This window comes from Leptopilina boulardi, unplaced genomic scaffold (assembly GCF_019393585.1).
Source record: "Leptopilina boulardi isolate dan_hultmark-lab unplaced genomic scaffold, ZJU_Lbou_2.1 LbouV2_216, whole genome shotgun sequence".
NCBI lineage: Eukaryota > Metazoa > Arthropoda > Insecta > Hymenoptera > Figitidae > Leptopilina > Leptopilina boulardi.
In genome coordinates, this window is record NW_026137770.1 from 261701 (window position 1) to 317184 (window position 55484).

General features: G+C 26.6%; 4 protein-coding genes across 6 annotated transcripts; 1 reads left to right on the forward strand and 3 right to left on the reverse strand.

The window, feature by feature from the left end:
- Positions 1–1084: 1084 nt before the first annotated feature.
- LOC127279353 (1-phosphatidylinositol 4,5-bisphosphate phosphodiesterase-like) lies at positions 1085–39073 on the forward strand. 3 transcript variants are annotated; one of them, XM_051301658.1, is made up of 19 exons: positions 1085–1280; positions 23440–23665; positions 24623–24682; positions 24770–24907; positions 27979–28058; positions 30886–31021; positions 31108–31208; positions 31724–31890; positions 32096–32306; positions 32619–32877; positions 33012–33200; positions 33478–33673; positions 34506–34663; positions 34746–34952; positions 35073–35445; positions 35586–35738; positions 35874–36051; positions 36335–36785; positions 38108–39073. In XM_051301658.1, the coding sequence occupies exons 2-19, from the start codon at positions 23495–23497 to the stop codon at positions 38174–38176; spliced, it is 3297 nt and encodes a 1098-aa protein (XP_051157615.1). In that variant the 5' UTR covers positions 1085–1280; positions 23440–23494; the 3' UTR covers positions 38177–39073. The 3 variants fall into 3 exon arrangements, with proteins under 3 accessions (XP_051157615.1, XP_051157616.1, XP_051157617.1); XM_051301659.1 differs by having other exon boundaries at positions 23443–23665; XM_051301660.1 differs by lacking the exon at positions 1085–1280 and adding an exon at positions 4166–4246.
- A 985-nt stretch (positions 39074–40058) lies between these two features.
- LOC127279391 (histidine-rich glycoprotein-like) lies at positions 40059–43571 on the reverse strand. Its single transcript, XM_051301713.1, has 4 exons — positions 41778–43571; positions 41093–41369; positions 40670–40747; positions 40059–40484 (listed from the first exon to the last, which is right to left on the reverse strand). The coding sequence occupies exons 1-4, from the start codon at positions 41787–41789 to the stop codon at positions 40366–40368; spliced, it is 486 nt and encodes a 161-aa protein (XP_051157670.1). The 5' UTR covers positions 41790–43571; the 3' UTR covers positions 40059–40365.
- A 139-nt stretch (positions 43572–43710) lies between these two features.
- LOC127279390 (uncharacterized) lies at positions 43711–45897 on the reverse strand. Its single transcript, XM_051301712.1, has 3 exons — positions 45732–45897; positions 44976–45137; positions 43711–44879 (listed from the first exon to the last, which is right to left on the reverse strand). The coding sequence occupies exons 1-3, from the start codon at positions 45744–45746 to the stop codon at positions 43992–43994; spliced, it is 1065 nt and encodes a 354-aa protein (XP_051157669.1). The 5' UTR covers positions 45747–45897; the 3' UTR covers positions 43711–43991.
- Positions 45898–46832: 935 nt separating this feature from the next.
- LOC127279385 (MAGE-like protein 2) lies at positions 46833–49488 on the reverse strand. Its single transcript, XM_051301707.1, has 3 exons — positions 49345–49488; positions 48391–48672; positions 46833–47614 (listed from the first exon to the last, which is right to left on the reverse strand). The coding sequence occupies exons 1-3, from the start codon at positions 49354–49356 to the stop codon at positions 47471–47473; spliced, it is 438 nt and encodes a 145-aa protein (XP_051157664.1). The 5' UTR covers positions 49357–49488; the 3' UTR covers positions 46833–47470.
- Positions 49489–55484: the final 5996 nt, after the last annotated feature.

Sequence of the window (55484 nt, forward strand, 5' to 3'; positions counted from 1 at the left end):
CAGTCCGTTATTTTACTACACGTCAGGTTTTTGAGATAATTGCAATTTTTATTTGTTGCTACTTTAAACAATTGTTACTAAAAATCGAAATATATGACTTAGAAAAAAAATCATAATTTACTTAAAGGTTTTTGGGGTTGCTGATTACGAATTTGATGTCAGATTTTAAAAATTCAAAATGTCGGATCCAATATGGCAAACGAAAATATTAAACATCAAACGGATTTTCTTAAAACTTTATTACTTGGGGGATTTTGGAGTTGATGATTACGAATTTCAAGTCAGATTTCAAAAATTCAAAATGTCGGATCCAATAAGGCGGAGAAAAATATTAAAAATCAAACGTATTTGCTTGAAAAACTTATTATTTCGAATTTGTAAAATTTGACTTCATATTTGTAATCAAAGACTCCAAAAAACTCCTGATAACAAGTTATACAAGCTAATCAATTATATAATTTCTTTTTGGTAATTGTTATTTAATTTGTGAAGAAAGGTTAAATAATTTTAATGATTAATTTTTTTATCTCTTTTATTTTATTTATGTCAAAAATATTGTTATAGTTACTTTTTAAAATTTTCAATCGCAGTGGAAAATATTTTTTTTTTGAAACAAAAACAAAATATTATAAAATTTCTAATAATAAAAATTTATAAAAACAAATAAACACATTAATTAGTTTATCAAAATCTGGAATAATTAAATTTTTCTACACGGATAACAATAATATTACGAATCAAAAGTACATAAATACCAACGGTATATATAATATTACCGACGGCCAATATAGTTATTATCAACTGTAAATAATATTACCGACTGTAAATAATTATTACCGACTGTAAATAAAAATACCAACTATCAATAACAGTACAATTGTCGATAAGTATAAATTTTAAATACCATTAGTGAATAATGAAGAAATACATATATTTTTTCAAAACGAGAAAAGAGTTGAGCAGTTTATCCCAAAATGTGACATGCGCTCAATGAAGAAGAACGGTATCGAGCCAGACAGCTGGCTCTTTCACATATATGTAATATATATATATATGTGTATTCCATATATACTATAAGGTCTTGTTCCTGTTTTTCACTGACAGTCGAGTCTGAAACGAACGACGGGAAACTTGTTAAAGTACGGTAATAAGTGAAAGTTTGCGTGACTAAACTGATCCTTTCACAGTATACATCAGAGCGCAACGGGCTTTGAGGCAAAGTAGAAAAAGGATGCGATAACCAGACGTTCAGTTGTTCGGCCGGTGATCCCGTAAGGCCGGTAAGAAAAATTTACAGGATCTCTCTCTCTCTCTCTCTCTCTCTCTTTTTTTTTTCTCGTAAAAATTTTACGCGCGCTTGATGCAAAAATCAAACATTAGGAACTCAATTTTCCCAATGCTGGACCAAAAAAAAAACATTTTTTGTAAATTAGTTTTAAATTTACAAAAATTCTTTTATATATTTTTTTTCATTCATCTCATACATCCAAAATCATTCATCAGTGACGGAAGTTACGATAAAATCGTTGACAGAATAATTAAAAAGCTCCGTAAGTGACTCAAATCAAAATAAAAAAAGAAAAAAGTCTCTTGTCAGGTGTTCATCTATAATAAACATACAGACAAGATCGATTAATGTCGATAGAAAAAAAATTTACTACAAAACACGATAATGAGATACTAAGTTTATAATTTTACTTACTTACTTACACATTTTTATAATGGCTCTCACAATTAAATGTAAATGTGGGAAAAAGTAGGTATATCTATTGATAGATATTACTTTTTATTTATTTTTTTTTTTTAAATAATGCAATATATATGTTACACAAATGAAAGATAAACTGATAAGAGCAAAATTAGAGTTTAATTAATAATGACATATATCAATAAACTGCGATAAATCGAGTAATAGGAATTCTTTTTTTTTTTTTTTTTTTAATATTTCTCCTCAGTTATCGTTTATATGAAGGGTGTGCGCGAGGGAAAACCGCACAATTAGCGCTCACTTATCTCTCTAAATGAATATTTACTATTTTAATTTGTTTTCCATATAAATTTGTTCATCTGTTACAATTTTTTTTATCGTTATCAATTAACACTGTTATTTTTTAACAAAATGATTATTATATTTTATATTATATAATAAAAATAGCAACAACAATAATAATAGTAATAATAATAATAATAATAAATTAATTTAATTGCAACAATGATTTTCGATTAAAATTTATGAAATTTTTCATCTACAACATTTTTTAAGCCACTGTTTGTTATTTCATTTTTTCCAATGTTTGCAAATACTCTTTTTTTTCACTTAAACATGTTTTATATTGCAATAATTTATTTGTCGTCATAACTCATTGTGATAGACGGAATGCAAAAAACTATTGTCATTTTTTATGCTTTGACCACATGAGGCGAATGGAATATGTTTAAAAAAAAACACCTGTCTTATAAAGCATGACCTGTGAAGAAAACAAAATTGATAACATATTAATAATTATTCCATATATTATATAATAAAATAAATAAATAAAATTAAAAAAAAAATTTACAAAATAAAAATTTACAAAATAAAATGAGATTTTTGTACATTGTTATTTAATCAGAAAATGTTATTAACTAAATCAGAAATAAGGGTAATATAAAAAAATGTATTCTTTCTATTTATTCAAGAATTCGTCCGTTAAAAGTGCATTTATGACTACAAATCACATATATATATATATACAGAAATCATATTTGTACATTTGACAAAAGCTTTATAAAAGGGTCCTGGATAAAAACATTCTTGAAACTAGATACACAAACCTTTTATGTTACACAATATTTTTCCTCCCTTTTACTATTAACCTTTTTATTCTTTTCCCTTTTGTTTTAATTTTGTAAATAAATTTCAAAATTTTTATAACTGTACTATTTTTTTTTTGTTACTAAAATATAAAAGAAAACACATATAATTGATTTTTTTTAAAAGAAAAATAATAAAAAAAAAAAATTTTTTTCAATAAAAAAAGAATTAATTTCATTTATAAAATTGATTAAAATGAAAAAGTAAATAATTTTCAAGAAAAATAAAAGGATAAATAAATGAATAAAAAAAAACTATATAAAACAAATGAAAAATGTATAGAATGTTTTAAAACTTTTACAATTTAAACAGATATCTATCTAGTTGCCAAAAATTGGCAAAGTTACAAAAAATAAAGTTATAAAATGTGCATACAGCACAAGGGAGATAAAATTCTTTAGAATGCATTATTAAAATTATTTCACGGGTGTTAAATTTTTCTATTTTAAGCTGAAATTTTAATGCGCACGTGTTTTTTTTTTTAAGTGTAGAGTATAGAAAGAATATGTAAAACCTGATTAGTATTGATTTTAATATAAGTTATTAATGAAAAATTCAAAATAAACGAAAAAAAAAATGTCTTCCTTTATTTTCGTTTCGGAAATGTATTTCGAAATTTAAAAAAGGTATATTCACAATTTTAACTTTATTTAAAAATTATTTTAATTATATAATTTCAATTTTAATTCGATTTTTATTTTCAAATTTCCAATTGAATAATAATTACGACCAAATAATATATATATATGATTCAGTATAATGATGCTGTATAAATTATTTGTTTTGCAATTTAATTGGATCATAATATTATTATTGAACTACTTATAAATCTATGTGTGCTCTAAAATATCTTTTTTTAAATTAAGTTCATTTTTTAATTCCAAAAAAAATGTCCTAATATCATAATTTAGTGGTAAAAATTAATTTAAAAAAAAAAAGAAAAAAAATTTTACCTTATATTTTCCAAAGAAGTAAGAAAAAATAAAAATTTTTTAAATAAAGCCAACTTATCCGAAAGTGTTTGTTTATAAAAATAAAAATTCATTATATTCTAATTTATTAAACAAAATTTATTTATTATTATTATATTTATTTTTAAAATTGAATTATAAATTGCATTGTTAATAAAATTTATTGCATAATATGAATGTATATTTTTTTTAAATTGTGAAATGAGCTATACAATAGAAATCAATAAGTGAATTCACACTTTAGCACTTAAACTGAAATTAGTAAAGTAATGGACTAAACGTAATAAAGTGATAGAGCATTTAAGCGGACAATTTGCTAGTTAAATAGCTCGCGAGAATAGTCGTCAGTCAGCTAGAGGAGATCGAGGAGATGCTCGATTAGAACCGGAAAGGAAAATTCTTCCTCTAAAAGGATTTAAAGGTCGAACATTCATTTCTCTCTTTGTGTGTATGTGTAATTGTTTAATTGTAATTTAAATCATTGCACAGTTTTTCCATTAAAATCTTCATTATAAAACAATTAAATTAAAACACTTGTTCATTATTTCATGATTATAAATATAAACTCACAATTTACTTAGACTTTTGAAATTGAATTGAAAAAACTGTATATAGGAACAAAAAAAGTAGATTTAGAGAAAAAAAAATTTTTTAGGGTCAGGTACATTTTTTATCAACCAGCATATTTATATTTTACACATTTTTACAAAGGGACAAATTACAACTATAATGTTCTTAAAAATAGTTTAAATTAGCTTGAAAATGGTTAATAAATAATTTTGTGAATGCGATTAGACGGACACGTAATTTTATTATTTGGCAAGTGTTTGATATCCGCGTGGAAATTCAACTAATTGATCCTTTGACTTTGGAGTTAAAGAATTAAAGTATGTGTAGAAACTTTTTCTTTTAAATTAGTTTTATAAATTTCATGTCTTATTATTTTTATAATTATAGATATAAAAAGTTATATTTATAGACAAATGAAAATTAGAAGAAACGATATTATAAATATAAACAGATATAATTTTGGAATTTTTTGGCAATGAACCACAATATTGTGATTTTTATAAACACATTTTCTCAAATAAATGTAAATAATTTAAATAAATTCAAGAAAAAAAGTTACATATAATATGAAATAGAATAATTTAAAAAATGAATTTTTCTTTATATATACTATGAATAAAATTCCAAATGAAAAAATAGTTATTAATTTTTTGAATATATTAGAAATTGAAAAATGTGTAAATTATTTTATACGATTATAATATAATTTTAAATAATTAAAAATATTTTTCAAATAAAAATAAAGTATTTTAAAAAAATAGTCCACTATTTTTTTTTCAAATTGACTTTCTTATTTTATTGTTATAATTACAAAAGAAATTACATTGCCAGTTGCAGTGAAATTACATTTTTATGTATGACTAATTTGAAATTCATGTCTCCTTTGTAATATAGAAATTTTTAAAATAAACATTTTTTAACTGTTTTAGTTTTTAACGGGACTTTTTATTTATAATAAAAGTAGTTTTACACTTTTAGGATAAATATTTTCTACCTTTCTAGAAAGTTCTACACAGTATGCTTTTAGAATTTTTATCGTGAATTTAAAAATTTTTTTTTTTTTTGGTAATATTTTGCTCGTTTGTATGAATTTTTTTTCATACTTTTCCTTTTTTTTCTTCTTTATTACAATTATTTTAAATTATTACAAGATAGTATACAGAGTGATTTTTATGTTCCGGACCATCTAAAAAAAAAATTTTTTTTTATTACCACATTTTTTGTTTAAAAAACGAAAAAAATATTTTTGGTAGACGGTATATATATATATATTTCGACAATGGTTCAATGGATGTGTATTTAAACTTGTAACTGTTTCCATAATTTGAAATACTACTATATGGTAGTGCGCGTTTATATGAAGTATATAGGGATAGTATATACAATGTACGGAAATTGAGAATACCTGATTCCGGATGTTACACACGCTACACAAACATTGAAGATTATTCTCCGCACCACGACGCAGTTTGATTCGCGAGAGATTTTATGATTCCTTCCTGTGTAAATGTCAAAAATTCGATTAATTCCGTGATTTACGTTTTAAACAATTGTTATACTATATATAACGAAACTATGGCTTTAAAAATATTACCTTTTCATTTATGATGAGAATGAAATAAATATTATAAAAAATTTAAATCAAGGTAATATTACATCTAATATTCGTAATATTACATTATAACATTAAGGTAATATTATACATGCTGCACTGAGAGATTTTTTACTTGATGAAAGAAAGTTAACGAGGCGGGAATCGAACTCTGAACTTGACTCATATCAGTCGGAAATCTTAACCAACAGACCAATTTGTACTTGTAGCATATTTAAGTTATTCACAAAATATATTAGTTTTCATATAACTTAGCGAAATCTTGTACAAAATTTTTCAATCAGCATTTGAAAACATTCACTTGTAATTCCTTTCAAGATATATAAATCTAAACACTATAGGATTATTTATTTGAGACTGTTGGTACAAAATCCATGATTTATATAAAAAATTTATTTGATTTCTAAAGAACATCAATTTATCAATGTAATTAATCATAAAAGAGTCAACAGTTTTTTCCTTTTTGTTTTCGTCTCATCTCTAACCAAAAAAAAAAAAAAAAAAAAAAAAAAAAAACTTTCATTTTAATTTTTTATTAAGGGTGAGTGTAGGGGACAAACCATTAATATTTCGCTTTTTAATATGAAACAATATTATATTTATTTATTGCTTCATTTCCACATATTGATAATTTTTTCACTCTGATACTTCTTTAACGCTACGAGCAAAAAATTTTTTTTTATCTTATCCCGATGTAAATTTTCTCTCTTTGTTATTAATAAGAAAATTCCAGAGAATTATGTAATATTTTATAAAAATTCTGTTATGAATTTGAAGGTGCATAGCTCAGTTTTTGATCTCGGACTTTATTTATTATTATTTTTTTTCAGTACCAAAAAATCATAACTAAACACTGATAAATTTACAAAGTTATTGTTCCTTATAAAGGATAATATTATCCATTTTATAGTTTTCAATTAAAGGATTCTCACTTATCCAATAAAAAAAATGTGACATTTAGATCAATTTCGTGGCATTTTATTCATTTGTGTCAATAAAAATATAAGATTAAGGTCATTCTGCAAAGCACGTGAACATCCGCATGAGAGTGAATAACTTAGAATTTTTTTTTAACATCATCAGCAAAAAAAAAGCAATATGTTACATTCAATGTCTTCGCACTGATATCATTAACGAATAAAAAAAAAAAAAAAAAATTGAAAAAGGGGAAAACTAGTGAAGATCCTAATGGAACCCCTCTGTTAGGAACAAATGTTTCAGACCAATATTTACCCATAGTGACGACACTATATTTATGTGTTGTGTCAGAAAAATAATTCAATTTAAAACCTAAAGATTAATTGAAATATCATTATAACATTATATATTATTATTCAAATTTTTTTCCAAGATTTTATTTATATCAAATTAAATTTTTTATGTCACACTGAGAAAAATGTTTTGTCAGAGCAACCAAAATTTGCTTGGGCCAACAAAAAAATTTTGTTGGTATTTAAACAATCAAACTATTTGTTTGAGTCAATTAAAAAATTCAGTTGAGTGTTTTTTGTTGGCATAACAAAAATGTTTAGTTAGCTTAACTAAATTTTTCTTTTGGTTAGGACAACAAACGATCATTTGGTTTTTTAGAGCAAACTATTTTGTTGTGTTAACCAAATTATTTTGTTGTATCGTAATCAAATTTTGGTTGGAATTTAAAAATGTTCAATTAAATAATTTTCTTGGCCCAACCAAATGTTTGGTTGAGATAACTCTACGACTTTGTTTCAGCCAACCAACATTTGATTACCAAAATCAAAAATACCTAAACCAAACAATTTTGTTGCAAACACAAAATCTTTTTTTTTTCAGTGCAGATTTAAAAAATTCAAAATGGGAGATATAATATGGCCAACATATTTAAAATTAATGCTTTTAGTTTAAAATTTGTCAAATTTTCAATAGATATATCAAATGTCGACATTTTAAATTCAATAAATCTGAGTCATTGATATTCATTTTTTTTATATGTGCAATAGATAAAGAAAAGTAGTTTATTTAAAGATGCATAAAATACTTTGCGATTTTCTCAATTGTTTTGATTTTCTTTGAAACTTTGTTTAAAAAAAGAAAAAATTGTTAATTATTTTTTAATGAGCAAAGTTTCTTTTTTCTTTTGTGCTAAACAAAAAAATATCTAGATAAAGTTATTTTTCTTCACCTATATTATAAGCTTTTCATATTGAAATATACATTCTTTGAATGGATAATAAAAATAAGAAAGAAAAGAAAAAAATATGTGATAAAATATTTTGAAAAATTGTCCCACATAAGGAATAAATTTCAACTGTTGAAGATAAAAAACATGATCGTGTGCAAGTGTTTATAGAAAAGCTTTTCTCATGAAAAATTGAATTCGTTCATCGAATGTTGACTGCGGATGTATTATTATATATATACAATGGTTTATCGAATATTGTTAAAAGCTTTAGTTTCCATCTTTGAGTTATTTTTATAAACACATGGGAGCATTCTTTATATCAAAGACAGGAAATAAGGAAAATTTTATTTTTTAAGACAAAAAAAAAATTATTATTCGAAATATAAAATGAGGTCGAGGTTTTATGTATACAATGGGATTCATTTAGAAATTCTAAATCTCATTAACGTTTTAGGTATTATAATTTCCAAATAGCAAAATTTCTATTTAACTGAATTTTCCATTAATTAAATTCTTATTTTCCTAATTTTTAAGTTAATTTAATTTTAGTGAAATGCGGTGTCCGTTTTTTAAAATTCAAAATGGCGGATCCAATATGTCGGACAAAAAAATCGTTCGGATTTGCTTGAAAATCGTTACTTGGAGGTTTTCGGAATCGTGTAGAAATTTATCGTGACCTTCCTAGAAATAGACTAATGCTAGACTAATAACTAGACAGAAGACCTGTACAAAATCTTGACGTTGCTAGTGTTACATCCCACGTTCAAGCCTGTCCAGTTTTCCCATCTAGATGCTAAGTTGAATTTAGCACAACTGGACAGTTTCTCATACACTTCCACGATAAATTTCTACACAAGGGGTCACGGATGAAGAATCCGGTGTCCGTTTTTCAAAATTTAAAATGACAGATACAATATGGCGGACGAATTTTTAAAAATTTAACATATTCGCTTGAAAATCGTTACTCGGGGGTTTTCGGGGTCGCTTATTACGAATTTTGGAAAACGAACACCGAATTCGTAATCAGCGATCCCAAAAAAAAACCACTAGTAACAATTTTTTGAAAATTCGTCCGCCATATTGGATCCGCCATTTTGAATTTTCCAAATCTAACGTCGTATTCGTAATCAGCGATCCTAAAAACCTTAGAATACCCAGTAATACCTCAAATTAAATTAATTATTATTTCTTTTGATTTTCGTTAAGTGGAAATTCGGTTAAATGAAATATGTTAATAGGGAATTTTGTTGAATTGGAAATTTCGTTTCTCTAAAATTGTGTTTTAAAATTATGATAAAAAATTGAATTTTGGAAAATAGTCATGTGTTAAATATATATTATCACTAAATTCTTATATAATAGGTACATGTACTCTTATCCTGATTACAGTAGGTGCTTCTTCGGAGCAAGATATCAACTCTCGTATATACATTACTTTCGTAATGCCTCTATGTTTACCATCTTCTGTATATACACGGGAAATGTTTATAGCTTAGACATATATATATATATATATTCTCTTGCGTGTGTGTGTGTGTGTGTGTAAAAAATGGAGAGTTACTGAAACGGAAAACACTATACGTACAGCATCCAACTATCTTTCTCTTCTTCTGAAAATTGCTATTTCCATCGAAAATACATACGCGTGTGCCATGCACATTTGCGTGGGAATATTTTGTCGGTGCGCGAACGGCATTCTGTCATTACAATATTCAATCAGTATGTAGTACATATATATATATATATATATTCTCGTTTTATCACGTAATTTTAGGCGCGCGTACTAGATTTGTAAATCTCATCGTAACTCTTCTCTGGTGTGTATCTTTGGGGAGTTGAAAAAAAAAAAACATAAAATTTTTATCGCTCTTGTTTTTATTTGCCGCGGTCGAATTGAAATTACCCTCAAAAGATTTAGGGTTTTACCTTGTAAAAAAAAAAAAAAACAAGAGAAGATACGATTCTGTTTTATCACTATCTCAAAATGACGTGGAGAATTTTTTCGCGATACATCTTAAAGTAAAAGATACTTTTTTTTTTTCATTAAAAAATGCTTATCAACCAAAAATTTCGTTTAACCTCCTCTTATCATTCAATGATTATAATGCACTTAACGGATTGAGATTATTCGTAATTTTATTGTTGGTTCATTTCCATTTTCCGCATAAATAATTATAACTCATAATAATTTATTATTAAAATAAAATTTTTGATTAATCTCTTTTGGTTTTTTTTTCTTAATTCCGAAAATAGTTTCTTTAGATCGAGAACAAATTTTTAAGAAATCCTATATTAAAACATTATTTGTTAGACATTTTTTTATTATATAATTTCACTGCTTGTTTATTGAATAAAAAAAATATAATTCTTTAAAAAAAAGTTGAAAAATCAAATAATTTTCTATTATTCGAAATCAATAATTCATTCCTAAATCATTTTCAACTATATTTTTCTTATATATTTTTATTTTCAATTTCAAGCTTGATACTCTTCATAAGTTTTTCGCGTGGGTTTAGGGGTAAAAAAGAAAAATTTCCTCGGGGAAAAGAAAAAAAGAAAATACACAATACCTTTTCATGAGAAAAAAAAATGTGAAAAAAGGTTTAGATCTTATTATTTTTCACAATACTATATATACAAGGTTCTGAGAATCTTGTATAATATTTTATTGTTAAACGTTTCATATATATATATATATATATATATAATCTTTAAAAAGTATAACACTTAAATGTCGTAGGTTTAAAAATATACTAATTAATTAACTCACATTTTTTTACACGTGGCATTTATATTGATTAAAAATATGACTAAATAATAATATATGTCATCGTAAAAAAAATTATATTCACATTATAATAATGAAAGTTTCTTTATTCATCGTAAAAATAATATTTTCAAGATATTTTTAGAAAAAATTGAAATATTTACAATAATTTTCTTATGAAAAAAAGGTTTCTTTAAAAAAAAAAAAAAAAAAATGAACTTGAAATGAAATCTATTTTTAAATGTTCCATTATCAATGCTATTAGTTTCCTTCCCACTTTTCCATTATTTCTTCTTTGAAGTGCGAGCAAACGCTTATGTGAATATAATAAGGAAAGAAGTAATAATTGTATGAGTTGCGCAGTTTAATATTGATAACTAATTATACGAAACGAATATAATTTAGTTGAAAGATGAAAAGTGTAGATAAAAAATTGACAGAGTATTAATTAATTTATCGTCTGCTTTTTAATAATTAATGGAAAGAATAATTATATATCTTTTTTTTTTTTTTTTTTTCTTATGAAAAGATTATTTTAGTGACAATTTTTCCTGGTCGATGACAATTCATTACATAAACATTGTTGCAAAAATTATCAATATTCATAGAGTATGTTACATTGATAATAATTCTTATTTTTTTCACATATTTTTATTTATCACCTTTAACGAATTTATATTTATTACACCTTGTAAGTTTTCATATACGCAACATATGAGTTTACTCTTGAACTTAGACTCTACTCTTAAAAATAGTTTACATATATATATATATATATATATATATATATATATATATATATATATATTATAAAAATTATAAAATAGAAGACAGTATTCTACATCCATTTTTTTTATTCTTAGAACTAAATAATTATTTATCTAATTGAAATAAAAATTTTATTTACTGCCAAAAAAATATTTTCATTTCAATAAAATAAATATTTATTTATCTCTGTAATTTTGTGTTTTTTTTTATCTCCAGGTGTATGAAAAAAGACATGTGGTAAAAATTAAAAAACTGAATTAAATACAATAGTAATTATTAATTGGTCTTTATTTTTGTTTATCAACAAAAAAAAAAGAAATTTTTTTTAATTATTTTCTTATTATCTTATATATCTTAATTTTTTTCTTCCCTTAGAAAATATTTAATTGTTATTAAAAAATATCCACACTTATTCTTTATTTTGCGCCAATGACTAAAAGATTTAGCTTTTTTATATTAATGATGGTGTGTGTTATATGCCATTAATTTTATTTTATTTTTTCGGGTCATTATATTTAATTAAGATAAAGTAACAAGAACTCGGGATATCCGCGCACACACGATAGTTTACTATAATGATGATAAAAAATTTTCATGTAAAATAAATTTTAATGAGTTTCTATTGTATAATATGAATAAAAAAAAAATGTAAAAATAATTTTCACAGATATAAATTGTATATCACAATAATAATTTACAGTAGATGCGGTTTTTTTTCTCAATATTTGAAAGAGGATATTTAAAACAAAAACATTTAAAAAATGAATTAAAAATGTTTTTTTCCGTATTACTTTTTATAATAAAAGAATTTTAAAAATAGGCAACTTTACATAAATATAACACAAAAATGTGTTTTCAATATTTTTTTTCAAGCTAAAATGATTATACCTATTTTCAAAGTATATACTTTACCTTGTAACGTTTAAACTTCGTTAATAAGTGTAAATAAGTGTTTGGTTGGTGATAGCGTTTAAAGCAAGTCTCTCTTTCTCTCTCTCTTTCTTCATCATGAACATGGTTTTAACTCTCTCAAACGATTTTATGTAAATGGGTTTTAAAGTAGAGGAACTTTTTTAAAAATTCATGAAGTCATTTGATTTTTAAGTACGCTACAAACAATACGAATTGTTATACTAATTGATACAAAAAATTTTCAATAATAATAATGAAAGTATAGAAAATAAATGAAAATCTTTATTTCAAAAATTTAAAATATAATTTTAATGTAAAAAAAAAGAAAAAGAAAAACATAAAGAATAAAGTATATTTTTATCCGGAAATGGTTAGGAAAAAAACTGACTTATTCACTTTATCGAGTGACTATATCGTATCCTTTAAGTTCTTTTCACATACTAGGTCATAACCTCCTCTTATTCAGAATCGATTAGAATTGGTAACGAGTGGAATACGAAATGAAGGTTTCTTTCTAACGTTTCCAAAAAATTCTATATTATCTTCATCTCCAGAGGGAAATTTTCATTTCTGCATTTTTATCCTCTTATTTATAGAAATTACTTTTTTTTCCTCTTTATATATATCTATTCTTACAAATATTTTCAATACAATAATATACTATTTAATAGATGGGGTAATAAATAAATAGGGTGAATTGATAATGAAAGTGTATAAAAACATTTTAAATATAATAAAAGTTTAAAATATAAAGAAAATTAATGAAAAGGAAAAAATAAATATTAATTTTTTTTTGTTACTTTTATTATTTAATTAAAAAAATTTAATAAATTTTTTCTCAATATTTCATTTACGCGAAACTTAAAAAATTATGGGAAAAATATTGAATCTTGAGACACATTATACTTTTAAAGTTTTAAACTTACTTTCAAAGAGGCTTTAAAATAACTATTAATAAACTTTGAAAAATGACTAAAGAATTGAATTGCATTATCACTGGAAACTTTTTGAAAGAAGACGAAACAGTTTTAAGAATAACAAAAAAAGAAAAAAAATTGGCAGTATTTTTTTTTTTTTATAAAAATAAGAAAAAAATTGCAAACGTTTAAAAAAAAAAAAAAAAATTCCAAAACGTTAAAAACAATTTGTCACAGTTAAATTAATTTTTTCCACTGCAACCGATAATCGGTGATATATTAAAAAAAATCTAATTTAAGTATTTCATTGATAGTTAAAAAAAGTAAAAAAAAAAAATCCTGTGATCAATTATCGGTAATTTATGATTAGAGAGAGAATGTTTGTGAAAAAAAAAACACCGATAATCGAAGAATCAGGTTTGTTGGTTTAACACGGGTTGATCTGGAATCTTTGATATCTTAGAACGATCAACTTTTCCAATGAAGTATAGATATGTTTATGTATTACGTGTAGATAGACCTTGACTCATTGTCATGTGTGCAAAATGCATTAAACGTTATTTGATGTTACGTATTACGGCCTCACGGGAGTAAAGGGGAAACTAAAATGAGCCTTTTGACCCGGAAGAGTGAAGCTCTTAATGGTGTAAGCGTCGCACCCTAGTTTCTTCCGGCCTATGAGGAGGTACCTTATTTATTAAGGAGGAAATTGTATCTTTAGACGTAGTACCCATGAGATTTGTATGTTATATATATATATATATATATATATATATAATATAAAAGAGAATCTAAACTATACTCTCAAATTACAAAAGAGGGGGATGAAACTTTTTATTTCCTCATTTCGCTTCTCTCATTTCTCTGCTAAACATCCATTTATATAACCTAAAGTTCATTTATATGAGTAAAAGTTCGTTTATACGATTAAAAGTTCATTTATATGAGTAAAAGTTGGTTTATTTTCTCAAATTTCCATTGTCTAATGAAAGTTAATTTGTTTCATCACTTTTTTTTTTTTTGCTTTTTTACTTTTGCATTTTCATTTATTTATTTATTAGTTAATTTTCTTTTTTTTTTTAAATACACGAAAAAAAATTATTTCAATGAATTTTACAAAATTTTCTGTATTTTATTTATTTTTTATTTCTATTTATTTGAAATAAATCCAACAGTCACTTTGATTTAACCTCGTGCAAAAAGAATTGAGGAACTTTTTAATAGGAATTTCAGAAAGTAAAAATAAATTATCAAATTTGTCCATGGAGAATCTTAATTATAAATAAAACCGCATCGATTGCTCTACGATTTTCAAGTGAGTTTTCATTAAAACGTCGACATAATTGCGCATAATCAAATCCTGGGGGCAAAAAATTACCGTGCTTTTTAAAATACAAAAATTTCAAGAATGGCTTTTCACATTTATCAATAGCATCAGACAAATAATAATCAGGAGTGGGATTACAAATAGCGACAGCGCTACGAAGATTTCGCTACGTAGCGATTCAAAGCTACATTCACTTTAAAATATTTTCTTGCTATCGGGTGACTCAAAAAAATGGTATCATTTTGATAAATTTAGGTTGGTACAATTGTTTTTCTGTGTATTCTTTTTCTCATATTTGCTTTATTTTATAATTTAACCATTTTTTTTAGAATAAAAAATGTATCGAATTTATAAGGATTTCCCACGATGAAGAAATGAAGTAATTAAAAGAAATATCTAAAAACCTGACAAATTTTTCAAGTGTAACACTTCAAATCTCAAAAGTTATAAAAAAGGCAATTTGAGGCAACGATAATTATTAATATTATTATATTAACACTTTTATTAATAAATTTAAACGTTAAATTTTTTTATAACTAATAATTATAAACTAAATAAAACATAAGAATAATAAAGAAAAAAAGGTGACATTTATTTCCAATTTCTATCCTTACAAAAAATCAAGAAAATAATTCATCTTTATCCTATTTTTAAATCTCATGCAATTATTATTTTTAATTCTTGCAATAAGATTAATTTTCTTTATTGTTATTTATTAAATTAAATTAAAAAAATTTATTTCCTTTATAAATTATTTTAACATTAAACTAGATAATTTATTTTTAAAGTTGTTATTTATTAAATTAATAGCCCAAGAAGCACGTAATATATCCTCAATATCAAGGTAATATTACACGTGAGATTCGTAATATAACGCTGTAATATTACAGTAATCTTACAGTGATTTTAAAATGTCCGCCTCAAGGTAATATTACCGGGAATATTACTGTAATATTAACGGTAATATTACAGTAATATTACAGACTGATTTGAGTTATTCATAAAGCATAAAAAACGTAAATATATTATAAGTCAATTTGGCTTGTTGGTAAAACTCTGGACTCGTGTGCTTTGAGTTAGGGGGTTCGATTCCCTGGATGGGTAGATTTTTTTCGTAAAGAAATGTTCCCATAATATTACTGTAATATTCTCTTGTAATGTTACCTTAATATTACGGTATAATATTACTGCAATATTACTGTAATATTACCTTAATATTAGCGCGTAATATTACAGTAACATTACCGGTAATATTACCTTGAGCCGGACATTTTAAGATTACTGTAAGATTACTGTAATATTACGACGTTATATTACGAATCTTACATGTAATATTACCTTGATATTGAGGTTATATTACGTGCTTCTTGGGAGGTTTATTTACAATATTAAAGTGTAACTTATTTCGTCACTAGTTAATTATTTTATTTGAAACTAACAGTTGGCAAACATGAAGTTGAAGAATTGATTCCACCTTCATGTTGTATTTGTTTGCTACATAGATAAAATATTTTAGGAAATTGACATGAAATCTATGTTAATGTCCTTATCTAGAGAGGTTATGTTTATATTATCTTCTTAATTACCATCTTGCAGTTGAAACTTTGAAGAAACTGTCAACGGTATTTTATTTTGGTCATGATTTGGAACAAATTTCACTAAAAATATGTAAGTTTTTTATTCTAAATAACGAAAAGCGCTACATAGCGACTAGCGCTATTAGTAATCCCACTGTTGGTACTCAATCAACACATTTGTTGCTAAGGGATTGTATTTTGGATTTAATTATTCTAGAGTCTATCAGCAATCCATTTCCCATATAAACAAAATTGTTCGAGCAAAAAATATTTTAGTCAATGGTGGAAGGTTTATAAACATTTATAAACAACGTGATAAATGCATTCTATATTAATTACATATGACTGTTCAAAATTTATTAATTTAAAAAAAAAATTGTCTTATTTTTTTGTTCGGTCATAGTAAATTTTTGACATCAAATTTGTATTCGTAATTTGTATTTGTAAAACTGCAACTAACAAGTTTCAAGCAAATTTGATTAATTTTTAAAAACTCGTCCGCCATTTTGAATTCTTTTAATTTAACTTCAGAAGTGGAATTAAAAAATTTTCTTCATTATAAGTTCTTTCAAATTATCGTTTTGGTTATTGTAATTGCAAAGAATTATTGGATGAAACATTTTGATTATTCGAGTAAATTTAACCTGAATCCATAAATAACTATAGGTACTCATCTAAAGTCAAATTGATACCATTTTTTTTTTAATCACCCAGTAGCTAGAAATTTTTTTTTAAAGTGAATGTAGCTTCAAATCACTAAGTAGCGGAATCTTTTTAGCGCTGTTGTTATTCGTAATCTCGCTTCAAATTCGTATTCAGCGGCTCAAAAAAACAAAATTATTTTAAAAAAATTTATACGCCATTTTGAATTTTTGAATTCTGAACATATTAGATTTGCATTTAGCGACTAGGAAAACTTTAGAAAATCATGGGTTTTATGTAAATGTTTTAAAATTTATTAAGTTATTTAAGATATCAATCTTATTGAAAGAAAGACTACGTGACTGAAGTCACAAAAACTGAGATTTTGACACTCTGATTTCAAAATCGGGTTATTTTAATCAGTGTCATTTCAGCCAAACAATTAATGTTTAAATATTTTTCATTGAAAATAAGAAAATGTATTATTTTCAAATTAAAATATAAGAAATTAGCAGTTATTGTCAAAATTCCATTTGTTTGCAAATTTTGAAAATTTTAATTGTTATTGTTTATAAATAATTGTAAGGTAAAAATATGTTTAATTCATTTCAATGCAATTTTTACTTGCTATAATGTAATTCGAAAAAAACTTTTTTAATCGACTTTTTGCATACAAAATTTTTCCCGAAATATAAATATATTTAAAAGACACGTGACATGCATAGACATTGTGGATGTTTTTTTTTTTTTTTTTTTTTTTTTTTTTTTTTTTTTTTTTTTTTTTTTTTTTTTTTTTTTTTTTTTTTTTTTTTTTTTGCAGAGTGTATATATTGGAAATCGAAAGGTTGTTGCGTTTTTATATTAGTCTTTTTTTCGTGAAAAACGCGGATGTTTCTTTGACTCAAAAGTAGCTTTGTCGAGTACACTGTGAGTTATGTCAACCGATGCGATGATGGTGATGGTGTCAAAACAAACATAATCCATAAAATAGTGAGCCCACTGCTTTTCCATCAATTCCAGACGAGTGATTCCATGTCGGCGAAGTGAATATATAACATATACCCGTTCTTTCACCTGGGGAAATAAAGATATGGATGATTCAGACGTTGCTTTTTGGTCTATAATAAACATTTCGAAGCTAAAACAAACGCAACACAAAAAACATGTATATTTGTTATGATCGAAATTTATTAAAATGGGTCAATTTCGTAATAGTTTCATGATCATTAAAAAGAAGTCAACATTTAAAATTATCAAGTTTATCCGGTAAACAGATTCTTTCTTTAATTAAAAAGAAAATTTCTTTCTTTCATTTGCAACATTGTCTCAGAAAAGTTTATTTTATTTAACAGAATTTTTCTATTCGCGCTTTTTTAAATTAAATGAAATTGTTCCTGAAGGCAAAGAAAATTCTCCCTTTATTAATGTTTTTTTTTTTTTTTTTAATTGTCAAATTAATTTTAAACCAAAAAAAAAGATTGTAAATCGTAATAAAGTTAGATTATGCGAAACGACATCGAGTGACATACATTTCTTTCATGTATTGCAGTATAACCAAAGTAACATAATCTGATTAGTTTTGTGTTGTTCTCCAGTCTAAAGAGGATATCTCTTCGAGATTATGAAAAATAATATCTGCCTCGTAATTAATTTTCTTGGAAAGGAAAATTCAAGGAAAAATCTTGTATTTAATATGAGAAGGGGTCATGTTCCAAGAAGTTGACCCACATTTCAAAGAAATGCTAATTTCCTAGTTGAGAATTATATGCGTTTTTTCTTCCATCAAAGTGAATAGTATGTATATGGGTGTGCATGATAAATAATAAATCCAATGAATCTTCACAGAGAGTAATACTCAAATGCCTTTAAAATACAAATCCTTGCACTACTCTGAAAAATATAAAAAGAAAAAAATTTCTTCTCAGAAATACGTTACACAGAATGAATATTTTTAATTAAATAAAGCAAAAGTCTGTATAAATCGTCTTTTAAAGCTATATTACAATTTTTTTTTATATCTTCTCCATTAAATCTCACATTGAAAATAATTCCAATATAATATATTGGAATTATTTTTAATATATATATATATATATATATATATTATATAAAACGATTTGTGTCAACAATTGAAATCAATCGTTATGAAATTTTCAAAAGATACATCTCTTCTAGTTCAGGATCAATAAAGTTTAGCGCACAAATTTTAACCTCAATTCCCAAAGAAATATCCATTTTTATAACCTAATAAAAATCATAGAACGACTTGAAATATTTCTCTCGTCGTAATAATTACATTCCGAGTCAAGGACGTTCGTCGGCCTGGAAAGTTATTTCAATCCAATTTCATCATTATTATTTGTTTTGATTGGAATTCACGAGCTTTTTTCTTGTTCTTCTTCTTCTTCTTCTTCTTCATATTCTTTTTCATCATCTTGGCCATTGTCAGAACTGAGAAAATCCTATACATTAAAGAAATGAAGAATATAGTATGGTTCATAATATAGAGTGAGTGTTTCTCTCTTTCTCTAGGGTGAAAGAACTGTCTAGTTTCTGACATGTGAAGATTAACGACCGATTAGTTCCCCAAGCAAACCTACTAAGGGATGGCATATAAGTGCGTGTATTGAGGTCAAAATTTGATTAGTTTGTTGTAAAATAATATGGATAACTTAATACTCATTGTATTAAAGCAATATTATAAACAAAATCATTGCCAAGTTGTTTACGGGGTGCTTTTTATGTTCCAAACCCTCAAAATATCTTGAACGGAAAGTATTTTAGAGAAAAAATTGTTGAATACAAAAATTGTCAGGAGTGGGATTACGAATAGCAACAGTGCTACGAAGATTTCGCTACGTAGCGATTTGAAGCTACATTCATTTTAAAAAAAATTTTTGTTACTAGGTGACTGAAAAAAATTGTATTAGTTTCACAGATTTAGGTTAGCCCAATTGTTTCGTTGGTAAAATTCAAAGATAGAAATTATATTATGAGTACTTTTTTAAAAGCGCGGAAAGTATAAAATTAAAAATTATGGATTCAGGTTAAATTTATTCGAATAATCAAAATGTTTAATCAAATAATTTTTTGTAAATTATTTTATTGTGAGGTAACAGTTGGCAAGCATGAAGTTAGAGAATTATTTCCAATTTTCAATATCGAATTCTTGTTGCCAGCGATTTTCTCTATTCAGATTTGTAATATAACTTTTGGTCCTAAAACATGATTTTCTATTGTAACGATGTAAATCGTATTTGATTTGTGTCTGCCTGCATTTTTCCCCTCTCGTTCAGTCAGCGGTTGAGTATTTCTTGTCTGCGTGACATAAGCATGTGTTCTGGCAATTTTTCCTCGTGAGGATTTGCGCATGTGTGTGTGTGTCGCCTAAAGGCCCGATTGTCAGCGTCGTTATCTAAGTTTTCCGAGAAGTTGCCGCCAAAATCGACCAGGAAGAGGGATGAATGAGCGATAGGGGTGACCAGGAAGGAAGATAGCGAGCCCCTATTCTGGATCAGGGGATCTAGGAGAATTTGGCGATCAATAGGCCCTCGATGTTAGATCATATTCACCAGAAGACCATTTTGCAAAAACTTATCATTAGTTATTGCGCTTAATTCTATTTTGTTATAATCTTTTTATTATTTGTTAAATAAATCTTCATTTTGTGTTAATGATAGAGAACGTCCAACAGCCTTCCGGCAGGATGAAAAAGACTCACGTGAGTCCCTCTGAAATCGCTTTATAAAATTAACATGGATTCAGATAATCCAAAAGTAAAATATATCGTTGGAAAGGTAAAAACACAAGCTTTTAGCGCATGTAAACATAAAGTTTGTAAATTAAAATTCCTAGGCTAGGGAATTCAAAGAAAAAGGACGTTTTTATAGGGTTTTTTTGGCGAATCAAAAAAAATATTTAAATTGAATTTTTTTAAAAATAAACTATCACATTTTATTCTTTGAAGGCTTCAGAAGAAAATGAGAGTAGTTAGACCGAAAAATATTGGTTTTTGTAGATTTTACAGTGAATTTACGAAAAACTGTTTTTTTGGCTTGTTGCAAACATGCAAAGTTTGAAGGCTTCGAAACATGGTTTAATATTATTTTTTTTTAAAGTCTAACGCATGAATTTTTTCGTTTTTACGTCTACTTTAATAAGAAAGGGTGACAGAAAAAAATTTTGAGTTCCCTTTTTACCACCCTCATATATATAGGGCCATCCAAAAAAGTCTTCCGGCAGGACGGGCGCTTGGACGTTCTATCATTAAGTGATTGTAAGTTTTCTCGTTAAATTGGCAGCGGTACGTCGGCGTCGTTATTTCAAACGTTGGCGAGTTTGTCATATTACTCAAAATCTTGTTTTGGATCATCAATGCACCGATGGTTTGTTTGGTCGGAATCTCCCTTTTGGTTCTTTTCAGCGTAAGTTTTAAATAAGTAATTAGTATTCGAATAATGCAGACGGTGCACGCGTACTTTTATTAATGAGCGAAAGTCTACCATTACACTATTGTTTTAGAAGATATTTAAGCGCAACTTTGTTCCTTGGGGTTTTTGGAGTCTTTGATTACGAATCTGAAGTTCTGGGCCCATTTTCTAATTTTATGGGTCCGCAACATAAAAATCATAGTTTCTTTTCTTACATAATAGAGATGAAAGTTTAAAAATTAAAATTGATTATGTTTTTTTTAATTTTCGATTTCCTGAAACATCAATAATTTTATATTATTAGGTCGTAAAAGGTTCCCAAATATAGGTCACTCGATGCATTTTTTAAGCTTATATTGTATATAAGAAAATATAAGAACTTTCTCATCGCGCCATTTATCAAGAAATAGAGAATAATATTCTCACATCCACAGGGAAAAAATATATTTGTCTCAGAGGTAAATAAATTTCTATTTCTTTCAAAAAAAAAAAAAACACAATTTATTTAGTCCAAATAAATTTTGGATACCTAAATTTTATTTAGTTTCAAATCAATTTTATTTTTAGTTCAAATAAATTTATTTGACTTTAAATGAAAATTTTATTATTGCACCAAACAAAAATTATGATTTCAAACTAATATACTTAATTTTTATTATTCTCTAAGACAAATATATTTTTATTCAATTCAAATAAATTATAAATTATATAAAAAATTTTGTCCAGTTGCGTTGTTTTTATTTTTAAATAAATGAACAGTAGATTTTTCTTACTAATAAAAAAAAAAAATTAATTTTTTTATCAAATTCCTTGTAGTTCATGTTTTAACGTCATTCATGCATAAAATTGAAAAAAAGAAAAAAAAATTTCGAAATAACGTTGCGAAAATAATTTGTTTACTTAAAATTCTCTTTCCGGGAACACAGATTTTTTTTTTAGAGAGAGAGAGAGAGAGAGAGTGACAAGCTTTTAGAAGAAACATTGATGTCTTTGAATAATAATTTTGTTCCTACAAAAAATTTAAAAAAGTAGATTTTTTAAGAGCTTTTTATAAAAAAAACACCTCTTTAAAATATGGACATTACGACGCAATAAAATGCGTTAAATCATAATATATTGGACAGTTATACAACATTCCAAGTTGTTAAGTTGTCATTACCATAGTTATAATGTAAGCAAACTTAAAATAACCATTATAATATAAATAATGAAAATAAATTAATATACAAAGTTTTTATTTACTACAATAATATAATTAATTAAAAAGAACAAAAAATATGTTTTTCTATTTTATTCTTTGTGTATCATAAATTAGTTCTTAAGAAAGTGTTTACATTTTTTGAATTTTTTTAAAATAGATAATTTTCAACAAAAATCGACTCCGCTAAGGAACTAGTATATTAGAAATTATTCTAATTTCCGATCAAATCAATATATAACTATTGGACCTCATACAGATAATCTGACCATATTATTAGATATTCGTCAATGGAAAATTTTTCCCCTTATTTCCTTATACGATAAAAATCAGAAAAAAAGCAGTAGATTAATAATTGATATAAAACAGTCAAAATCTGTTTTACCGACTGCTGACAAAATAGATTTCAAACGGTAAAACAGATGTCATTATTAACATATTCTATTTGTTTTTAGTGAAATATGACTAAATGTGAGTGAAAATCTTATTAAAGTGTTTCAGTTGTTAAATTTCATAAGAAAAATCTCACAAATTCAAAAAAAAAGTATTTTATTATTATATTTATGAAAAATTGTGATTTTTCTAAACAACAAATTATTAGAAGTATGAAATTTTATAAATTGATAAATGGAAAGACAAAATTGTCGATTAGAAACTGAGTTAGAGAGATCAGTATGAAAATAAGTTATCAAAAATAATATTTTTAAAGAATTCTTTCTGAATATATTTTCAGTAGCAACAGAAAACACCATTCACTCTGGCTAAGTTGGAAGGCGTCCTCGGGAAAAATGACAAAGAGATTTGAGTTCAATTGGCAAATCGAGGTGCCAGAGTCTCTTCGAAATGGATGCATATTCGATCGATGGACCGAAGAAAAGGACAATTCGGAAATAGAATTGAACTGTATGTTCAAGGTTGATGAATATGGGTTTTTCATTTACTGGCAAAGTGAAGGAAGGGTGTGTATATATCTCTCTCTATATATATGACTCATTAAATACGTCCTTTCGAGCTTATTCTTTTGTTTTTCTTTCTAATGAATACATATCTTTTGTTCTTAAATATGAATGCCGAAAAATTTATAAGCAGTCTTCTTTTTGTTCCATTCAAATTTTCACAGAACATGAAAGATGTAATAGTAATATATATATATATATATATATATATATATATATATATATATATATATATATATATATATATATATATATATATATATATATATTTAAAGAAAAATGGGAAACATCGAAAAAATTGATCATTACATATTCTTTTAAATGTAAATTAGTGGGAAAATTTTTTTTTTAATCAACATTTTCATATTAAAAAATGTAAAACTGGACGGAAATTTCATGTTGTGAAAATAGATTTTTGATTAATTGTTTGTTTTTCTTTTTTTTTAGCCTGGCAAATCCATTGTTTTAGACAGTGAATAATGGAACGTTTTGTGGCTTTATAAATATACCGTAAACGACATGCTTCCTATTTTCATTCTTTCTCCGTTTTATTTTACATATTATTTTTTCAACATCAATACTCCCACGTAAAGTTATAAAAATCGATAGATATTGGAAAAATTGTAATTATTTTTATTATTTTTTTTATTTCATAAAAAAATTTGAATGAAATACATACAATATGTGGTTTATATCCACGAGGTTTTTTTTTTTTTTTTTTTTTTTTTTTTTTTTTAAATAAAAATGAATCATTACAAAGAAATGAATGTTTCCATAAAAAAATGAACAGATAAAAAAGAAGATAAAAGGAAATTCAATTAAAATTGTAAAATACGAACAATGAAAAGAATCCTAAAAAATTTATATTAATTTAATCATTTTATAAAACGACATCTTTTTTTGAAAGTTTGTTAATATTTAAATAAAGAAGAATTGAAGGATATTTTTTTTTAATTTCAGGATGGTGATGTCCTTGAACTATGTCAAGTGAGTGACATACGAGCTGGAGGAGTACCCAAGGTAAGGAACTAAAAAATTCTTCATCTCATTCTTCTTTTATGATATAATCACAAAAACACACGCTACAAATTTTTCTCTTTTCAAAAGGATCCAAAATTGTTTGACAAAATTTTTGGAAAACATGGCGAGCTACTGGAAGATAAAAGTCTGACCATTTGTTCTGGAATTGACTACACCAACATTAATTATCAACATGTCGTTTGTCCTGATGCTGCTACTGCAAAAGTAATTAATTGGCTTATATTCATAATTATATTAAATAAAAAGATAATCCATTCAGTTATTTCTATTATATATAACTTTAATTTAATATATAATTATGGCGAAAAATAATATTAATTAGTAGAAATAGAATTTAAAATAAGATACGCGAAAGAAAACCGTAATAGAAATGTTTTGATGAATTATAATTGACCTGGAAATTAATTAATTTCTAAAGTTTCTTTAGTAAGAGCATTTATGTAAATAAAGGAAATCCGTTTATTCAACAGATATCAATGTATATATAAATTGTATTTATACTCATCAGTGATATACTATGAAAGTAAACTTTAACCGGAACTTAAAGATTCAAAAGCAAAAACTCGTACAGAATAACAATGAGGTCCACTTTTTGCCTTGGAAGCAAACAAACAAGATCAAATTTTTCTCTTTATGTCACTTTGTACGTTTAATGCTATATTCTTGGGTATTTCTATCATTGTATTTATTAATGTAAATATTTGTAAGCATTTGTTCTTGGTAACCAAAGAAAATAATATTTTTGAAAATATTTCTAGTTTAGATATTCTTCGTTCTTACAGATTTCTATAAGCTTCATCAAAAGCTGATCTGAAAGATCTTGAAAACCCCATTTTCTGCGACCTGGCTAGTATCGACCTTTCCGAAAAATTTCTTCTTGCAGAAGAATCAGCTTGGGGTCCTCTTACAATTTGTGGACTTCTTATTGGCTTCTTCTGAAGCACGCAGACGATGTAGCTATTCACACACTAATTCCTGGAATTTATCGTCATCTTTCTTGGCTACTTTCATGTTCTTCAGTTAATCCCCAAACGTCATACTAAAGTTCTTTTAGACTTGAAAAAATTTCACAATTTTGCATTTTCATGATGCATTCTACCTTTTCTTTAGGCAATTTATAATCTCACGAATTCTGTTGAAATTGTTGCAATTACTAAATTTTCCTTCATATTCGGAAGTTTTTGTGGTTACTGATTACGAATCCAATATTTGAGAAACACGAGACCGACCGCGCGCTACAGCACGCATGTTTTGTACTTTTCTTACGCAAATATAAATTTGTAAAACATATTTATTTGATATATAAGATTCATTAGGCACTACTCTACTGTTAATTTCCTCCACATCAACATTTCGTGCAGACAATATTGCATCTTTTGCTAAATCATCGTATTTTCGTCTCGTTATTAATTCTTTGAAAATTGTATCAACTAAATAATTGTTTTGTACGCAATGTTCTGGAGCTACTAAATTATTATTACTATCATAAGTTGAGAAAAATTCGATCCTTGGAAGGAATAAAATAACATAAAAAATGTATGTTATTAATATTGATTATTGTCACAAAACAAGAAACGACGTTTCGATGACTTGGTTCGTCATCATCTTCAGGTTAAATCAATAATTAGTTGAACCGTTACATCTTAGCGTTAGAAAATTTTATTTTGCTCAGACTAAGCTGGCACGTCAGGTTTATAGACCAGTATCCTCAAGACTCAAGAGATAATTGTCAAGAGATATTATTACTATCATTTAAAGTACCGTATCCACTTGCTAATAAGTATTTTGCAAATTCAACTTCTTCAGGTAAAGTTCGCAAATTTTGTGAAAATGAAAAAGTTTTAAAATCATTTCATAAAGTAGTGAATTCAATGGATGAATTATGTAAATCACTTCTAGTAGCATTAACTTTAACAGGTAATAATTATCTGTAATCAGCACACAATAACATGGTGTTATCAGAGCTTCGTCCCAAATAAAAAACATCAATATCCCTTAACAATGCAGCTTCCTTGGATTGACTTTTAATGTTTGTTACAGAATCTTAAAATAATGGAAGAGACATTCTAAACATTTTATGAACAGGTTTCCCATGTGGAAGTAATATTGCTGCAATGCCTGTGAATGCCATACTACAAACATTTTTTTCTTACTTCTTAACAACTGTATAAAGTATGATTCTGGAATATCACCATCTACAGTTGTAGTAAAAATTGCAGCAACTTCATTTACATTTTGTACATTGTATCGTCTACTATCTATCCCAGGTTTCAATAAAAGTAAAAATTACATCTCTGGCTCAATGGTTATGTTATTTTCAGTCATTGTTTTTTTTAATTTGTCACGCATCATGCGGTAGGATTGGGCGAATATGTTACAATTCCGAAAAGAAATGTTTATACCGGTTTAATGTCTGAAATTGTTTACATCGAATGTCTGTGGATTCGTTTTGATCTACGATAAATAATTGTCCAAATGAATTTACAATCTGAGCTAGAATAATTTCACTTCCTATTTCGATAATTGCGTTGATAATAAGCTTTTTTTAAATGATATGATTGTCTTTCTTGAAAAGTGACATTAACATATTTGTTTTGTACTTCACTTCCTAAAATGGACACATAACTTTCAGTGCTTGATGAAGTTGAAGGCAAACTTTGAGAAAGAATCTTTACAAAATAATCTGTACGTAAATCACTGTTTGAATCCAATTTTTGATGTTTAAAATCACTCTTTTCATAAAGGAAAAGTTAACTCGAAGTTAGTTGATTACACTTCTCGTTTTTAAGATAGGAAAATTCAAAACGGCGGATGAATTTTTTCAAATTGATTAGATTTTCTTGAAACTGATTATGAGGGGTTTTTTGGGGTCGCAGATCATGAATTTGCAGTCAATTTTGCAAAATTCTAAATGTCGGCCCCATTCAAACAAAATAATTATTGTTAAAAACCATAATTCTATTACCATAATATTATAATTCGCAATCATTTTTATAATAAAACTAACAATATAAAAAATGTCAATAGCCTTTTAGGGAAATTAAAACATTCTGGTTTTAATATTATTTATTGTTTTAAGTAAAGAAAAAAAACCTTTCTAGAAAAGAGAATTTTTTTTCTAAGACGATATATAAAGTTATATATTAATTGTTCTATATATCATAATAATTTTATTAATTTTGAAAGTAATTAATTTTAATTTTCTAAATGCCTCTAATTATGTACATTGTTAAATGTTTTTTCCCATCATAAGAAAATATTGCTTTTTATTGCAGACATGGTTGGATGGCATTCGATCGATTACACATAACGTGAAAGCCAACAATGTCTGCCCACTGACGTGCCTAAAGAAACAGTAAGTTTTGCAAACAATATATATATATATAGGTATAGGTATTCTCAATCTATTTCCTCATGCCTCCTATCATATATCCGTTTTGTAAACTCCTAGAAGGCATCTATAGTATATATAAATATTTTGTTAACAGAAAAATATTCTCTTCATCATTTTGACTTCAATATATATTTACAATGTCAGTTTGCTTCATTTCTCTAGAAGAGTTTAAAATTCACTTCCTTTAGAATTATTTTTTATTTTTCTCAGCTTCTACATTATATTTTCATTTTATTCTTGAATTTTATGTATTTAAAATATATAGAATAAAGTTTGAAATAATTTTGGCCTAGTTACGATTTATAAATTTTTGATAGCATAATAAAACTCTTTTTTATATATTTTCACAAACAAAGGGAAGTAAAAAGAAATATTTTTACTTTATCTCGGAAACCAATAAGAAGTAGAAGTAAAAATTATAACTCTTTTTTCCTTGAGTAATTTTTAATATTCTGTTAGTAAATTTTTTTGATTTTTTTCTTTTTAATTTTAATATTGAAAAGAAAATCTTGAAAAGACATTTTTTTGATACTTCAAAGTCTTTGCAAGGTTAAATTTAATTTTCTCTCAAATTTTCTCAAGACATTTCTATTTTTATGAGAATATTTTTTAAATATGGTACTTTTTTCATTAAAATTTAATAAAGTAAATTTTATTAAATTTTTTAATTTATTTTTAAGTTGCTCTAATTTTTCATTCTTTTCTTTGATATTAATTTTTTTTAAATTGTTAATAACAATATTCGTAAACGTCTTTCAATGTTTAATAAATAATAATATAAAAATATATAATATAATAAAAGACCAATAAGGAAAATGACAAAAACCCAACTTTCAACGTTTCGAAGTTGATTCAACAATTGCTAATAATTTTTTGAATTTAAAAAAAATGAAGACAAATTTTTGCCCTTATAAAGGGTTACACCACTGTAGGAGGCTATTCTTCAAAAATGGTTTTAATTGGAGGGGCTCCAATGCACGCATCACACAGGTTGCAAAAGTTAATCTGGAACAAAATAAAATTTTTTTCTTAATTAACATTAGAATAGCTACAAAAATACGTGGCAGATTTTGAAAATATTAATTTTTATTAAATTGGCGAGTTTTTGAAAGTACAAGTCGATTTTTCGACCAAAAAATCGATACTTTTTCGTACCTAAAAAATAGGAATTTTATTATATCAAAAATCGGCCGCGTATTTCTGTAAGGAATGTTGTTTTAAAGATATGATAAAAATTTGTATTGAAAAAAATGAAAATTAATTGAGTTATACTGCGTGCGTTTGATATGTGTTTAATGCTTGAAAAAATAATACATTTAAGTATTAAAAATTTTTACCTTTAGACTGCTAACATATTTTATGTTTGTTGACTTCCAAGAAAAATTTGAGAGATTGCCAAGACCGAATTCGTAAAAATGCAACATATAATTGACCATGATTAAATACATCTTTGTTTAGATCAATTCAATCATCTCAAAAGTTTGCTTATCAAATTAGTAAACAGATAATTTCAATTAAATATCACAATAACAAAGAAAAAGAATACAATACATTTTTCTTGCCCAGTCCATAACTTCTTTAACACAAAAACTGAAATTACTGGAAAAATACAAAAAATCATTTTTAATAGTGAAATCAGTGTAATCACTGATAATTAGTTAAAAATGATCACTCAATTTTTTCTCACAAAAAAAATTATCATAAATACTGAAAACACTGTAATCACTAACAATTAATTATTACAAACTAAATTCTTCATTTTTTCTCGCCACAAAAAATTATCCTGAATACAGAAAACACTGTAATCACTCACAATGAATAACAAACTGACAAAAAAAATCAACAATCTACCGTCATCAAATGCACAGGCTCATCCCCTCTGTCATGTTTATTCTATTTATGCACCTTCATTTTTATAAATGTTTCAATTAAAAATAATTTTATTTAAATACAAATGACTTAAAAAAATATAATTTTTGTTGTATAAATTTATTGCTTTTTATCTTTCGTGATTATATAACGTGGAAATTATAATTGAATCAACATGATATGAATAAACAATGGTGAAAGCACACCTTAAAGAAAATATTTAAATCCAGGTAGCTACCCAACCTTGGCAAAAGCGAATTGCACCAATTTATAAGTTTATTTACATTTTTGATGGATTCACGTCTTTATTGGTAAAATATTTATTTGAAAAAATGTTAGCTTTATGTTATTTAATGCTTCATGCAAAATATTAAATTTTATTTTTTAAATTAAAAAAATTAAGAAGAATGTGCTAAATAACCAATAAAGATAGGTGTCTATACTTGAAATTAGCTGCAAGTATCTGATGAAAGTATGTCGTTAGTTTTAACCAATCACAATTTTTAATTTTGAATTCTATCAATAAGGATAGGTGTCTACACGTGAAGTTAGGCAATTACACGTCTTGTTTTTAAGATGGGATTAGAAAAGATCGAAGTTGAATTTAAAAGTATTATGTGGACCCGAGGAGCAGATAACAACTTACCGCAGGTAGTCAGTTTGGGAAGGAATGCGAAATTTCAAGGAAAAAATTTTCCGATCATTTTAAAACATTTTGTTCCTTATTCTAGAAGGTTCAAAGAATTTTTTAAACCAAAAAAAATTTCTTTTTTTTTTGCAAATTCTACAGTGGCAGTGGTGTAACTCCTTAATAATTTTTCTGCAAAATTTAGATAGTATCTTTTTGTTGCAATGGGAAAAGTAACCTGGTGCCATTAGGTAAGAAATATGTAATAAAATATTTCATGATAAATTCCAGCTGGATGAGACTCCGAATGCAGGTGGATCCTAATGGTAAAGTTCCTGTGAAGGTAGTGGCTAGAACTTTTGCTTCCGGAAAAACAGAGAAACTTGTCTATCAGTGCCTTTCTGACTTGGGCCTACCTAGTGGGAAGGTATCAATTATATTAAAAAATCTTTCTTTAATTTTTTTTTTATCTAAACAAAAAATAAAATTCCAAAATAAAATTTTTATTTTCAGAACGATGTCATCGAACCGGATGATTTTACCTTCGATACATTTTACGCACTATATCACAAAATTTGTCCGCGAAATGACATTGAAGAATTATTCCAATCCATGTAAGCATGTTAGCACAATCGATTTTAATATTATTTTCATCTTTTTTTGATAGATATGCTTTTATTAAAATTATATAACATATTTGCTAATATAATTTTCATTTTTTTAATGAAGAATTAATCTTATACATAACATTAGATAATTTATATAGTACATTTTTTTTAGCGTCGAACGAAAACATTTATTATTTAAGATCTTGTCAACATATTCTTTTATTTTATTTATCTGCTAGTTGAAAAAGAATTGTCTTCCTATTTTTAAATCATTTGATGATTCAACTTAATTTTTTCCTAGATACTTTATTATTATTATTATTATATTCTTCGTTTGAATTTATAACTTTAATGCTTGGATTTATTTTCTTTTTTATAATATAAATAAAAGATAATAGAAAATTTATAAATATGAGAAAGAATGTTACATTATCTTGAATATATCGATCTCATGTCACTGCTTTTGATCCTTGAAATTAAAATTTACAAAGTGGTCAGGTCATTTTATATTCTTATTACAGAACCCAAGGAAAAGCAGATACCATAAATTTGGATCAATTAATTACTTTCTTAAATGAAAAACAACGTGATCCAACGTTAAACGAGATCCTTTATCCACTGTACGATGAGAAAAGAGCTCTGGAGATTATCAACGACTATGAGCCAAACGAGTCTGCAAGAAATCAAAGTACGACCTTGTTTTCATTTCTCTCTGGCCACTATAACTATGTGTATTTTTTATTTGCACATTTCCTAATACAGATTTTACACACACACATACAGCTCGGTAAAGGATAGGATTTGAAATAAAAAAAAAAAAAAAAATAATACTATTCTTTATAAATTTTATTGGTTTACACGCCATCCTGTCAGAATCTATCACGTCCTTTCAGAAACGATGACGAAGGACGGCTTCATTCGGTACCTGATTTCCGATGAGAATGCTCCTGTTTTTTTGGACAGGCTTGACGTCTACATGGATATGGACCAATCGTTGGCTCACTATTACATAAATTCCAGTCACAATACTTATCTTAGTGGACGACAATTTGGTGGAAAGAGCAGCGTTGAAATGTATAGACAAGTTTTATTAGCTGGTTGCAGGTATTAAAATCACAAAGAAATTTTGATAGAATTTTTTTATCCTAAAAATACTTATTTCATAAATTCTGTCAGCTATAAATCGACAGGCGCTTTATGAAATTTTTTTTAATCACAAAATTGATCATTACTATATAAAAAATTATGCTTTTACCCCAAAAAGCTATTTCAGTAGTTACTGTTATAAATTATTTGGGAAAAGTGATTTAATCCATTGAGTCCAAAAAAAGGATGTAAAACAATAATTGATATAATAATAAATCGTTGTACTATCTTAAGGATAAATTTTTAAAAAGCTGTTTCATTTTTTATAAGATGTGTGGAATTGGATTGTTGGGATGGAAAAGGAGAGGACGAGGAGCCAATAATAACACATGGTAAAGCCATGTGTACAGATATTCTTTTCAAAGAAGTGATATATGCAGTTCGAGACACTGCCTTTGTTACTTCTGAGTATCCAGTAATTCTTAGTTTTGAAAATCATTGCGGAAAGGGACAACAATATAAATTGGCTAAATATTGCGACGAAATATTGGGAGATCTTTTACTAAAAGAACCACTTAAAGATTATCCTGTAAGTTCTTTATAAAGCATTTTTACTTTCATTAAAGAATATATTTTATAAAAAAAAAAAAATTCTCCATAAAAAAATTTATGATTTTTTCATTTTCCCACTCTGAAAAAAAGTAATAATACTTAATTTTACAGCTTGAGCCTGGAGCTCCTCTTCCACCGCCAAGTATGTTAAAACGAAAAATTCTCATAAAGAATAAACGTCTAAAACCAGAAGTTGAAAAGCAAGAATTAGAACTTTTTAAACAGGGACAATTTGTCATTGAGGATGAAATAAAAGAAGATGCTAGTGCTCCTCCACTAGCTGTTGTTGAACAACAATCGGTAAATCCAGCCAAGAACTACATAAAAAAATTAACCCTTAAAATACACACTGAATACAAATTTCCTATCGATTTAAAAAAAATTGACTGAATTTCATCAATTTGAGCCAAAAATATGTATAAGGTTTCAAAATATTGCGGCCTTTGTGTGTATCGAACGTAAATTTTTGAAGTGTGTACCTTAAGGATTAAAAATAACAAAAGTTAAACTTTATTGTTTATAAATAAACTTTTTTAAAAATTAATTAAAATAATTAATAATAATCATTTTTTTACAGGAGGAAGCTGTGGACGTAATAGCTGTTGTACAATCACATCAATCAAATCAATCTGGTCCTGGAGGTTTGGGAGAAAGTTTAGAGTTGGTTGTGCAACAACCTTATACCGGAAGTACTACCAATGTTCATCCATGGTTATCTTCAATGGTAAACTATGCACAGCCCATTAAATTTCAAGGATTTGATGTTGCAGAAGGTACAAATATTTTTTAACTGAAGTTGTTATTACTGGTCGATTCAATAAAAACCGTATCCTTTGGCTAAACTAATCCTCATCCTATTTTTTTTTTATTTTTGCGAAATTGCGACATAGTCTGATTTATGGTCAGATTTTTGGCATCTGAAATTAGTCCGATTAAGTTCAAAATTTACACGGTTTGTGTATAACCAGTGAATCCAGAATTAAACCGAATTAATTCTGTATTTACTAGTTGTGTGTGATCGGACTAACTTCGGATTAAACCGAAGTAATTCCATATAATTTACTGGTCACACAAATAGGACTAATTTCGGACTTAAAAAGACTAATTCTGGATGAGGAAAACCCGATTACAAACCAATTTGTTTTGCATTAATTTCATCGAGATAAATTACAGACTATTTTTGGATTTAACTTTTTGAGCTGACTAGATTCAGATTGTTGCACGAATACAGTCCAAGAATAAACTGCAATAGTTCAACATCAGTCCTTAATGAAAGATAAATCTGAGATCAATTCGAAATTACTATGAAATCAATCCATAACAATTCGAGTTTAGATCGGTCCAGAAACTTAATATGAAATAAATCCGAAGTAATCAAAAATTTATATGTAGACAATCCACAAATAGTATGTTACATTTCACGATTTACTCCGGTTAAAAAACTTAATCCTAAATTATTTAAAAATAATCTGAAATTTGTATGTATAAATTCCGAACAGTTTGCATTGTCTAAATGTGAAAATTGTTGCGGATTAATCCCAAATTTTTACATGTCATACATATTTCGGATTAAAATTTTCGAAAAAACGTAATGTTAAATTTCAGAAAAAAATGTTCATTATAACATGTCCTCATTTGCGGAGACAACTGGATTAAATTATTTGAAAACGTCAGCAATGGAGTTTGTCAATTACAATAAGCGTCAAATGAGTCGAATTTATCCAAAAGGAACTCGAGCTGATTCTTCTAATTATATGCCACAAGTTAGTGATAAAAAATTTTTAAATACTTTTTAGTTTAATTTTGAATTATATCTTTGAATTATAAATAATTGATGATTTGCAGGTTTTTTGGAACGCTGGATGTCAAATGGTTTCACTAAACTTTCAAACGGCAGATCTTCCAATGCAATTAAATCAGGGTAAATTTGAATACAATGGCTCATCAGGATACTTGCTGAAACCGGATTTCATGAGAAGAGCTGATCGAAGTTTTGATCCCTTCGCTGAAAGTCCAGTTGACGGTGTTATAGCTACTCAGTGCAGTGTTCAAGTGAGTGAAAAAATATGTCTCTTTGATAAAAGTAGTTAATAACAATTTAAATTTTATTAAACCTTAACATATATAAGCATACATTTTGATATTAAAAAATAAAAAAATATTTAACGGTAGGTCATAGCCGGTCAGTTTCTATCCGATAAGAAGGTAAATACCTATGTGGAGGTGGAGATGTACGGTCTGCCAACTGACACAATTAGGAAGGAATTTCGAACAAGAGTGGTGCCTGCGAATGGACTAAATCCTGTATACAACGAGGAACCATTCCTATTTAGGAAAGTTGTCCTGCCAGATTTGGCCGCATTACGATTTGCCGTTTATGACGAGTCAAATGGAAAACTTCTTGGTCAACGAATCGTCCCCTTGGACGGCCTTCAAGCTGGTTATCGACATATTGCACTTCGAACTGAAGCCAATTTTCCAATGTCTTTACCAATGCTTTTTTGTAATATTGAAATTAAAATCTATGTTCCTGATGGTTTTCAAGGTCTGTGCACAGTTTTAGTTGATTTTTTTAAAAATTTAATTTAAAAATTTTTCTGAGTCAAAAGTTTGAAACATACAAATTACATTTTTTTTTTCTAATATTTCCATGTACATAAAATATATATTGCGTCTTTTATTTAGAATTTATGGACGCTTTGACTGCGCCAAAAGAATTCCAAAATACTGAGAGCATGTCACAGACACGAATGCGTGGCCTTGGAATTGAAGAGAGCGATAGATCCACCCCAGGTGATTTGATGCAAGCACGTCAAAGGGAAACTGCTAAACCTAGGGGTACGAATTGTTTTCTTTTTTTAGATGGAATCTCAATTTTTCTGCATTAAATTTCATTTGACCTTCTAAAATTAATGTTGATAATGATTTTTCTTTAAAATTTAAAACTACAATTTTATCCATTGAAAATTACAGAGGAAATGAAATTTGAAGCTATCACTGTCGAAGCTCTGAGGCAAGAAAAAGGATACCAGAAAGTATTGAGGAAGCAACAAAAGGAACTTGATTCTCTTCGTAAAAGGCAGCAGAAAGAAAAATTATCAGTACAGAAACAACAGTGTGCAGCTATTGAGAAGCTCATTAAGGGAAAAAAGTAAATATCCTCTTTTTCTTCTAAGAGAAAAGATTTTTATTCGAATGATTACGAAAATAATAATAGTAGAAGAGTAAAATTTAGAATATATAGTAAAAGTTTTTTTCAATGAGAATATATATATATATATATATAATTTTTGTGTAATACTTTTTTGAAACATTTTCAAAATCAGCGCATCAAAATACATATTATCAAGCTTTATTTAAACTCTTCCGGTGAGCATTTTTGGAACTTTATTTCAAAAAAAAAAAAATTTAATATAATCTAAATTAATTTACAGTAAGGCGGAATTATCAAGAGATCCAATTGTTCGTCAAGCAGTTTCCGATCAAACAACGCAATGGTCACGTTTGGCAGAGAGGCAAAGACGCGAAGAACGTGAATTAATGCAAAATCATGTTGAAGAAAGACGAACGCAATTACGAAAACTTTGTTCAGCCGCTCAAGTTGTTCAACAAAAACAATTGGTTGCACGTCATGAGCGCGAGATAAAAGAAATGAATGCCAAACAGGCAAGGCTATCAGTTGAAAGTATGCGAGAGGTTATGAATGATAAGACCCTTAAATCTCGTGGCATCAAAGAGGGAAGACTTAGAGAAAAACAACAAAATAACACCAAAAAATTTATGGAAGAGCGAAAAATTGGACAAATGGTCCAAAATCGAGAGAAAGAGAAACTTCGCGACATTCATGAAAAACAACTCGATGAACTGCAGAAAGAAATGAATGGGGTTTGTATAAATTTTTCAATATATCAGACAAGTTTTTTTTTAAACAGATTTTTAAGGCCATCATTCTTTATAAATTTGTATAATGATAGTTTAATAGATTGTGTCTATTGAAAATTTAATCATTGTATTGTTTGAAGAAATCAAAACATTAAATTTTGTATTTAAATGTTGATAAAATGATGATTGAATTACAGTAAAATTACTGTAATATTACCATGAGGCGGACATTTTAATATTACGTGCTACTTGTGTCGATTTACCTAATTTTTTAATTCATCAAATTTTAAACGATCGAAATTTCAATTTACTCATATCTTGATCAAATTAATTTTCAATTCATCAAAATTTTAACGGATTCAAATTTTCATCTATTTAACTTTCAATTTATCTAAATTTTAAAAGTATACAAATATTTACCGTACACATTTCATTTTATGTAAATTTTCATCCACTTAATTTTCATTTCATTGAAATCTTCAATCGATACAAATTTTAAGCGTCTGAAACTTCAATTATTAATACAAATTTCAACTAATTAAACTTTTAGAACTTTTTTTTTAGTTACCTTTAACACCTTTTATAATTTTTGTCACCTTTTTCGTCTATTTCGTTAATTATACTTTCCTTATATATGAACAATTGTAAATTTTTTTTTTTAATTTAATTTTTAAATTTGAGCATCATTTTATCAACATTTAAATACAAAATTGCAAGTTTGGATTTCTTAAAACAATACATTGATTAAATTTTCAATCCACAGTAAATTTAATTCATACAAAATTTAAATGATTAAAATTTCAATTGACTCTACTTTTAATGAACCTCAAATTTAGATTTTATATATTTCAATTTATTATCTTTTTGGAGTAAGAGTGATATTGGGAGTGAAAAGTTTTTGAGTGAATGGAAAATCTCCAAAACGCTTCCGTCGTCTGCTTCCTATTTTTACGTAAACTTGTCCCACTTGGTGGGGCCACTATCTGGACTCACACAAAATAGGCGCTTAATTCAAAGGAAAGAGGCTCGTGACAAATCACTTCGTCACAATAATATAAAAAATTTATTAAGTAATTTTTCTTATAGCTTTTTAATCGCTCTTTGAGAGAATTGCGACTTTAAATTTAGCAAAAAAATAATATTCCCAAAAGTTGGGAAGACAAATTTTTCAAAATTCCAAATGGCCTTAAAAATTTTATAAAAACCTTGTCTTTCTTAGCGTTAAAGAATTATTTTTCCAATTTAAATCAAACATTATTTTTTAAATCAAATTCCTCATTTATTTTTTACAATATTAATATATTTAAACAAAAAAATTTTTTCAGATCCTTGATATGTATAAGAATGAAGAAATGGAATATGAGCTAGGATCGAAATCAGAATTCTGTGCGTAAATGCGTGTGAGATGTAGAGTATAAATGTCTTGTGCAAATATCCCCTTAAAAATAATTTATTACCGTTAATTAATTGGAATTGGGATCAAATCTCGACCGTTAGAATATACCAAAAAAAAAGAGGAAGAAAAAAATAATAAAAAAAAACTCGACTAAACGTTGGACCTAGTAATTCATCTGTTTCTTGATATTTTTTATAAACCTCATTCTTCATAATGATCGTCGTGCCAGTGATTAGATTTTAAGAAGAACGATTGAAGTGATCTAGTCAAGTGTTTTTACTCTTAGACAAAGAAAAAAAAACGAAACTAACGTGTAGAGATAATTAGAGGATTTATCTCTAAATAAAAAAAAGTATATAACGACTCTTCGTCGAGATATAAATTTTCTAATTTTTATCGCAAAACCTCGAATTCTCTGGTGGGGACTTGTACATTTCAATAATAATAATAATCTCGTCATTATTGCATATTATTTCAGCTCATTCACGTTATATATGTATAAAAAAAATGAAACTTCATTATATAGAGAAATGAAAAAAAGATCGATTTATTTTTAATCGAGAGTCTATATATAATATATAGCAAAAGTTCAATATGCAAATCTCTCTCTCTTTTTCTCCTTTTTGAAATCTATATTGTCTACTTAACAGAATGCCGAACAAATGGTCCAAAATGACATACACGTTAAGTATAAATGAAAAAAAAAAAACGTAAAAGCCAAAAATTATGTAAGTATTACTTCAGAAAATAAGTATATATATATAAATTGTATTAGTGAATAGTTTACGTCATTGTTTTTATTGTAATAATGTTATTAAAAGTATACATTATAATTTTATCTTCATTACTGGAGAAAAATCAGAAAAATTAAATAAAGAAACTTCGTTTTAGATGATTTGTGATTTTATCATTATATCTTTCTTATTTCTTTTTCAAACCTTTATAGAAATTAAGTCTTCTTAAAAAAATTATCTCTAAATCACACCGAAATTTCATAATGTAAACTTAATTTAGAAAAAAAGAGATTTAAAATTTTTATTATATTTTTTTGGCATTGAAAAGTAAATAAATAAAACTTTAAAATTCACTATGTACAAATTAATATCTGTAAAGTTTGTTATAGATTTTTTCTTCAATTTTCTTCAATTTACTCGATTTTCAAATTTAAATCAATCATTTTTGTATTTAAATATAGAATTTATATGGGTAATTCTACAAACGAAGGTCGAAAATGAAGAAAATATGGACACAATATTTTTTTATCATTTATGGTCTAAAAAGTACTTTAACTTCAAGTTAATGACACTAACAAAGATACCTGAAAGTGGCCAGACAAAATATTAAAAATTACAAATGTTATGGTTATTTATTTATAAACAATCTATCCAGAAAATTAAGAATCGTGTATAAAAAATTCATATTACCACAAAAAATAATGAATGGATTTTTGTAAAACTTATTACTTCGGGGTTTTCGAGATAGCAGAATACAAATCTAATGTTAGTTTGTCAAAATTCAAAATGGCGGATCCAATATGGTGCACGACTTTTGAAAAAACTTAATGTATTCGTCTGAAAATACTTACCCTGGGATTTTCTGGGTCGCTGATTACAAATCTGATGTCAGCTTTTCAAAATTCAAAATGGCGGATCAAATTTGGCCGACGAATTTTAAAAAAACTTAATGTATTCATCTGAAAATAGTTACTTGGGGGTTTTTGGGGTCTCTAATTATGAATTCGATGTTAATTTTTCAAAATTCAAAATGGCATCCCAGATGAATGAGAATTTAGCACTTTGATGTGTATTTTTTTTGCAAAAAATATTTTTTTTTCATCGGCTTCTTTTTAGCGCCACAATAGAAACCATTAAGATTTACAATTTTCATTAAAAATAAAATTATATTTTTCAAAATTATTAAAGAAAATAAGCCTTATTGATCAAAATTCCCTCGTTTGTAGAATTACAATTATTTTGTTTAAATATAAATGCTTATTTAACAAATTTTTGAAGTAAAGAATTATTTAAAACAAATGCTGCATTTTTAAATGAAAAACTTTCTCTATATCAAAAGAAATAATTTGGAAAATATAATTATTTGCTTAGATTTAGCAATATTTTTCTTTATGACGAGTAAACTTTTGTATCTCAAAATAATATTTTTAAATTTATCTAATTTTTATTAATCCTAATGATATTCATTATCATGTTGATGACTGTATAAATAATAAGCTGAAGATTCTGGTTCTTCATATTCGTAATAATGTCGATGATGTTGATGATGATGATCGTGTTCTAAATAAGGAGCTGAAAACCGTAAAAATTAAGTTTAGAAATTTCGAGAAATTTATAATTATTGTAAATAAGTACTTTTTGACATTAATAATAATTCAATTTTTATAAGTAAATTTTTTTTTAAATTTAAAATTTACAAAAGTTTTTTTTTTCCTAAAAATATTTTTTTAAAATAAATTTAAATGAATTCTACTTGCCAATTGTTGAGAGAATATTATGTTCTGCATTGTGGTGTTCCAAAGGTACTTCAACTACTAATTGAACTTCATGTAACGCTGCATAATGAAACAATTGATTTGTTATATTTTAATTATCAATTAATTTAATTACTTAAATACTGAAAGACTAAAACTAATTTTATTAATTCATCTAGCCAAATACTAAAATAGTTTCAAATTAATTCTTTTAAAATTATTTTCCTGAGGTATAATTTCATTTTGATTTCCACTTCGACTGTGAATTTTATTTTCACATTCATTTACACTTTCACTTTCTTTTTTCAATGAAAATTTTCAATAAAAATAAAAGTGAAAGTGAAAATGAAAGTCAAAGTGAAAGTTAAAATGAAATTACACAAAGCACCCATTTATTTGAATAAAATTAAAATTATGTTAATTTACCATCATTGTGCAAATGATCCGACAAATGATGATCATGAACATGATCAACGTAATTATTTACAACATGATCCAAATGATCGGATGAATGATGATGATGATCATCTATGTGTTCTTCATAATTATTTGCAATAGGAACGGAACCGTGATTTTGAATTTGAACATTTTGATAACTTGTGGCACCATGTCCATGATATATCGCCTTAAAATGAGGAATATGATGACTTATGCCTCGAGGTAATCTTGCTCCTTCACAAATTACTATTGCCACAAGATATAACTAAAAAAAATGTATTTGATTTTAATAATCAATTTTTCATTAATTTTTGCAATACCTATAATTACCACAATGCAATTTTTAATTTTTTAACATTTTTCTTTAATTCTTAAATTATTCTGACAGTTTACAAAGAAGGACTCGATTAAAAAAAGTGAAGTCTATTTTCTACACCAAATATAATTTTTTTTAAATATTTAGTTCTTTAGTCAGCGAAAAATAATTATAAAAAAAAATTGCTTATTTCCACATTTTCTAATTCTCCATAAATAAAAACAACATAATTTTTTGGTATCATTACAAAAAATTTATTTCACACATACACACACACACAAATATGTATGTCACTAAAAGAAAAAAAAAACACATATTATTTGACACTAATACACAATTAATAAAGATGACACTCACTAAGGGCTTCATAATGCCTAAAAATATCCGTTATTCTTTTGTAAATTGAACTGAAAGAAATTGTGTCCTGATCTTGTGTCTTATATGCCTTACACGGGATAATGTCGACATTCTATGTGAATTCTCTATACATCATGGGCGGATGTTTATAATCTTTTATTATGACGAATATATCTGCCGACTTATAGCCACCCATAAGATATACATATAGAACACAGTATGGGTATGGGAAAATAATTCGAAGGCGCCCTTATGCAATATACATACATATGAATATACATATATATATATTCTAACGATGTAGCTTTGTGTTTCATTGCCGACTTATGCAATATTTCAAGTTGCTCTCATCTGACGAAACAAGAGGGATTTCTTTGAAAACTCCTTATGCTACTTGATAATTAGTTCTCAGAATTTTCTTCTTCTTCTTCTTCTTTCTTTCTTTCTTTCTTTTTCATTACAACCTCGATATATACTATTACAAAGTCTAATTTATGCAGATACTTTTAGACTGCAATTTCTTTCATTGCTGAAAATATTGTGAGAAACTAGAACAGACACACATATATATATCTACTTTAATTAAACAATATAATTGAATTCTATTTTTTTATGTTATGTCCTCAATACAACTAAATATTGTTAGTTATATTATTCCCAATGTGGGGGGTGGACACCTCCTTTATTTTGACCCCTTTTAACCCCTAGACTGTCAACAAGATTTTCACTGTTTGGGCGAAAAGTGTGTTGAAAAAAATTCTAATGGATTTTTATGAAACTTGTCATCTTAAGGTTTTCGGGGTTGGTGATCACAAATCCGATGTCTGTTTTTAAAAATTTTCAAAATTCAAAATGTCGAATTCAATATGGCAAACAGCTTTTTGAAAATTCATCATATTCGCCTGAAACTCATTACTCAGGGATTTACAAATTTGACTTCAGTTTTTCAAAATTCAAATTGGCGGATTGAAATTATAAAAATTTGAATCCACCATTTTGAATTTTGAAAAACTGATGTCAGATTCACAATTAGCGACTCTGAAAACCCCCAAGTTACCAGTTTCACGAGAATCCGACCAATTTTTAATTTTATCTTCCGCCATATTGGATCCGCCATTTTGAATTTTGAAAAACTGATGTTAGATTCGTTATCAGCGACCCCAAAAACCCCTGAATAACAATTTTCAGGCGATTCCGATCAATTTTGAACAATTTTCCGCCATATTGGATACGCCATTTTGAATTTTGAAAAACTGACATTGGATTCGTAATGAAGGACCCCGAAAATCCCTGAGTAACAAATTTCAGGCAAATCTGCTCGTTTTTAGTAGCTTTGGTTCGCCATATTGAATCCTCCATTTTAAATTTTGAAAAACTGATGTCAGATTCGTAATCAGCGACTCCGAAAACCCCTTAGTAACCACTTTCAATGTGGAACTACTTTCTAATTTTTAGATTTGCAAAATTCAAAATGGTGGATCCAATATAGCGGATTTTTTTTAAGTCCATCTGATTCTATTGAAACTCATTTCTTAGGGATCTTCAAGGTCACTGATTACGAATGTGACGTCACGAATTTTAAATTTTGAAAACATTCAAGCGAATTTAATCAATTTTTTCAAAATCTGCTGACATATTGGATCTGCCATTTTGAATTTTGCAATTCTACCTACAATTCAAACTCAGTAATTTCAACAAACAATTTCTCAGAGATGAATAAATAGTTTTTCAACTTTCAAAATAGATTTTGAAGGGATATTTCAGTACTTTCAAATAAGATGATAAACTTTTTGAAAAAAATCCCCCCAAAAGTTACCAGCTTCTGGAGAATTACACATTTATGCTTAAAATTATTTTTTTTTCCAAGGAGAAGGTTTAAAATAAATAAAACCCTGTAATTATTTCTTTATTTAGAAAACAAAAGACTTTCTAATGTTGGGATATCTCTTTATTCGTTGCATGATCATCTGCATCAGGATCGTGTAAATAAATATAAAATTATGACTAAATCGTACATATCAATGTATGTATGTGTGTATGTAAAAAATACATTTCAATAGAAAATAAATAAGCGTTTTGTGTGATGCATTAGAATCAAAACGATAAAAAAAACAATTTTTATTCTGATGATAATACAAGATTCTTTTTCAATAGACCTTGATTGATGATGCAAAAAAAAGCCAGTGAAAAAACAGCCATCATTTGAGTAACATCTCAATCACAAGGTTCCTCCCAAACTTTATTCTGTACAGGTGGTATATGAACAGGAGGATGAATTTGTGGTTTAATATAATTTATTTGAGGTATTTTAATATGATGCATTGGTGGCAATGGAGCATAATGAATTGATGCACCATGTGATGATGGTTTACATGGATCAGGACATGGTATTTTTACACTTGGAGTCCAGGGTTTATGAATCATTGGTTGATGATACATTGGTGCATATTCAAACATTGGTTTGTGTATATTGACTTTTGATTGTTGCCAACCTGATGATTGAGATTGCCAACCAGATGATTTTGATTGCCATCCAGATGACATTGGTTGCCATTTAGGTTGTTGCCATCCTGAGGATTTTGGTTGCCAACCAGTGGATGCTGGCTGCCATTTTTGTTGTTCCCATCCTGATGATTTTGGTTGCCATCCAGATGATTTTGGCTGCCATCCGCTAGATGCTGGTTGCCATTTTTGTTGATCCCAACCTGATGATTTTGGTTGCCATCCACTAGACGCTGGTTGCCATTTTTGTTGTTCCCATCCTGATGATTTTGGTTGCCATCCACTTGTTGCTGGTTGCCATTTTTGTTGTTCCCATCCCGATGATTTTGGTTGCCATCCTGATGATTTTGGCTGCCATCCGCTAGTTGCTGGTTGCCATTTTTGTTGATCCCATCCAGATGATTTAGGTTGCCATCCAGATGAAGCTGGTTGCCATTTGGGTTGTTGCCATCCAGTTAGCATTGGTTGCCACTTTTGTTGATCCCATCCTGATGATTTTGGTTGCCATCCCAATGAAGGTGGTTGCCACTTTTGTTGATCCCATCCACTTGATTTTGGTTGCCATCCAGTTGACAATGGTTTCACGTAACTGATGTCTTGCTTTGAACCAAAAAAAGAAAATATTTATAATATATTTTAGTCTAAAATTTGATAACTATGAATGAAGAATAACCAAATTTTGTTTTTTAAACTAACTTTAATTTCCGGTTTCCATATTTGAGAATTATGTTCTTCTGGTGGACAGGGTTCTTGATGAGTAGCGTGTCTTTTCGATTTCTCTGCATCTGTCTCTTTTTCTATAGGGTCCTTTTCCACGGTCCCTGAATAGACACTCGAGAGACACAGTAGTAATAAAATCTAAAATAAAAATATTTATGACAGTAGAAAAATAAAAAAAAAAAAAAGAAAAATAAACTTTATAGGTATCATGAGATTCACTTTCATAACGGAAAGAGTGTAATATTATATACTTAAATGAGTTATTGTTTTAAAGAACTTCACAAGAATAATATTACTGGGTGTATATAATTAGAGAGTGTTAATTAATTCTCACACTCTTAGTTGATTCAAATCCAGGTTGGAAAAATTGAAAGCAATTTACAAAGACAAGAATCTCACATATAAAGACATTTTATATATATATAGAATAATATACAAAATTTGTTAATTTTATAGTAAAAAACTATTTTTCGAATAAGAAAAAGTTTTTCCACAACTCTTTGCAATAAATAATGATTTCTCTCTAACAAAAAAATTAAAGGAGCATGAAATTGTAAATTTTAACTCTTGGAAGATTTGGGTCATTAATCATTTACTTCAATAAATTTTATATTGATGGAAAATATTTTCTAATAATTCTTAATAGTTCACTCTCCGGATTGGTATTAAACCCCATGAAGCACTATTAAACAAATAAAACAAAATCGATTGGGAAAAATTAATTTCACTCACCGAAATTTTAAGCATGATTATTAATGAACTAAATTAAGATGGATCATCCAATAAATGTTAGGACCCGCCGCTCGTGTGAAACTAAAAGTATTTCATGATTGCTTCTCAATTTATAAACTTTTGCTCCATTTGGATAGAGCAAGTTTCTCATTAAGTTGAGTCCAACGATGCCAAATGAAATTCCCTTAAGAAGTATAAAAAGTGGTTGGTACAAATGATGCAATGGTCGCGCCCAGATATTTCCTGAATAAATCTCCTTTATATGCCGTAAGAGTTTAAGCGCGCATACACAGAGGGTTAGTGAGGATAATTCATGTGTTTTCCTATTTTTATAATTCTTTATAGAACTTTTATCAAGATATGCTGAGAGATATATTTTTTTTTTGCCCCTTTCGTTGTGTCACATAATCATGTTGAATAACTATTTTTTTTTTAAATTCAATAACAATTTACAACATAAATCGAGAAACGATTTACACTTCTAATGATTTTTCTTTTTTAATTTTATTCACAAGTTGTTAAATAATGGAAATAATTGATTTCTTCAGCAGTTGATGATAAATAAAGGAATTTATTTTTTGTCTAAAAGAAGAATTTAATTTTTCCAATAAATTTATTGTGTGTTGGTAATTTAAAATTTTTTCATATTTATAATGTTAAATCGTATAATTCCAATGGATTTGTCCATATATATAATTATGAAAAGGATAAGGAGAGCAATTAATGACATTTTTGCTATTACGAATGAACTAATTGCTTCGATTTGTAAATAAAATACACTGGTAAAAGTAGGGTAATCCTGACTTCGATTGATCCGCTCTAAGATCAACACTAGACTCTTTCAAAATACTTAACCATCCAGTTCACCTCCTTCCACATATATTGTACGTGACAAACAAAAATATAAAGGACTATTTATAAATGTAGTATATTGAAAAAAAAAAAATATTTTTTCTATTCCAAATAATTGAAATATAAATAAATATTTATTTGACTCAAAGAAACAGAATTCGTAAAAATATTTACCGTATTTATAACAAATACTAATTATTTATTTCAATATCTTCCCGCATTCCATTATGGTTAACAAAACTCGTCAAATTGGTAACTCACGATCTTTATTTTATATAATTATGCTGGTTTTCGTTAACGATATACAGTAATACTTTAATTAAATAATTAAAAATTGTGAATTGATACACTTTTTTTTCTTAACCTCAAAATACATATTGAATTTTATGTCACCTGATTACGAATTTGAATTCAAACTTTAAAAATCTAAAATGTCGGATCCAATATGGCGGTCAAATTTTTAAAAAATTATTGAATTTTTATAAAACTTGTTATCTAGAGATTTTTGGGGTCACTGATTACGAATCCGAGGTCATATTTAAAAATCCAAAATGGCGATTCCAATATGGTGGAAAAATTTGAAATAATTGTTGAATTTCAATTTCAAAAATTTGTCATTAGACTCGTAATCAGCGAGCACAGAAACTTCTAGAGACGAAAAATTAAATTAAACGTGATGATCAAAGAAAATAATTAGAATTATTATCTAATTTTAAAAATAGTTTATTTAGATAAATTATAGTAACGCATTTTGCGATATAACAAATTATATATCTATGTACAATAAATGCGTGTGCTTAATCCGAAGAGTACACACTAGTCACTTGTGGATTTTTGGCAAAAAATTTTCCAACAAATATACTACTAAGTTTAGAGTTTCCCTTTTCTTAGTGTTTCCAGCCGTGTCCTTTACTCTGGTGATGAAAAACATGTTTATAAACGGGTACATGCACCGGATATGGTTTTGGAATTGGTACCGGAAAATGTTTCTCCACTGTTACTGCATACGGCTTTTCCACAATGTAAGGTACCTGAATAATAATAAATTATTTTTTTTTTTATTTAAAAAATTGTCAATCCAGAAATTATTAAATAAATAATAACCTTAAGTAAATTGGGAAATTTGTATTATAATCTAAAAAGTGATTAAAATGTTATGTGAAATAAATAAAAAATGATAGTGTACATTTTTTTTTTAATTGCAAAAAACCATTTTTTTAATAGAAAATCTGAACTTAGTTTTCAAAAATTCAAAATGGTGGTTCAAATATGGCGGACGATTTTTTTTTATTGGATTCGTTTGAAAGTATTTAGTGGAAGGTTTTTAAGAACGCTGATTATGAATCCCATGTCAGCTTTTAAAAATTCAAAATGGCGGATCCAAAATGGTGGGTGTTTTTTTAAAAATTGCGAATTTAAGGTCAGATTTATAATCAGCGATAACAAAAACGCTCTTGTAAAAAAAATTTTGTTAAATCTGATAATTTTTTGTGAAAATAGTTCGCCATATTGGATCCAACATTTTGAATTTATAAAAATTTATAAATTTATATTTATAACATTTATAACAATTTTCAGATATAGTAGATAAATTTAAAAAATTTCTTACGCTTAATTGTGATTTGATAAAAATGAATGTTCAATTAGTTTTGACAATTATTATTCTCAGGCATATTGAATAAATTCAAAAAATAAATTTCTAATTTTAAATAAAAGAAAATATAATATATATAAATTAGGGAAATATTACACAATTAATAATTTAACTTTAGAAAAATAAACGATTAATTAAATTTGAAGACATTACCTTCTTTTCGACAATATAAGGCTCTGGCTTCTCAATGGGGATTTCAATGTGTTTCACGACTTCTACTGGAACCGGATGTGGAACGGGCACTTGAACTTGATAAGGTTGCGGAATCGGAACTTTAATTTGCTGTGGGACCGCTACTGGAACCGGATGTGGAATGGGAATAGCGTATTTTTTATAGATTGGTATCTCAACAGGTTTCTGCGTCTCATGATAAGTCGTTGTTCCATGTTCTCCCTCGTAACTTGCAAATACACCCACAACTAAAGTTGCAAATATCTGAAATTATTATCATTATTAGTTAATAATTAGCAATTAACTAATTTAATACTATTTCAGTTTTTTTTCGTCTCAATTGAAATTATTGACATTTAAGTCTTTATTAATTCAATAGAACTGATTTTTATTTTATATATTAAAAATAAAGAACTTTTAATCAAGGTAAAATTATCATAAGAATAATCTATAATTTTTTTATGTCCATTTCTTCAAAGCATGTCACATAAATAATTGGTATGAACTATCCTTTCACGGTTTAATAACAATAGTAGAAAGTGCAAATGATCTTGAGATAGAAATTGAAACAAATATTGAAGTGAATTGAACAATTTTGTTTGTATCAGTTATCAAAATTTGGCAAATTTTTCCGAAGAACAACACTATTGTTTTGACTCAATCAAACATTTGGGTTAGTCAAACCAAATTCATTCTTCAATCCAATAGTTTTAAATCTTTTTTTTTTTTATCCGATATTGTATTAAATCAAACATTTTTTACAATTAAATACATATTTATTACAGTAATACAGATTTTGTTTCAAATAATTAAAAAAATTGTTCCCTAATTATAAATACGAAATAATAAATTGATTATAAATGTAAATTTTTTTTTTCTGTAAAACTAACTATTTTTTGTTTTGTTAATTTAAACTTTAAAAAATTGATGACTTACGAGAATCTTCATGATTTTGGCAAAAATAGTGACAATGTGATAGGTTCAAAAGAACCTGTTGTCGCAGTGACTTTGAATCGACAAGATGTATCTTTAATGCTTTCAAAGTCACGGTCAAGTATTTATATAGTGATGCCACTTTCTCCCTTCTCTTTATTATACAAATCTAGATGCTTCAATATATATTGAATATACGTACACAGAAATTGTATCAATATATATAAGAACATAATAATAGTTTAAGAGTAGATCAGTTCTCTTTCTGCACATTCACTAAATGTGTATAGGTATAAGTCCCTTGTGGCACATATTTAGAGACAAAATTGTCTACACTCGACAACTTGATCATTTGTTGAGAATACTATTCTTTTAGTCTTCATAAACATTATATTATAACGATCATTGAACCTGACAATTTCTCCATCCAATTTTTCTTTTTATCTATTGTTTTCTTTATTGTATTTATAGATTTCAGTAAGAAAAACTAGGAACAAAATTAAAAAAAAAAAACTTTTCTTTATTAATTTGAAATTAAACTAATTGTATATTCATAATTAATAATTATATTTTAATATAATTAAAAATAATAAATTATGAATAGTTTAATTATAATATAAATAGATAACAAAATTTATAATAGTTTTTTGTGCAAAAACATTTTATTATGTAAATACGATTAATCATTATTTTATTACTTTCTTGAAAAGATATAAAATAAGTGTGAGAAATTATATTTATGATTTTCATTTATTTCCGCATCATAATAATTATTAAGCATTATAAACAGGAAATAGAGAAATAGTATAGTTTGATTCATATTATCAAAAATTTTCAAAGTCGGAAACTTAATTTTTGTAATTTGATTAGTTTTTTTGATTTATAATTTGTTTTTGTCTTAAAAAATCCCTAATTTCAAACTTTACGAATTTATTTAAGACTTACTGTATATAATATTAATTTACGAAATATATTAACATATTATAGGCATATCAAGTTCTCTATATTTATATACGAAGATTAGAAACAGAAATTATCAGTTTATCGTAAAAAAAATTTATTTTACAACGTCAACTAATATTAACCCAATTTCTTCTCGATTTCTTGAAGTACCTACTGATGCATTCGTGACTAGTTTCAGTTGCTTTGGATGATTAGAACTTTTTACTTTTCTCTCTTAATCTTCATAGAGTTAGTGATTGCTGTACAAAAATGTAAAAAATAAATATTGTCCTACAATAAATTTTCACTATCTTAACGAGAAAAGGGTAAAAAAATTATAATTCTTTTAATAATCTATAAATATTCTGAGGTTCAATTTTTTTTATTATTAATTTTCTGATTATATTTAAAAAAAAAATTTTATTATTGTGAAAATAATAAAAAAATATATTTGTGCAAACATAAAGAAAATTGAAAATAATTAATTTTTAAAATTTATTTTTCATTCTTTAAAGTACATAATTTTTTAATCATGTAATTTATTTATTTATAATTTCTTGTAGACTATAATAGTCAACATAAACTACGTATACGTTATAGTATTATAAACCAATGTTTAGGTGAAATTTTTTCCTGTTTCATTTACAGAACAGAAGGCTTTGAGCTAAGGGTACAGGGAAGAAAGAGAATATTGATTTTTAATGACAAGGTTACAAGTTTATTTAGACAAACATTTAGAGTTATAAAATTAATCGTTAAAAGAGAGAGAGAGTATCCTGAAGCAACCATTCTTGAAAATAAAGGAAATCAGCATTCCACTGCAACAAAGAATGTAAAGGTTACTACAAATTTGTATAAGGAGTTAGGAAGGATTTAGATAAAAAGTATTACGACTTATCTTAAAATTTTAGAAATAAGATGTATGAAAAAGGATCACTGCTATCCTTAAATATGGATAGGAACGGCTGGTACAAGATGTAGCTTATGAACTCACAGAAAGGTTGATAGACCTTGGTGATGATCACAAGTCATCGGAGTTTAGTTGACCGTAATGAAAACCCAAACAATGTAATTCTTTTAAAAAAGGAAGAAAAGATGATATTATGGTAAAATCAAAATCTTGAATACTTGGATGAGTACTTCTTGACGTAGAAACTTTTAACATTTGACACAGAGATTCATCTAAGTTCAACTTTACTATAAAATTGGTCAGAGTAACAGTTTTCTTTAAACGTGATAAATTAAAATAATATATTCTCACCATAAAATAATTGCATCAGTAATTGTTGATAATTTTTCTAGATGAAATTTCTAATCATATAGTATAATATGCATACATCTTGTTTTCAAATTTCGCTGTTAATATTTCAAATAGAAAAACGATCATAAAAAGTGTATATCCAATTCCCAATACATAAAATAATATGAGTAAAAGTAATTCCTTTTTAATCATTGTTGGTGGCGTGTCTTTATGGATATGTGTATCAGATTCAAAGTAATCTTTTAGAAACCCATGCTCTGTTACTCTTAGGACCATTTCATTAAAGCGATCGATGTAAGGTATGTCATTTAAATTGTAAAGAATGCTGAGTATTTCAGACAAAGAAAAATAGTGTATTAAACTTTCCGACAATATTTTTACGTTCAACTCTCCATTTTTAGATATAAATTTATTTACAAAATATTCTGCATCAGGATTGAGACAAGAATATATATATGTCTTGATGTTCAGACAAGTATTTCAAGCAAAATAATTCCGATTTATTATCTAAAATTCCAATAGTCTTGTGTCCTAATTTTTTAAAAACAGGATTATTTTCGAAAAGGAATACAGTTTTAAGGAAATAAGATGCCATCGGTAACAATGAATAATCAGCCATTTCTGCAAGATTTGAAATTGCAGGTTCCGATCGCCTTGAGATGTCTAATATTACTAAGTACATATATGAGGCAAAATTCCTGAAATGTCCGAACAAAAAATTAAAAGTTCTCGAATTTAATCCATACTTTTCTAAAATGTTGTTATTGTTGGTGAAAGTCTAAAAATCAATTATTATTGAATTTAATAAAATAGTTTTTGAATTACAACGTTTTTAATTTTTGACTTTTGAAAAAAAAAAATTTTTTCAATGTACAATATTTATAAGTAGAATGCATAAAAGTTAACATATATATAATGATTTTTAAAGCTTTTTTGACGAGCTACACGCTGTTAATAAAATTTTTTTTTTTTAAATAACATTTGACCTTGAAATTCAAGGTCAAAATGTTAATTTACGTTTATCTCAAAATCGGATTTTTTAAAATTATTTTTAACTATCTCAATGGAAAGCTTGACTAATTTCCTACAAAATATGTAATTTTCAGAGTGGGATCTTTTAAAGTTTTTGAGATATTAATTAATTAATTAATTAATGTTTATAACAAATGAAATATTTTACAAACGAATAAAGTTACCGTAATTCTGAAGTTAGTAATTGAAAGTTAACGTAATTCCGCATCCAACGAGCCCTATATGAAGTATTTTGGATAAGTAGATTGTTAATAAACAATTACTTAACATTGCAATTGTTTATTAACAATCAACTTATCCAAAATGCCTCATATAGGGCTCGTTGGATGCGGAATTAGCTTAACTTTCAATTGGTTAGTTTAGATTTACGATAACTTTATTTGTTTGTAAGATATTTCATTTTTTATTGTTATTTAACTAAAATTTAACAAAAATACTTCATATAGGGCTTTTGGATGCTTGTTGTTAGTAAAAAATAAAATATTTTACAAACAAATAAAGTTATGGTAATTATGAACTTACCAATTGAAAGTTAAGGTTATTCCGCATCCAACGAGCCCTATATGAAGTATTTTGGATAAGTAGATTGTTAATAAACAATTGCAATGTTAACTAATTGTTTATTAACAATCTACTTATCCAAAATACTTCATATAGGGATCGTTGGATGCGGAATTACCTTAACTTTCAATTGGTAAGTTCATAATTACCATAACTTTATTTGTTTGTAAAATATTTGATTTGTTATAAACATTAATTAATTAATTAATTAATATCTCAAAAACTTTAAAAGATCCCACTCTGAAAATTACATATTTTGTAGGAAATTAGTCAAGCTTTCCATTGAGATAGTTAAAAATAATTTTAAAAAATCCGATTTTGAGATAAACGTAAATTAACATTTTGACCTTGAATTTCAAGGTCAAATGTTATTTAAAAAAAAAAAATTTTATTAACAGCGTGTAGCTCGTCAAAAAAGCTTTAAAAATCATTATATATATGTTAACTTTTATGCATTCTACTTATAAATATTGTACATTGAAAAAATTTTTTTTTTTCAAAAGTCAAAAATTAAAAACGTTGTAATTCAAAAACTATTTTATTAAATTCAATAATAATTGATTTTTAGACTTTCACCAACAATAACAACATTTTAGAAAAGTATGGATTAAATTCGAGAACTTTTAATTTTTTGTTCGGACATTTCAGGAATTTTGCCTCATATCCTGAATAAACGATAGACGAAACTAGTAGTGAGACATAAAAAATTCTTTCCAACAGTTTTTTTTTGGTTCTTGAGTAGTGGACATTTCCATTATGAGTCGACAGATATTAAACGTCTTCCATTCACTACCCTTGAATCTCATAACAATAGCTGAGAATCGGATAATGGCAATCATAACAATTGTTTTCAATATTATTTGGAAAAGTTCCGATGATAGAAATATCACTTTATCACGCTTTAACGTATTGAGAATCACAGCTTTAACACTACCTAAGTTTAAAATTCGTGTCTCCTTAGCCATTAAATAAGGAGAGGAATTAAATGTTTTTATTAAAGGCCAGCGGTATGTCGGTTTACCAGTTTCATTATGACGAAAGATTAGATTGTATCCATTCAGATCGCGTAATTTATTTGGAAACCAAAGACTTTCAGATGATACAATTTGTTTAGAATAATTCTTAGTAAAAGGATTTAATTGGCTCAAATGAAGATTATCATATCTGGATATTTTTTTAGCACTATTTGGCAATGGTTACTGCATGTCAAGAAAGTCATGTAAACTTTCATAAAGATCCTCGTTAGCTGAACAAAAAGAATTGACGACTAAAACTTTTGGATGTGATAACGATTGACTGATATATTGGAAGTGCATCACAATATTTTCAATTTCCTCTATTGAACTTTCGTTTGTTCGTTGACTTCTTTCATAAGAGAATTCATAATTGGATTGTTCTGTTTATCTTTAAGAATGAATATTACTTGATGCAGTTTAGAGTCATCTTTCAGATACTTTATCAATCCATCATAGTGATTATTTTCTGAAGACAATTCTAAGATTTCTTTGGAGAATATATAACTAATAAAAAACACGCTCACAAACTTTATTGTGCAAAATCACTTTCTTCAAGTGACAAAAAAAAGACTAGTTATTCTGAGGCAAAACTATTGTTATAGCCATAAATGCTACGTATTAGTTTCTAGTATTGTATTTTTGTTTTAGATATTTATTGCTATGGTTATGAAATTAAATCCATCCATTTTATAAAGATCACAACTTTGTTACTATTAATATTACTCAAGCTTAAAGATGAAAAATGTGCATTGACTTCTTTCATAAGAGAATTCATAATTGGATTGTTCTGTTTATCTTTAAGAATGAATATTACTTGATGCAGTTTAGAGTCATCTTTCAGATACTTTATCAATCCATCATAGTGATTATTTTCTGAAGACAATTCTAAGATTTCTTTGGAGAATATATAACTAATAAAAAACACGCTCACAAACTTTATTGTGCAAAATCACTTTCTTCAAGTGACAAAAAAAAGACTAGTTATTCTGAGGCAAAACTATTGTTATAGCCATAAATGCTACGTATTAGTTTCTAGTATTGTATTTTTGTTTTAGATATTTATTGCTATGGTTATGAAATTAAATTAAATTGGTTAACACACCTTTTTAAATGTCATTAAGGCAGGTAATTTTTGTGAAACATAATAATGTAATGAAATGAAGACTTAACCTGTTGTTTAATAAATTGAATCCATATAGGGAAATTCTACAAATTGGTCATTAAGTAGTTTGGTATTCGAACAAGTGATATATTTTGATTTCAATTATTAGGGGGAAGTGCTCCGGTTGTGGGCACCCTTTTATTTATATGGCTCATAATTTTTGATCGAA

Excerpts from the sequence above, each read along its gene's own strand:
- LOC127279353 (XM_051301658.1), top strand. The coding sequence starts at position 23,495 with ATGACAAAGAGATTTGAGTTCAATTGGCAAATCGAGGTGCCAGAGTCT. Across the intron at positions 34,664-34,745 it reads CTTCTAATTATATGCCACAA|GTTTTTTGGAACGCTGGATG; the intron begins GTTAGTGATAAA and ends GATGATTTGCAG. Across the intron at positions 34,953-35,072 it reads CTACTCAGTGCAGTGTTCAA|GTCATAGCCGGTCAGTTTCT; the intron begins GTGAGTGAAAAA and ends ATTTAACGGTAG.
- LOC127279391 (XM_051301713.1), bottom strand. Across the intron at positions 40,748-41,092 it reads GGATCATTTGCACAATGATG|CGTTACATGAAGTTCAATTA; the intron begins GTAAATTAACAT and ends TTCATTATGCAG. Across the intron at positions 40,485-40,669 it reads TAATATTCTCTCAACAATTG|CTCCTTATTTAGAACACGAT; the intron begins GCAAGTAGAATT and ends TACGGTTTTCAG.
- LOC127279390 (XM_051301712.1), bottom strand. Across the intron at positions 44,880-44,975 it reads TATGGAAACCGGAAATTAAA|CAAGACATCAGTTACGTGAA; the intron begins GTTAGTTTAAAA and ends TTTGGTTCAAAG.
- LOC127279385 (XM_051301707.1), bottom strand. Across the intron at positions 47,615-48,390 it reads CTTATATTGTCGAAAAGAAG|GTACCTTACATTGTGGAAAA; the intron begins GTAATGTCTTCA and ends ATTATTATTCAG.